This window comes from Meriones unguiculatus, chromosome 1, assembly GCF_030254825.1.
Source record: "Meriones unguiculatus strain TT.TT164.6M chromosome 1, Bangor_MerUng_6.1, whole genome shotgun sequence".
In the NCBI taxonomy this organism is placed as follows: Eukaryota; Metazoa; Chordata; class Mammalia; order Rodentia; family Muridae; genus Meriones; species Meriones unguiculatus.
The window spans coordinates 50,160,791-50,232,879 of NC_083349.1; the positions used below are offsets into that span (position 1 = coordinate 50,160,791).

The 72,089-nt window shown below is 42.8% G+C and overlaps 2 protein-coding genes across 3 annotated transcripts; both read right to left on the minus strand.

The window, feature by feature from the left end:
* Positions 1 to 10,844: 10,844 nt before the first annotated feature.
* On the minus strand, positions 10,845 to 13,031 carry Ch25h (cholesterol 25-hydroxylase). Its single transcript, XM_021662694.2, has one exon. The coding sequence runs from the start codon at positions 12,191 to 12,193 to the stop codon at positions 11,297 to 11,299; it is 897 nt and encodes a 298-aa protein (XP_021518369.1). The 5' UTR covers positions 12,194 to 13,031; the 3' UTR covers positions 10,845 to 11,296.
* Positions 13,032 to 21,633: 8,602 nt separating this feature from the next.
* Lipa (lipase A, lysosomal acid type) lies at positions 21,634 to 59,122 on the minus strand. 2 transcript variants are annotated; one of them, XM_021662691.2, is made up of 10 exons: positions 58,967 to 59,122; positions 56,111 to 56,363; positions 54,590 to 54,707; positions 41,650 to 41,848; positions 40,431 to 40,540; positions 36,245 to 36,381; positions 30,672 to 30,818; positions 29,901 to 29,972; positions 24,515 to 24,586; positions 21,634 to 23,700 (listed from the first exon to the last, which is right to left on the minus strand). In XM_021662691.2, exons 2-10 carry the CDS (start codon positions 56,213 to 56,215, stop codon positions 23,467 to 23,469), a joined length of 1,194 nt encoding a protein of 397 aa, XP_021518366.1. In that variant the 5' UTR covers positions 56,216 to 56,363; positions 58,967 to 59,122; the 3' UTR covers positions 21,634 to 23,466. The 2 variants fall into 2 exon arrangements, with proteins under 2 accessions (XP_021518366.1, XP_021518367.1); XM_021662692.2 differs by having other exon boundaries at positions 58,833 to 58,972.
* Between the last annotated feature and the right edge of the window lie 12,967 nt (positions 59,123 to 72,089).

Here is a 72,089-nt window from a genome sequence, read left to right on the forward strand (position 1 = left end):
AGCTCCACAAGGAGAGCAACAGAACCAAAAAAATCTGGGCACAGGGGTCTTTCCAGAGACTCATACTCCAAGGACCATTCATGGAGATAACCTAGAAGCCCTGCACAGATGTAGCCCATGGTAGTTCAGTGTCCAAGTGGGTTCCATAGTAATGGGAAAAGGGACTGTCTCTGACATGAACTGATTGGCCTGCTCTTTGATCACCTCCCTCTGAGAGGGGAGCAGCCTTACCAGGCCACAGAGGAAGACAATGCAGCCACTCCTGATGAGACCTGATAGACTAGGATCAGAAGGAAAGAAAGGAAGACCTCCCCTATCAGTGGACTTGGGGAGGGGCATATGTGGAGAAGGGGGAGGGAGAACAGGATTGGGAGGGGAGGAAGGAGGGAGCTACAGGGGGGATACAAAGTGAATAAAGTGTAATTAATAAAAATTAAACACACACACACACACAAAGAATGTACAGTCTTTGCATGTACAGTGTTTGTCTCACAGAAACAAGAACAAATCTCCAAAGAAAAAGCCAGCGTCCAGTCTTCTAAGCTGTGGACTCATTTTCCCTATGAGGTTAGAATGATGTGATGAAAAAAAATTAGCTGCTGGGGGACATCAGAGTCTGGTGAAGGTTAAGGGGCCTTCTGTGACCTGCCAGACTTATGTGGACCACAGTTCGGATTGTTACTAGCTGATGGAGTTCCTGAACTTTTCTGTGCCAGACATGAGGCTGCTGCAAGGAACCAAATGAATTGGAAGTTGTAAAATGAGTCAGAGATTCTAATGCATTGGGAGGATTTGATGTCAGCTATTGAACAAGACAAGACAAAAAATGAACAAAGACAGAAACAGGAGTAACTCAGCTGGAGACAGACTGAGATAGGGGCCAGGCTGCACTGAGTGAGATATTTGCCTTCAGAGGGAGTTAGGCTGTATATTAAGAGGCTGCTACCATGAGCTAAAAGCTCAAGGGTGGGCTGCAGACTCCTTCTTCCCATCTGAGAGGTACGTTAGGAAACAGAGCTGTTCTCCAGGGGAGAAGGAGATTTGGTCTTACAAGTAGGCACTGACTCTATGGGACATCAGGCATGTCTGAGCATAAAACGATGAAGAGAACTCTTCACTTAAGTTGCCATAAATAGCTACCCTGGCCCACCTTGGAGATTAATTGGTCAAGATGGGATTTGTTACTATAAAATAGCATCAGAGCATTCACTTTGTGTTTGGCCTCAAACAACTACACAGTCAATTGGCCTCCATAGCCTGTGGGCCACCACAGTTCTGACCAGCACATAGGAAGTGGTTCTCCATTCCCCACTGATGAAAACCACCTGTAACCACTGAGATTCATTTATACCAGAGGAGTTTCCCCTCCAACCTAAAGGCAAAAGCAAGCCTCAGCATTTTCATGATGTCTCCTTAAACACAAGAACCAGAAAGACATTTGATTAGCCAAGAAGTAAATTACTGGACATCTCGAAACCTGGAGAAGAAAATACAGCAGAATTATGGCCTAGAAGTGAGTTCCCTGGAGATTCCAAACCTCAGAATTGCCAAGTGTCCTCAGAACACAAATTTGTCCTACTATCTTTGCAGGGAAGTTTTTCTCTTTTTTTCCTCTCTGGAAATCCACTCACCCTTCGTTGGCTGTGTAGATGAGCATCGTGATTGTTGGACCATGGATAACAGGCTCTATATTATCATATAAATTATCTTGCCTACATATCTTAAATTTCCAGGAGATGGTCTATTTATTTGCAAATAGATCAATTTTTCAAGCCAGGTTTAGAAAACAGTGACCATAGTTAAAATTTCATGCAACAAAACCATGGCCACATGGACCAGTGTGTGTGGGTATGAGTATGTATTGGAGGGCTCTGTGTGTGTGTGTGTGTGTGTGTGTGTGTGTGTGTGTGTACAACCAAGTTTTCTGCCATATTTTTGGCTTCAGATTTAAATCTTACAACATGAGGCTCTTGAATTAATTTGTTATCACCACTACCATCATCATTATTTAGTCTGATTTACACATAATAAAGTACAACACTTAAAAGTTATAAATAGAGAAACTTGACAAACCCATAGTCTCATGAAACCATTGCAGCAATCAGGAAAGCACACGTGCCCATCATCCCTCAAAATTTTCTAGCATCCTCCAAGTTAGTGTCTGCACCCTTCCCTGTCTGCAAACAGCTACCAGTCTATTTTGTCACGGTGGATTTAGTTGCATTTTATGGAAATGGAGCAATCTAATACATATTCTAGCTGAATTTTTATTCAGCATAATTATTTTTTAATTTATCCTTATCATTGCATGTCTTAGTTTTTTCATTCCTATTTATTGCTGAGGAGTGTGCCACAGCTCTCTTAAGCTGTTTTGAAGTGAACTTTTCAGAGCAAGTATGTGACAAAACAGATATGAAAAACTTCATTAAGCTTCTACATGTTGATCCAGGAGTTTAAGCAAAATCTTAGCAAACAAAATGGATTACAACACCACCTATGTAGTTTCACATAGCTACTTTTTTGACTTTGAACAGTTTTTTTGACACTTTGGAGACCCAGAGTGTGGGAGGGAAAGAGCAGAAAGAATAAGCAAGGTCTTTGTGTTCCAGACCATCTGTCCAAACCAAAGAAAGTCACTTCCTGTCTCTGAACCCGTTTCCTTATTTATAAAATGCAGAAACTGGCATTTTTGGATTCTCCTAACTTGCCGGGACAGCACGTGAGCTGTCTTCCTCTGACAGTGCTAGATCTGAAGCATTTCCAGACCACAGCCTTCTTGTGAGAACTGCACACGGCTTTGTTCACATGGTGCTCAACTCTATGAGGCTTCCTTCAGATGCTCTTTGCCACCAGGGTCGACTTATATAGCACGAATCTGCTCTTGGCTTGAAAGAGAACATGGCTTCCTCACCCTGGCCACGGGCATGGCCTTTTGCTTCCAGAAGTACTACAGCTAGCCATGCTAGGTGTCAGCTGTGGTACCAGAGTCAGCCTCTTTTAATTTGGATCCTGTACAGAGCCTACCCATTGTGTGACACTATTCTTGGAGCAAGATAAACAAATGTTTACTCTCACCATTCAAGGAACTAGATGCCAGGCCAAAGTAGCAATGCCACCAATATCTAACTTGGTGAACCAATGAGTTTAGTGATGCTATTTATTGTACATGAGTGAGGAGTTACTTACAGGAATGTGGGTGACTCAAAGGCAACTGTGTTATCTAAAGCCCATTCAGGTGGGTGATCTCTCATAAGAGCTGGAACTCTGGAACTCTCTGTATTACTTGAAGGAAGCTCCAGAGCTAAGAGAGCCTCCTCACTCCTCAACTCAGCATCTCTTCATGCTTATATGATCTTGGGGAGAGAAGGGATTTATAAATCTTCTAAGTTTCAGGGACTTCCTGAGTCTTCGGAGTTGTGGAGTTTCTTTACCCAAAATGGAATTTACAACTTCCTGAGTTTTACAGAAGGTCGCTCTGGCATGGAAAGCTTTAGTTCGGAGTAAATTGCTGCACAACATGACCTCCTCCCTCCCCTGCTAACCAGCAAATGTCTACCTCCCAGACTTTCTTCAGATTCTACATGGAATAAGAGTTACAGCTTGAAGATTAGAGGAAAACAAGGAAGAGAGGCTGGGCTGAAACCCCAGGAACAGTTGCTGGAGAAGGTAGAGCATCAGGACATCAGGGACATCAGGGAGAGAGGACTTTCATATCATTCTCTCTGCAGAAAACTTCAGGTCACTCACTCAGCTCCCTATGCTTTGCCTTATTTCATCTTCACAGAAGCATTACAAAGTAGTCAAGACTACTTACTTATTTCTAACCTACCTTCCACCTACTTTATAGGGATAGAAACTGGTGTTCCAAGTGATTTAATGATCTCCCTAAAAGCCGACAGTTGGGAGCTCAACCACAGGCTCTTCAGGCTCCCAGGCCGAGAATATATACTCTGAGACAGCTATAGGGGCCTTTCAAAGAGTAATATCCCTGAAAGGATAAAAGATATAAGACATGGTCCTTTCTTTCACAGACTTATTCATTGTTTAACTTTTTTTTTTTTGCAGTAGATAGCAATGACCACAGAGAACCATAACTGATCAAGGGGTAGAGAATTATCTACATCTTATCCATACCACACTCTCCTCCACCCAAGCCTCTGGGATCTTAGGGGAAGATGGGATGGAAAGATTGTCAGAGTTATCAGTGAAGGATGACTACAAGGAAACAACGTTTTCTGGGAACAGCAGGAGGGTTACACGTATGAAATCACAGCAGGTGAAACAACACGCATAACTCGAGCATGGGTTCAGGCCAGGCAAAATTCCAGGATGGAGAGAGGATTGGAGAGCACTAAGTCCCAAACCCAACTAATGAGATACTGGCAGATGATAGTGACCAGAAGAGGCAGAGTCTGTTTTCTTTGAGGGTGCAACCCCTAGTGGGTAGATCACTCTCCAGTGAAGGCCACACCCAAGAGCAGGTGAACAAAATAAAGTGCATTTGATTTTTCTTTAGTTGGGTGGATAGGGAAGGAAGATGGATCTGAGAAGAATAGGGGTAGGAGGTGAATATGGTGAAAATGCATTGTGTGAACCTCTCAAAGAATTGATACAAGTGAGGGGGTAGAAGAAAAATCAGGGGATGAAGTTACTATAAAAACAACTAACAAGACACCAGAGGCATCAGAAATGAGTAAGAGCGGGATGGAGCAGGAAAAAAAAAATCTTGTTTTTCCTTTGACCTGACATCTCAGATCACAGATGACCAGCAGGCATGTCCTTCAGCAAGTCAAAACTTGTAAGAGGCAGTCTTGTTTCGTATACTGACCAAGATGTACTGATAAAGTCCAGGGCACAAGGGACATCATAGAAGAAAGGATGGAAAGAATATAGACGTTGAATGAAAAGGAGGAAGGCTGTGAAATGATGTCTTCTGGGCATGACATGCATCGCTGCAATCATGAATTCACAGTATCTGAGGTTGCCTGTGTGGGTCTTGTGCAATACTGAGCCTGTTAACATTTAGTCATGCACAGCCATGCACAGTATAGAAAATCATGAGGCCCTATCCTTCCTTGAGAAAGTATTAGCTACAGATGGATGGGGGTGGGGTAGGTACTTATTGTGGTTAGTGGTATAACCATTGTCTAGTTTCTCACATTCCTGTGGATAGCTCCATTCACACACTGACACACAGGGCTCTGGTTAAACTCTAGTTTTGTGGGTCAAAAAACAAACACAAAGAACAGAACAAAAACACAGGTGAAAGGATGACTTTTAACAAAGAGGGGAAATTGACAGAGAGCATGTAAAGGAGTATATAGGGCCTATGTCATCAAAATGCATTGTATACATGTATAAAGTTGTCCAAATAAATTTAGTTTAAAATATAAATTAAAAAAACTAAATGGAAATAAAGAGAAAAATACAAATAAAACAGAAAATCCTGTCTTACATTTCATTCTGTGAGTGCAATTTCACTAGCAGCACTCTTAGCTTAAATCATGCAACTGTTACTCTGTGACGGTTTAGTTTATAAATCTCTGTTAAATACAAATTAAATTCTGCTGAATGATGAGCATTAAGTCACATTGATGGGTATTCAGTCACATTTTTAATCCCTTTCCACTTGTTTCTTGTTCTTGGTAATTGGTCAGATTCCACGTGCTCTCCACAGTGAGACCTGTGCTAGTGATTAACAGCCATGCTTGTTCTTTTAAAGACCGCTACCGCCTGCTTGAAAGTTATTTTGAATGGAAAATGATTAGCCTGAACTAGGTTGGAGTTTTTTGAATCTGGTTATTACTGAAGGTATTCATGTCTCTAAAGGGGTGTGTGTGTGTGTGTGTGTGTGTGTGTGTGTGTTTACTTTGTGTTTCCTTCTGGATGTCTAATCTCAGAAAGTGAATAACCATTCTGTGTATTTTAAGATATCTTTTAAATATAAAATTCATAATTTCAGGAGTCTCTGCAAACTGTGAAATGTCTTCTTGTCTCAAAGTTGTCAACTTGCCTTGTCAAGGATCTAACAGTGTAGATATAATAGTGACTACTCAAACACAGACAATATAACACTTTTTGGCATATAGCTGTTTGGATGAGATGACTCCCACAGTTTGGAGCTTTTGAACTTTTTCCATAGTTGGTTGTGCTTAGGAGATGTGGCTTTGTTGGAAGAAGTGTGTCATTTTCCTCCTCCAGAGGAAGGCTTTGAGAGTTAAACACCCCCACCATTTTGGGTTTGCTCTCTTTGCATCCTGCTTGTGGTCCCATTTGTGAGCTCTCAGCTGCTGCTCCAGCTGCCATGCCTTTCTGATACCACATTGCCTACAAGGATGGTGATGAACTCATCCTTTGGGAACCTTGTAAGCCCAAATAAACTATTCCCTCTTTAAGTTGTCTTCCTCGTGATGTTTATGACAGCAATAAAAAAGAACCTAAGAGATTAGAAGAGTGGAGAATTTCACTCTATGATTTTTGATCACTGCCATTCTTTTTATGTATTTATTAGAAAGTGGCAATTATTAAAATCAATGCATTCATTTTTAAATAAAGAATGGAAAAAGAAAATAAGCAAAAAGAAATGGTTCAGGGAAAACATCTTGGCAGCTTCACCTAAGGAAGTGTTCATACTGATATTTTAAAGGTCACTATATTCAAGCCAATGTTAAAAAAGAAGAAGCAGAAGCAGCAGCAGAAGAAGAAGAGCAGGAGGGACACTGAGCAACTTTTTGTTTGGCTCCCAAGAACCAAACAACTCTTTTGTGTTGGCAAAAGAGATCTGCAGTGGAACTAAGTTAACAGAATATGATTGGAATTTTATATTTTTCATTGTTCTCCAGTGCTGGAATCTTATCACATGCTTGTATCACTTTTGTAAGATAATCGTTATTATGATGGAAGAGAAATCCATGCCTTCTCCCTTTTTATCCCATCTACAGCTGCTTTGCATCAAGTTCACTATCTCTTTTTTTTTAACAATTTTGTAAAAATCTGTAAAGAAAGAGTTTCTACCTACGGATTGCTGTCTGGATGTCAGGAATGTGCCCAATACACAAGTATTTTCTTCCTTAGTCCTCACAGATGTTAGGAGTAGACACTGATACTCTCTGCTGTGCTTTGGATGAAAAATGTCCTCCCTAGGCTGACACATGTGAGCACCTGTTCCCCGGTTGGCATTGGTGTTTGGAGAGACTATGGGACAGTCTTGCTGGAGGATATACATCGCTGAAGTCAGGATTTGACCTCATAGACCTTACACGTTCTCTTTCTGGTGTGTGACTCCTGACACCTGCTCTCTAACTCCTCCCCTGCCATTATAGACTATACTTCTGAAGCCATAAGCCAAAATAAACTCCTTCTTTTATATGTTGCTTTTAGTCACAGTATTTTGTCACAGTAACAAACAAGTAACCAATACCGTCCTTTTACAGAGGAGGAAACTGAGCCTTGGAATATCCATGCTGGTCACACAGTGAGTATGCGGTGGAGGCAGGCTTAGAATGAAGGCAGAAATGCTAGGGCCTCCTAACTGAATAAGTGCCACTATTCTCTGCTGCAAGTTATCACTTTACACATACACAAACACATTATTCCTTCACATAAAATCTATGCAATACACAGGCCACCACCTCAATTGCCCAAGTCTAATTTCCAATACCTTCATTCTTCTATTCATTATGTATTGACATATCTAGCAAGCCCTAACATTTGTTGCTTTTGAACTATTTTACATGTGTTCTCCCACAACCCCTGGGACAGAGGCAAGTGGTCACAGCCCTGAACAGTCTGATAGTTTGTGAAGCAGTAAAATAAAGCCTGCCTGCTGGGTCCCAAGCCCAGGCCCTGGATGCCTTGCTAAAACTGTGCCTTACGGTTCTAATATGACTCCTTAGGCACTCTGAGCTTTCTATTACATTTTCAGTATGTCACGTTTCCTCATCTCTCTGCAACTGTCTTTCTCTAACTAGGTATCAGCTGCAGCTGTGCTCCTGCTTTGTGAATCCATCGGAATCCTTTATAGTTTGGACTGAATGTCTCTTTGGAATCCCCTAACAGCCTGTGACAGTCTTCCTGGTAGTGTTTACCACACTGAGTTAGCTGAATTTGTTTATCTGACATGTTTCCAGAAATCCGTTACCCTCGCTAGAACAGGACTGTGAAATGTGAATATGGGCTGAGGAAAAAGCAGAGTTGGCCTGGTGGTGGAGGACGAAGGAAAAGAAGAAACAGATGAAGAAAGGCATAACTAACAGCCAAACTGTGTTCCCTATGCTTTCACATAACATTGAATCAGTATGTATCAAGAAACAAGTGTTATCCTGGAGGAGGAGATAATTAGTAAACTAAACAGAGCGAAAATGGTTGTGTGTGTGTGTGTGTGTGTGTGTGTATGTGTGTGTGTGTGTGTTTATAGAAAAGAGAGAAAGAACAGAGAAAGGAAAGAGAGCAGAGTGTATATGTAAATAAAGCATATGTGTGTTTACATATGGCTGATATATATCTGTATATGTCTATATAACATGTAGCATGCCTTATCCATATATCCATATATATGTTCATATATTATACAATAAAGTTATGATATATGCAATGTGTTCTATATAGTGCCAAATATTCATACACAGTATACAAATGCATGATGTAATCATGTGTAGACATCTGTATAATTTGTGTATATAATACATGCATACATAGCGATATACATACAGTATTACATATTTTGTATGTACACATATAAATAGTATGTATGCATGCATGTGTGTATTCTATATGCAATTAACAGGAAAATTTCAGGGTCATTAGGAGATTGTAGAAAAGACACTTGTTGCATCCAATACAGATTTTTTTTAAATTAAAAGCCCAAGTGCCTGTGGCTTCCTTTCTTGTTGAGGTAAGCCACTAAAAGGAAAAGAAACATCCAGAAAATTAGGAAGTAAATGCTTTAGAGAAGCTTTTACTGCTAAGCTAGGATGAAGGTTAAGAAAGGAACACACACACACACACACACACACACAAAGCAGACAATAAAAAGAAAAAGCCAAGTAAGAAGATGAAAAACCATCTCTCTGGATTTGCTAATTAGGAACATTCCAATGCCTATTTCCCTCCTGCTTGGGAAAAGATACTAAACCTCTGTGGGATCAGTCCTCCATCTGTAATGAGAGAAGCTGGTGATGAAGAGTGGATAACTACCCCACACCGTTTACGGTGGTGTTTCGAAGAGTGAGTGAAATTAAGTGTGAAGACACACAAATGTGGCCTATCTGTCTTTGTCATTTGGCCTCTCACTCATCTGAAATTTCTCATCTTCCTAAACAAGTCATTAGGTGATGACAAGGGACTTGGAGAAAGTGTTTCTAAATCCAGCACTTTCCACTTGTACAGTTGCCTCCTCTCATTACCCTTATGGGGCAAGATGACATGAAACTTTGTTACAGACTCTGACCCTAAGCTGAAACAAATTGTTATTTTGCCACCTGTGTGGCTTCGGGTGCCTGGAGCCCTTCACAGTAGTAACAGCTGCACCAGTGGCAGGCTCTGCGGTGTGCAGGAACCTGACCAGTCACCCAAAGCTAAATAATGTGCTCTCTCTTTCCAGGGTCTGTGTGATAACTCCAAGCCTCTCAACCCCTCAGCCTGGATGCCCTGTTCTCACCTGCGGGCTGAACCCTTGGGAGGAGGACAAACACTGGGCGTTCGTGTTTATTATTGTCTTTCCCCATTCACTGTCTTTCCTCATTCACTGTGCACATGACCAAAGTGATGGTGCATGTCTAGCTCACGGCTTTCCGCCTGGAAGCCTCTTCCTCTTTCCGGGAAGGTCACGTTTTATAATTAAGTCAGATCTTTATGTCCCAGCCTGGTACACTTGCAGACTTCACTTCAGAAGCCAGGAAAAGTCATCTGAGCCAGCATGAGAAAATCAGCACACCGCAGCTACATTAGGAAGTAAATGCTTAAAAGATTTAAAGATATTTCCCAGGAATCTCCTCCGACAGACAATGGAGAGCAGATCTTTAGATGGTTTTTGTCAACCTCTAAATAAAAGCATTTGGGTTCATATACGATGAGCCACGATTACATACAAAGTTATAGACTTCCGACATCTTTCTTTAGCTTTAGACTTTGTGAACTATGCCCTCAATTTAACATCAGAGTACCAACCTGCAGGTAGGTGAGATGTTTGATGACAACATCTACATGCCCAATAATCCGTATTATTCGGCACCCAGCTCCCCCTTCTTTTTTATCTTGATATTGATTTTCACATGCATTCTACCGTCTTCTTTTACAGTTGACAAAACAGGGGGTCTAACACTGAAATGTATTCTCCCCCTTGGCTTAAAAGGGGCTATATATTTTGCATGTGTGTCTTCATTAAGAAAATAAACTATACAAACACTTCCAGGCTGCAAGGACAGCCTTTGAAGGGTCAGTTGTAGCTAAGACTGGACACTGCTTTAAAAACGGAACTTACTCGAATGCACAAATTTCACCGGTCAAGTTTGCTGATAGCAAGGCATTACTCTGAGGCTGTGTTTCTAAATTGCTCTGTACACACCACTCCACCAGTTCAGTGACTGGTGTTAATCTCCCATAAAAATAATATACAGAATCTATCATGTGTGTCTTATGTCAAAATCAGCCCAAAGGCGTTCTGAACCAAAGTCAGTCAGCCTTCTTCCCTATACCCTTCCCTTCCTTCACCCTCCCCACACACACACACACCAGATTCCTCTTCCCATGGCAGAACTGAGAGATGCTTCAAAGAATTCTAGGCAGCCCAGACCCCTCCCCCATCCTTTTTAGCTTTTATCTATCAGGTCCAGCAGGAGCCAGCGTTTGTTTAGCACATGTGCTTTTTATTTTTAAAATGCAAATAAAAATTCTGTCAGTATAAATATATCATTTCATTCAACACATAGAAAAAATATACTATAACCTTGGTCACTGCCCAGCAGGAACAGGTTTGCTCATTTAAAGAGTCAGAAATCAGGTTTTTCATCAACATGTGTGTTTAGCCCAGTTCCAGTGCAATTTCATACGTAGGAAAGTCTTGGTTCTACAAACAAATCTTTCTAGGTATCATAACGATTCAAGTACACCACGCTGAATGTCTAACCTGTGTCCACAAGTCAATGACACTGGAGTGAGTTGAAATTTGACACCAAGACTACAATTAAATTGATATACAAGCATTATATAAATTATTTTTGTCATATTGCAGAAACACACTCGATTTTATAGTAGTGTTCAATGTTCAAAAACTTACTAACTTCTGAAAAAAAACAACTCAAGTCTGTTTCTTCTCCTGGTTCAAGTGTGAAGGGCACAGCTCTCCGGAGTCCAGGTAGCGCCCACCACAGGCACAGGAGCGCGCTGGCAGGGGCGCGGACCGCAGGGTCCCCAGCATTTTGTCCCAGTGTGTGAAGTAAGGAGCAAAGTTGCAGTTAAACTGAGAGTGGTGCAGGTCGTGGTGAGCCACGCCCCCGTACCAGCCGAAGGGCACGAGTCTGTGCGTGGACCACGGGAAGTCGTAGCCTGAGTGATCCTCCACCGACAGCCAGATGTTGACCACGTGAAAGACGAGGACGGTGAGTGGGTGACACCGAAGCACCGCGACGTTCAGCACGTCGAAGAAGGTCAGGGAAAGCAGCTCCCAGACGCTCATGTACTGCGTGGCCAGCGCGAAGGAGGACGCGTTCTGGTGATGCACCTTGTGGAAGGTGCGGTACAGCCACGGCACCTTATGCTGCAGCCGGTGCCAGGCGAAGACCTCGGTGTCGAAGAGCAGCAAGCAGATGAGGACGTGGCTCAGCAGCTGGGAGAGCTCGGGGGCCTCCCGCGGCAGGAGCGCGGGACTGCGCGCCCAGTGCAGCAGCGTCACCGGGAACACCACCAGCAGGTGCTGGGAGAGGGTCAGCCCCAGGCAGGGCAGCAGCTGCCTCGCCGACGGCGAGAAGTCGGGGTGGATCTTGTAGCGTCGCAGGATGGGCAGCCAGGGGCACAGCAGGTCCAGCACCACGAACGGCAGGCAGAAGCCCACGTAGGTGACCATCGAGAAGATGACGGGGAAAAGGGGTGAGCGAGCGAACGCCTCCCTGCTCCTCATGGCGTCCCAGAGCGGCTGCAGAAGCAGCTGGCTGGAGCAGCCCAGGTCCCGGAGCTCCGAAACGTTGTGGCAGCCCATGGCGACGCTGTGCCCCAAACTTGCTGTCTCCCCAGTCAGTCACGCCGCCGACTTTAACTTTGGGCCGCGGCCCCGCCCCCGGTGATGTCAGCCTTCCTCCCCTCCCATCCCATCTGCAGAATCTCGCTTAAATAACCCGAACGGTGCGTTTGCTTGCTCTCTCCCTCTCTGTCCTGGTTCACAGCTGCATCGAATATCGCCTCTTAGTGCAGGCAGCGGCCGGTAAAGCCCAGGCGTGAAGATTTGTTACCCCACTCTTGAGCTGACACACTGCTGACTCCTGAGTGAGAGAGTCTGCCTTGGCACAGTTCACCCGCCATCACCTCTATCAACGTGCTCCTCGCCGCCAGAAAGTGCCGTTTCGCAACCAGAGCAGAATTCCCTGAGTTGTAAAATGCCCGTTTGTGACTGCTCACGTCCTACCTCTTGCAGATCTTTCGGATGGGCACATCTCACCCCACAGTCCGGATCGACTTCCTCACGGACAGGGAACCCGGCATCCTCCGCTAAGGCTCGGGAGAGGAGCAGCCTGGCTCGCAGGCGGTTGGCGCGGACTGCCCTCCGCGACCCTTGAAGCCGCAGGGCCCTGAGCAGGAACCAGGTCCTGCAAGAGGGCAGTCTGGAGAGACTGGCGGCCTTCGCTCTGGGGTGGAGAATGGAGGATGCTGGGCTCCACGCCCACCAACAGTCACTGGACGGGGCCAAGGCACCTCAGAGCCCGGTGGAAGGGGTGATCGGGAGGCAGGAGTGATGGCGCGAGAAATCCCATCTCCCCTGCCGTTTCCTTAGGGTTCCTTTAGGCTCCGACTTTTTATCAGCCCTCTATTTTCTCCCTACTGCTCAACCTCTGAACACCCTCTCGGACACTGGAACTGTGGGGCCAGGAACTGAGCACAGGAGGTCAGTACTATGTCCTGTGAGACTCTGCAGGAAACCCAGAACAGAAATCAGCCCCTCCTTTTGCCCTAGGGGGCTGACACGTGGCACAAGAGACCCCAGAGTAAAACCAAGGCTCATTCCCCCACGGTCTCCTTTTTGTTATTTGCGTCCTTAAGGCAGCCCTTCTCTGCTGGAAGCTGACACAGTCTTATGCAAGTTTGTGTTTTCTTGTTATTTTCCAAAGGAAACAGCGATAGCGACCCCTAAAAGCCTGCTGTAAGCCCTGGAAAAAAGCAGGTTGTTAACCCCTGCCCACTCCCTGCCAGGCACCAGCTCGGAGTGTTTCTTGTGAGTTCACATTCCTCAAGAGCCTGCTGGGAAAGGAGGCAGTGTTCCCATTACTGTGCTTCACAGCTTTCAGTCTCAGGGCTTAGCACACACAGACAAAGGAAAGAAGACATAGCATTTTAGCTTTGTACTTCACAGGTAACAGCTAAGATGTGTGAAATTAAATTCAAGTAAGACTATTTAGAAAAAGATAAAAGGATATGTTATAAGGAACAAACACATTGTAAAAATACAGAACAATAAATGGGCCTGACATAATAAAGAATAAAATAAGAAAGAAAAATAATATAGAAATATATAATAAAGAAAAAAATATATATGGTGTACATACACGCTAGTAAGTTCATAATTCAGACTTCCCGTTTAGTAGGTATCCCAGAATTACCACCGACAGAGGAATACGCACATTCTTCAGTCTTTCTCCAAGGCCCCTAAACTGTAGCTTTTGACCATATAGCAGCTTCAAAAACATAAATCAATCAAATGAAAAATAATTGTATATGGCCTATTACAGTCATTATGGAAATCAGCGTGGAGTCGTCTCAAAACAAAACAACCATATAGCTCAGCTATGCACTCCTGGCTGTATACTCAGGGACTCAGTTTCTCGATGATGTAACTGATGTAAAGGAAACACAATGTGATAGAACCGCTGTTACAAAGGATTTGTGTAGGAAGCCTTGAGTCACTCAAGCGGAATTTACCTAAAGGAGAGCTGCCTTCAAAATACCCCCAAGATAAGTAGTCTGCTAACCAGACCTTCTCAAGATAAGAAAGGCTTAGGATGCTAGAATATAAGCCTTCACTCACCAGTACTGACCAGCTGCTCCCACGACAAAGGGTGAAGCTGGCTGACTTATGACCGACCAGCCATTAAGCTCTGATTCCCATTTCAAAGACAGACCTGCCTCTAAAGGACAGCTTGTGGTGGGTGGTGGAGAGACACACCACCATTAAGCTTCAGTCTGCCATTAAGTCCTCTATACGCTTATCAAGAAAAATCATAATTCTGTCAGGTGGGCAGATGAACCTTGATACCACCTATTTGAATAATACTGGCATGCTTAAAATAATTCTGACAATATGTAATACCTTCACTGTGCAAATCTCCTATCTGTCTCAACAGCCAGACCTGCAGTCTCTTGCCTCTGTTTAAATTGTTCAAAGTGTAAACTGAGGCCAAACCTGAAAGAGATTTAAGGATGACGGTGTATGTAAAATGCATATGTCTAAGCATTTATAAGCTAACAAAATCTTCTCTTGTAGGCTGGCTCTTGCTAGGGGGCTAGTCCAGCCAGACGAGTGCTATAAAAGTTCTTCCTTCATTTCTACATGTATAGAGTAATTTCTCACTAGGAAGGTGTAGTATTTTTCTAACACTTCCACAGATTCCTGTCCATCCATGGTCATTGCTGCCTTATTCACAGTAGCAAAGAAATGAAACCAACCCGGATGCTCATCACCATGAGTGACAAAAATGCCATGTATATGCACACGATGGAATTTGACTTAGCAGTAAAGAAAACTTAAATTATGGAAACCGCAGGAGTATGGATAGACCTGGAAAGTATAACATTAAACAAGGTGACACAAAGTCAGTAGATGACAACCACGTTTTCCCTCATATATGGGTCCGACTTTGTAATGTATGGTGTATGTACAGAAATGGAAGTAAAGCCTCAAACCTTAGAAAGGGGCCCAGAAGAGGGTAAAAAAAAAAAAAAGAGCTGCTGAGGAGAGTGTGGAGCCCAAAAGGACATATGTGATTTAAAACCAGAAAAGAGACTGGGGAAGGTTGCAAGGCAGATTTAAGGGAGATAAAGAAATGGGGGAGATGAGAGGAAAAGAGAATGTACTTAAATATCCTTTGTTAGAAAACAGCACAATAATATCTAATGCCCTGCATGCTAATACTTTTTAAAAACTATAAACTAATTAAAATCTTCAAAAAATAAAAAAGAAAGAAAAGGAAGGAAGGAAGGAAGGAAGAAAGAAAATGAAGGAAGGAAGGGAGGAAAGAAGAAAGAAAGAAAGAAGGAAGAAAGAAAGAAGAAAGAGAGAGAGAGAGAGAGATAGAGAGAGAGAGAGAGAGAGAAGGAATAAGAAAAAGCTCCAGTGTGTTAGGGGAACCTAACTAGGTTTTGTTGGTATAGCTGCCATTGATGAGACAGAATTAAGAAGTAGCTTTGAGCTTCCCTGGTGGCTAACAGTAGCAAAACAGCTGGGAGGGGGAGTAGGAGGGGATGGGGACAGGACTGGCCTCCCTGTTAATGGGTTTTTTTTTCCAGTTAGAAGATAACAGACTCCTTAACTCCTCTTACAAGCCTAGCTGTTTCCACCCTCACTTCTAGGGCAACTTAGGAACTTTCTTCCTTCTCCTCCCTGATAAATGTGGTCCTTCCCTTGATGGCACATCCCAGCGAAGAGAGGAAGGTTTGAGGTCTGTTGATTTAAAGGGGAAAAGAAGAAAAGAAAAGAAAAAAGGAAAAACAACTTCTTTAATTCGGGCCATTCAGGACTTCAAAGGGACCATCAGAACTCATGATACCACAGTTCCAAATATGTCCTGCTCACCAACCTTACCCAGGCTTCCCGCAGGCACACACTGTTCTTTGCCTCTGCTCTCATTTTCATGCCTGGATGTGTTGGGTCTGCTTCCATACTACAAAAGGGTGGTACTGCCTGATTTGTATTTAACTGTTGTCTGTGCTGCCAAGACTTTGTGCTTCCAACCCAAACCAACTCGCGTTCATGCTATTTCAGAGATTCTGCCCTTATTGGTCTCCCCATGCATATGGCATCAAACCCTGTAAAGCCAGGCCTTCAGGATGCCCTGTCCTCTTGCCCCTGCCCCTCAATGCATGCTGAAGAACAGCTGTCCTCCTGCACTCCCTGCACGTGATGCTCAAGGGACAAGTATTGTGTCCAAAACAGAGATGCAACCATCTCAAGGAGTTCCTTGGTTAAAGGCTCCCCAGCTTGATGCCAAAGAAGCAGGTACAATATACCACGTGACTAAACAGAACTTAATGAACCAAAACAAAGTTAAGTCATGTATGGCCTTAGTTGAAATGAAGAGTCTTCTGTAATTTACCAAGCCTGTGCCTCATGGACTTTCTTCAGGCTCAAAAACGTTATACTTTCTAAGTGAGTCTTTACCGTAAGGATCCTAGAATTTATTTCCATGAAACCAAATCTCTCTGTGTGTGTCTCTGTCTCTTTGTCTCTCTGTCTCGCCTCTCTCTGTGTCTGACTTTTAGTCTCTCTTGTGCACAGTCTCTCTCCTCTGTGTTGTTCACTCTTCTCTCTCACTTACCCTCTCTCCTATTACTCTCCTATCTTCATGTGAACTACAGCGGGACCTGCATTCATTTTATCACTAACCATCAACTCCCTCCCATCCTAAACATAGTATCCTGAATGTAAAAAAAATGTCAAAAAGATACAAAACATTCATTTTAGAAGATATCAATTCAAATTTGAAGATAATAGGTTTGAAGAAATAGGTTTGTCAACCTATTTGAAGAAATAGGTTTCTGTATTTATATATTTATTAATTTTTCTGAATTTAATGTGAACACCAGTAGATGCAGTTTGGGTCTGATATTCAGGGGCATTTGCCCACTTGATTTCTCATGACATCAGAACTTTGGCCACACTATGACTTGTACTTTTCCATTTGATTAAGACTTCCTCTTCACCATTTTCATCCTGGTCTGATTCCTCTGACTGCCTTCAAAGTTAATAATCCTTGCCCCTGTAGTTATCTCAGAGTCCAGACACAATTAACTCAGTCTCAAAGCTGTTCGGTACCAACTAACCAAAAGTCTTTGGGCAGGCCCCACCAATAAAGCATGTAGCTAGCAAAATCTGTCTCTAACTGTATACTCTCTTCTAAAATGAGTTTGGTGAGGTTTTTTTTTTTTTTCCCTCGAAGTGGGATGATTTGGACACCTACCTGACTGAAACAGCTCTTCTTCCAAATCAGAGGTCAGCAGCAAAACCCGAAGAGATGAAAGGATTTCAAAGATCACACTAAGACCTCACATTTCAGAGATGAAGGATTAAAGATTCAGTCTCAGATATGTCCAGAACAACTAGAGCTAAAGAGTAAATTACAACTGAGCCAAAAGTTAAATTCAGCCTCAGTTCTTAGCAAGGGTTACTCTCAAATAGAACATTGCAGCTGCTTTTTTTTTTTTTTTTTTTTTTTTTTGGTAGTGATTTTTCGAAAGATTCAGGGGCCATTAACTAGCTTGATAAACATTAGAGGGAGATACTAGTGAAGAATCTGATAGATGTTAGCTCTCCCTGCACATCCCCAGACCTCCCTCGACATGCCTTCTAACCCAGACAGGGATGCACACAGTTTCTGTCTATCATGTGGTGTATAAGTCAGTACTGTCTGTACTGTTGGAACTATCACTGGCCTCTCTGAAGCAGAAAGTTGTTCCTAATCAAAAAGGCATGCCATGCCTATAAAGAAAGCAAATGTCACCAACCCCCTACTTCTCCCCCATCAAATAAGTTGCCACAGTGATCAAAGCTTTGGGAGAAGGCTTTAAAACCCCAGAACACATACTTTAAAACATGAAAAGCGCCTTTTTATAATGTAACTGCCACAAAAGGTTTCACTTGGCTAGTTTGGAATTAGACTTGAAATCTGCACCAAACACAATGTAGCAAATACTGTTGAATGATGACTGAGGGACTTTTGGTCTTAAAATCTCTCAGTATATTAGAGAATAAGTGCTAGGGGCTAGAGAGATGGCTGCTCTTGAAGAGGACGCCTGTTCACACAGGACTCAGACTCCTGCACTCACATCACAACTTGCTACTGCCTGCAACTCCAGCTGCACAGTACCCGACGCCCTCTCCTGGACACCTCAGGCACTGAACTCTTAACGTTCATGCAAGCAAAACACTCAGGCACACAATAAACACAAAGCATTCTTTAAAATGACTAAACGTCAAGTTACTGTCCGTTTAAATGTCTTAATTATTAAATCAACATATTTAGTGGTCACAAACGCAAAATAATTTTCATTATTTGACAATGAAATCAATAAACATTGACACTTCTTTTTTTATTTAATATGTTTTTAATTTATTCATTTTACATCTTGATCACAGACCCTTCCCTCGTCTCCTCCTGTTCCCATCCTCTCTCCCTCTTCCCCCTATCCATGTCCCCTAGTCCTCAAGAAGAGGGAGCCTCCTCCCTTACCCTAGACTATGTATCTCTTTAGGACTAGACGCACCCTCTTTCTCTGGGGCCTGGCAAGTCCACCTCACCCAGAGAGAGTGATCAAAGAGCAGGCAACCAAGTTCACGTCAAAGGCAGCCCCTGCTCCCCTTACGAGGTGACCTACATGGAGACTGAGTTGCCTGTCTTCTACACCTGAATAAAGGTCTGGGTCCTCTGCATGCATGGTCCTCGGTTGATGCATCAGTCTCTGCAGGCCCCGACCCCAGGCCCAGATTTGTCGGCTCTGTTGGGCTTCTGATGGAGGGCCTGTCCTCTCCAGGTCTTTCTATGCCCCTACTTTTCCATAAGACTCCCTGCACTCTGCCCAAAGTTTGGCTGTCTCAGCATCTACTTTGATCCCCTGCTGGGTGGGGTTTTTCCAAAGCACATCTATAGAAGGCTCCCACTCTGTTCCCTCTCTTCAATCACTTATGGTGACTCTTCTATTTGCCCCTCTGAATAAGAATTAAGCGTCCTCCCTCAGGTCCTCCTTGTTATTTAGCTTCTTGAGTCTGTGGATTGTAGTATGGTTATCCTGTTTGTATGGCTAATATCTGCTTATAAATGAGTATATATTATATGTGTCTTTCTGAGTCTGGTTTACCTCACTCAGAATGATCTTTTCCAGATCCATCCATTTACCTGCAAATTTCCATGATTTCCTTGTTTTTAATAGCGGAATAGTATTCCATTATGTAGATGTACCACAGTTTCTTTATCCATTCTTCAGTTGAGGGACATCTAGGTTGTTTCCAGTTTCTGGCTATTATGAATGAAGGCGCTCTGAACATAGCTGAGCAAAATATCCTTCTTGTATGGTGGAGCATCTTTCAGATATATGCCCAGGAGTGGTTAGCTGGGTCTTGAGGTAGAGCTGTTCCCAATTTTCTAAGGGCTCACCAGATTGATTTCCAAAGTGGTTGTACAAGTTTGTGTTCCCACCAGCAGTGGAGGAGGGCTCCCCTTTCTCCACATCCTCTCCAGCATGTGTAGTCATGTGCATCTGCAGTTAAAGCCTTCTCTGCTTCCTATCCAACCACTGCCCACATCCAGTGTTTATTTGGGTGGACAGCCATTCCTTAACAACATTTTCAGATGCTTTTCATTATATTAAAAACTAGTCATTATCCTGGATAGAAATTACCACAGCCACAGCCCCACCCATTACTATGAAGATTTTGGAAAGTTCTGAAGAGGAAGCCCTGGAGAAAGCTTTCTTTAAAAGCTGTTGTGGGAGCTGGGTTTGGTGACGCAGCATTCAGAAAGAGACAGGAGGACTGCAAATACCAGGCCAGCCTGGGGATAGTGAGAACCTCAAAACAAAACAGAACAAAACCAAGTGTGGGGTATGGTGGCTGGCAAGATTTACAAGCAAAGTGAAGAGCGCCCTCTTGTGGGGTTGAAAACAGTGATTTCTCCCCTCCTCCATTTTCCATTGTGATGACAAAAAAAATGATTCTCCCCCTTCTTCATTCCCCATTGTGATGAAAACAGTAATATTTTTCCCTCCTTCATTCTCCATTGTAACAAAAAAAAAAAACTGATTTTTTTCCTCCCCTTTCACTCTTCATTCTTCATTTATTTCCTCAGAAAAATACACCTTAGAGAAGGACCTCAAGTAGACAGGTGAAAAGACACTTGACCTCAGCCAAATGGCTTCAGGGCAAGAATCCCAAGGAGGCCGAATATTTACTTTCCCACTCTATAGGCTGCAGGCGTGTAGAGATCTTCACATTCAGCTCAACACAGGACTTGCTAAAGCCAGTTGAAAAGACCCCAGGGAGACCCACCCCCAAACTGTCAGAGGACTTCTGCAGGAGTCGCAACTCACAGATACCGAGATAAACTAAGTTAGTGTGACCACAAAGAAGGGTGGAAAGGCAGTTCAGGAGTGGAGTGCCTAGAGTATGGGAAACTGATCCCTTGCCCTGGGTGGGGGCTGGGGAGGGGCTCTGTGTCCAGGACAGGAGACCATAAATGGAAGAGAGCAGGTGAAAGCCAGCGTGGCAGGCGCAGCTGTGTGCTTTCTGCACCTGGAGACTCATCCACCCACTTCCCTAGGGAAAAGTTCCCAGGGCAAAGCCTGAAAGGAAGACAGAAAAAGAATTCACCGTGGGAAGCACCGCTGGGCACCCGCTGGGCACCAGGAGGAACGGGGCTCTCCACACGCTCCCGAGGACACCGAGGAGGCCCTCTAACAGCCACTGCCGCTGGAGAAACAAGTCACTCACGGCACTGTCCAGCCGGCTCGCCACACTTCCTGGGGGAAATGACAGCTAGGAATTCCAGCTTGCCGCCCCTTTCTTTCAGCTCGGTGCTCCTTTGGCAAAGCCAGTTTGCCTTGATCAAATGAGAAAGCAGGGGTCCCAGGGGTCCTGTGCCCAGGAAGGAGGGTGACCCCTATGGAGGCTTTCGGTACTTCAGTCCTTTCTGAGGCTGCCAGGAAAAACCACATGGAGGAGGTTGTGCCAGTCCTTGGGCCTACCTACTTTTTCTCCTTCATCGATCTGAACGAAAGCATGTACCAACCCATTGCATCAGTCCACATATTGTCACTATAATGAAGGCTCTGTTGGACTCTAATCATTCAAGGTATGTTCCCCGTACAGAGGAGTTTGAGCCCGCTGATGTGGTTTTTTTTTTTTTTTTTTTTTTTTTTTTTTGGAGTCACTAAGGCATGAACTGTCTCTGTCGGCCTTATTTGCCTCATTTGTTCAAGGAAGGAAGTGATAGATAGTCCAAGGTTCTACCAGCGACTAACACTGCCTGGAAAAGGGCTTCATCATCGCCTGGTCTGAACTCAGAGGCTCACTAACATGGACAATGCCACCAGCCCCAGCTCTGGATCCCTTTCTGTTCCTTCAAATTGTTCATGGACTGTGTAAGTGAGGTTTCCAAGGGTAGGGGTGAGAGCAGAGAAAGAAAAATCCCGTGTCCTACCAAAAGAAAAAGTATAGGCTACCCATTAAAAAGCAAATGCCACCACACAACCATTCAGGCCTGTGAGGCTGAGCTTTATTGAAAAGTTAATTAGGAACCTTTAAACTGTTACAAAGTTGTATTCCTTCTGCCTACACGTATGAGCCAATATCAAGTCATATTGCTGCATCTAAAGTGACAAGGTCAGAAAACTTATCAACTGCCCAGCTGACACCAGAGACATCTTACAAGCAAGACAGACGAGCGTGGGCTTCCTTCACGCGGGCAGAACCACTGGAATACAGTGAGCACGACACTGGTTCTCAAAGCTAAATTCCTGAGCTGAACTATAAAGGTTCATTTGTGTGAAAACTGAATCAGGACGCTTGCCACAGGGCAGCCAGCTTTGGCACAGGTGCTGTCATTGCAGCCACGTTCACTTCTGGAAAACTAGGCGTCTGTCCCCCCCCCTCCACGGAACCTGTCTTCACAGAAAGCGACCTGGTGGCCCACAGAACAGACAGGCAATCCGACTACACACAGAGAGCAAACACAGCGGATTGAATCAATCTCCAAGGTATTTACAACAGATTTTTTTTTCCTTTTTAATCAGTGCAAACTGCTTTTCAAGAATCTAGGCTTTTGGGGAGCTTGGAGGTTTAGCCTGGAAAACCTGAATATTTTTTGCTAAACGCTTGTTATTGAGGTCTCATAAAACGAAAGAGAGAAAATTTATTCCTGGAGAAGCTAGGAACACAGGATAACACTGGATTTGACTAGATAGCTAGTGCATTAAAAAGAAAAAGAAAAAAACATGAAAAAAAAACCTTGAAAAATGTTGTTTGAATGGGCATATACAGGAACACTGGGCTAGAAAGACCTCAAGACCTCTAAGAAAAAGAGGTGAGAACCGAGTACTTTGGGGTGTTTTGTTTGTTTTCTGTTCTTTTGTTTGTTTGCTTCCTTTGTCTTTGGTTTTCTTGAGACAAAGTCTCACTCTCCCGATGAGCCCTAAATCTAGCAGCAGCCTTCCTGCCTCAGTTTCACAAGTACCTGAATTTGCAGGTTTGCACTGCCGTGTCAAGCTCACAAGACCCTTTCACAGTGCGCTCAAGTCTTTGACATTTATTTTTGTTACCGAACGATAGCTTGACGAGACGCGTCCTGTGATGTGTTCACATGTGTTGGGTGGGGATGGAAAGGTTGTCGAGAGGCTTTTAAATTGCCAAGGGGTTGAAAAGACGGTTCCGTGGGGAAAGTGCTGGATATATGAGTATGGGAACTGGAGTTCCTGTCCCTAGAGTCAGTGTGAAAATGCTGGGTGGGGCATCACGTGCTATAACCCCAGCATTGGTGAGGGGAAGGGTAGAGGCAGGCAGATCCCAGAGGCCCACAGGCCAGCCAGTCTAGCTGAAATGGTGAGCTCCAGGTTCAGTGACAGACCCTGTCCCAAAACAGAAGGTGGACGGTGACTGAGGAAGACATCTTGATACTAGCCTTTACCGCCACATGAGGCAGGTCTGGCCAGCACACACATACCCATGTATAAGTACAGCCCGTGTGCACACCAAAAACAATTGTAAAAAGTAAACAAAATGATTTTTTTTTCACGTGTCACTCATACTTTCTAAACACTTAGAAAGGCATCACGGGTTGTGAGGCCGGTTTGTTAGTTGTTCCTTAGTCACAATTAGGCATGAGACAGCAATCGTGCTTCTCACTAATCAGAGGGCAATGGGCATCTTCAAAGTCATCATTTTCGTGCATATAAAAAAATATAAAAGATCTAGGCGAAGGAAAACACAAGTATTTTACAGAAATTAAGCAAATATCTTTCTCCCCCTACTGGAGGGTGTGTGTATATGGCAAAGTTTGGCATTCACTGGTATTTTCTCATTAGACTGATTATTTCATCGTACAACCTCCAGGGGGCATCCAAACCCCAGAGAAAATCCAGATGGTTCCAATCGGGAATGTGCTTGTGGTAGATCAAGCTGGGGATCTCAGCCAGTAAGATATTGATGTCACTGGTGTCTGCCAGCCAGTCCTGGCCTCCACTCCACAAAGCAGTGGGCACAGTCATGTCCTTCATGGCGTAAGTGGGTGGACTGCTCTACAAGAAAAAAAAAAAAAAAAAGAATCATAAAAAGCTTTGCAACTGTTCCTGTTAACATTTTTTTAAAATTGTAATTAATGCACTCTCTACTGAAAAACAAATGTCTAGTAAGTCTGATATGAAACATAAAAGAAACACAAAACAAAAAGAAACATGTTTGAGAAGTGCTCTCATTATGTTTTTCAGGTAGCCATTACAAGGAGAATTGGAGCTGTGGACATGCTTCCTTTTGCTGCACTGGAGGGACCACTTAATCTCCAGTGAGGGTCAGTTTTCCCCAGAGGTCAAGGCAGAGCAGTTAGGCCTGGGGGGTCAGGTCCTCCTTCAGGTCCTCTGAATGCAAGAGAAGCCACACACATCCTCCATGGCTCAATTAAGCCACAGACAAGGGTTATCTCAAGAATGAAGAAAAGCAGAGAGGGAGGTTCTCATACTTTAAGGAACTCAGTGCTCAAAAACTGGAAATAATATTTGCACAGAGAAGAAAAGGCGTAAGCCATGTAATATGTCAGGGCTCTCACCCCTAGCAAACTGGCAACATTCTAGGGGTTCCTCGGTTCTGAGGAGCATGCTTATGATCCTACTGAATCCCAGTGACCCCTTATCTACAGCCAGAAAGGATGCGGACAGGAAATCTGGACCATACCACCACTGAGAGATCTGGAAAGGTCTGTGTGGGCTGAGGGAAAACACCCTGTCTAGGCAATTCTACCAAGAATATTCCCCCGGCAGCTGAGCCCAACTGAGTTCTGAAAGCCAAGGCTGGCTTCTTTGGTGAGTTTTCAAAGCCCGTTTTAATTGAAAGTTTTACCTGGTTGTAATGAAAATGATTCTTGTCACTGCTTCCCCAGTCAAAAGCTTGAAACTGGTTGTGTTTAATAATCTAAAAATAATAAAATTTGGAGGGGGGAAAAAGTTAGCGGGCACTGAAGTTTGAGATAATATCAGAGGTTGCTAGAGCCAATCAGGTCATCAGAAGTCAAGTTATATCCTAACACAGGTCTACTTATCATTTCCAAATAATTACCTAAGGTAAAATTAAAACAGTGCTATGATTTCCTTTACCACAGGACTGAATTCCTGACTGAATGGTTGGAAAAACAGCTATGACCAGAAGAGTGACCCCAATGAGGTGAACTTTTTCTGTGTGGATGTTTTCCACTAGAGTTAGCAATTTTACTTGGAGATTGTCATGAGTACTGACTTTTTGGACTCTGAGCAAGTAAGGCTGTGTCACATTGTAACTAACCAAGTGACACTGTAACTATCACAGTTTGCACTCAGTGTGCTCTATGATGCTCAAACAACAATAAAATTAGTTAGCCACACATTACCCAAAATGTATACCTCTCCTTAAGAGATGCTCGACTGTACAAATGTATGGCTATGCTTTTTGTTTATCCTACTTATCAACATGCATTAATTGTTTAGATTTTGTGAGAGTATACATGTGCACGCATGCATTTGCTTTTATATGTGTAGAGGCCAGAGGTTGATTTGGGGTATCTTCATCAGTCTCTCTCCATCTCGCTTTTGACACAGGGTCTCTCTGAGCCTGAACATCACTGATGGGCTAGACTGGCTGGTGAGTGAGCCCCAGAGATTTTGTTCTTGTCTCCCCATCCCTAGCACTGGGATTAAAGGCATATACCTCACATCATGGGTTCTTGTTTGTTTGTTTGTTCATGAGTGTCAGACATCAGACTTAGATTCCCATCCTTGTATGGGAACTGAATCAACTGAATCAACTTCCCAACCCCACTTGTTGATAGTTTAATGATTTTTATTAATTAGTTATACTGCCATTATGAAACGATAATGTGCATGAAATCTAAATGTATGTTCTTCAAAAGTATACTATGAAGTTGCCAATGAAAGTTCACTTACTTATGAAATTTCAAATAGTACAAGATGGTAGTTCCTCTACACATCCAAATTTAAATGAATTATATCTAAAACTAGCAAGCCAAAAGAAGTGGAAATGTGTTCACTTTGGCCACTTGATGGGACCTGGCTAAGAAAAAGAAAGAGAGTAATAAAGCAAAGCCAGGCAATCTTCATCAGAAAAAAAAAAATTATGGGTATGAAATTTCAGTTCTCATTAACTACATAACATATTTCTGTATGATAGGATGAGGTCGGTGTGAGAGACGTTACAAGGTGTTGCCATGATAAACATTTTTAGCATCCATTTTTGCCATTGCAGATGACAAGTGTGAAATACTTGTGAAATACTAAGCAAAAGAGACTTAGAGCTATAGCGTGTGTATCCATTTCTACCTCTAATCACCAGTGGAAATGCCCCAGTGCAACCTGTACCACCGTGGTATGCAGACATCAGTTTATCACTTTCTCACAGACCTTACGTGTGTATAAAGCAGCAGGGAAGGAGGAAATAGCTTGTAACTCAGCCTGAGCTTAGTGTGTCCTCAGTGTCACTTAGGACTTCAAGCTATCAGCACTATTTTTTTTTTTTAAGATTTACTTATTATTTTGTGTATATGAGTGCTCTGACTGCATGTACACCTACATGCCATAAGAGGGCGGCAGATCATAGTATAGATGGTTGTGAGCCACCATGTCAGTGCTGGGAACTGAACTCAGGACCTCTGAAAGAGCAACCAATGCTCCTAACCACTGAGCCATCTCTCCAGCCCTATCAGTGTTGTTTGTAAACAGTTAATCAAATGTACATAAAAAAAAAAAAACAGCACATTTCAAACAGTGGATGGCATCAGAATGATTTGAGGTCCTTATTAATATGCAGATCCTAAGAACACACCTCCAGAATTCAGATCCTGGATAGATGTGGGATAGGTCCAGGAATCTGTTTTCATCTGTGTCCCCAGTGGTGGTGGCTAACATTGTAAAGCCAGGTGAGGACTCTTAAAAAAGAGACAAGTACCCAGGCTACGGGCAGGGTACTGGAGGAGGAGGGGGTGGACAGGAATAGATTTGGTTAGGGGACCTGATAATAAGTTTGTCAGATTCATCTTTCAGGATGCTACATTTAAACTTAATTGCCAATTTGAGTAAATTTGGAATTAACTAAGACATCTCTAGGCACATCTGTGTCTATGAGAGTGCTTCCAGGAAGATGGAAGACCTAGCCTGTATGGGTGGTGTCCATGGATGGGGGTTGAGGGGCCTGGACTGAATAAAAAGAAAAGAGGGAGAAAAAAAGCTGAGCACCAGCATTATTTCCTGAGGCCATCTGACCCCAAGTATCAAGGCCATTGCAAGAGCCCATCAGGAGAGGGAAAGAAACAACAACAACAGCAAAAACAAAACAAAACACACTAGGATATGGCTCCTGTCTTGACAGAGTGACAATATCACATTGAGCAGAAGGGCAAAGGGAACTCTCCAGTAAGCTGTGGATTTGGAAATGCGGAAACCACAAGGTCACAAACTTGGCTGGAGAGCAATGCTATGGCCCTCAGCCTGCAGTCTTTGACCCTGACCAGCTGCTTAAAGGCGCAGATAAAAGGGGCTGAAATCAGGGCAGATACTTGGAGCACAGCCAGTTCAGCCGCTGTCACTCAAATTCAGTGCTGGGGGGGGGGGGGCCGGGGACACTGAGAACGAAGTCAGACCCTTCTGCACTGATGACCTATCATGGTTCCGGGGCAGCCACAGTCTCAACTGGCTGAGTAGTTACTTCTGCTTTGCCGGAGGACCTGGCATCCACACATGGGCTGCTGGTGGCCACTAAGCGGATGTGCTCACTATCTGCCTTCAGTGTGCCTCAGCCAGCCAGCAGACATCTTTGGGAACTCACTGATTTTCCGAGGTGCTAGAAATGGGCCCTTTTTAAGGATGTGTCCAAATAGAGAGGTAAAATGTTTACATGTGTCGGGGGAATTTTAGCATAAGAACGTATGAAGAAAACAAATGATCGTAAACAAAAACATACTTGAGAGTAGCAAGGGCCTGAGAGAAAGACATCTGCAATGTGAGTGCTTTCCAAGGTCAAAAGCATCCTTTAAGTGGCACATGAGTTCTGCGATCCCCGTTCTGGGGAGCCCTGTTCTAAGCCAGAGCAAACTGTCACCTGACATTTCGCTTTCCTGACAACACAATAACCTCAAAGGTTGCTCCTTACAGAGAAGCTTTCAAGAGGGCTGTCCACGTTAGCCAGGGTCTCATACACTTCCACAGACAAGGCTCCGAGGATAGAGAGGATGTTCTCAGGCATGCAGTGACCTACACACCAGGCTAGTGAAAGAAGCTGAGGGCAGACTTTTTAAAAACGTAGATCCTTGTAAATTATAAAAAGGACATTGAAAAAAAATTATAAAAAGGACTAAACTACCAATAGACGCGACAGGGATCGTCTCAGACTAATTATGATGGGAAAAAAAAAACAGCCAGACAAATAGATTATTATTTTATTATTATTTTATGCCTCTCCTCACACAAACTCTAGAAAAGGCAAAGTAAAATATAGTGGCAGAAAGCAGGTTGGTTGTTGCTGGGGAAAGTCACCGCCCAGGAACATGAGGGGACTTTTGGAGGTGGCGGGTGTTGCCTATCACACCTGAGGCAACGGCATTATAGGTTATGCCAAAACGTATCAAGCTGTACAACTGACATCTCAATGAAAATGCAAAAATAAAAACCCGAAGTTCAGACTCTCCAGTAAAAATGAGCTGGGATCTCTGTGTGCACAGGAGTCTGCTTTTATTTTTCCTTAGTTTTCATTTACTGTCGTTGTGTGAGCAGGATGAAGGGAGCGGAGTGCATACTTGGGAAGCTCGGAGGACAACTCTGTGAAGTTGAGCCTCTCTCCCTTATGGGAGTTCTAGGGGTTGCCTGGCTCACACAGCTAGCACTTTAGCTGCTGAGCCATCTCCTGACCCACAGGTTTTATTTTATTTTGTTTTAAAATATCTGACCTACTTCAGTTTATATATGGTGTGTGAGTGTGTGAGTGTGTATGTGTGTGTGTGTGTGTGTGTGTACGTGCGTGCACACACAAGCACATATAGAGGGCAGAAGATAATTTAGAGCACATTCTGTCCCTAAACCATGTAGGTTCTAGGGGTCAGACTCAGGTCATCAGGCTTGGCAGGAAGCGTCTTGATCTACTGAGCCATCTCCTGGTCCCATACTCTTCATTATTAAAAGTCAGTGTTTGTTCTGCAATCCCACCTCTTATTTCTTTCAAAGAATGCTTGATTAAAAGGCATAATCTTTAGAGGAATGCAGTGGTTCTGATGCAAGCCATATCTGCCCAGTACTCAGAAACTGCTACCTAAGACACCTTTAGAGCCTCTTGGTTCGAAGCATAAGCAATAAAGTGTTCCATGTTTAGGGTGAGGTTAGTTGGAAAAGACGATTCTCAAAAACATGTTCTAACGTGGAAATAAGTCCTCCCTTATTGTCAAGTGGGGTGGGGGGAGCAAGTTGTAAGGCCATAGCAGAAAAGAAAACACAATCCTCTTCTCCACCAGATATTCTACCTATAACTGCATCCTTTGTAAATGATTCAGCAAGAGGCACCAAGCAAACTCAGAGACAATTCCTACTTCAAATGTAGAGATATTTGTTCCCTGAAATGTGTACCTACTATCTGTATGGAATTATTAAAGTAATTTTATTTCCATTTTAAGATACTTTTCTTTTTATCTATATGTGAACTCTAAGTGCTCCGGAACCCACATATGTTGTTTATATGATTAAAATGGTCAAAATTCTATTTTAAATTTAGTGACCCCCCCCATTATCATACATGATTGCCACTGCTCTGGCTTATCCATTGATGTTCAGGCACATTGTGAACATGGGCTGTTACTGAAATGACAGCTTCTGTCTCTGCAAAATCATATTTTATCAAACAGGAAATAAAATAAATCTGGTATACAATAAAAACAGGGAGGGAAAAGGAACGGGACATAGGAGAGGGAAATATAAATCTGAGATGGGAATAAAGTCTGGGAGAGAAGAGAGAAAAACTCAAGCCCGATAAACGCCAGACGAGGAGCCCTCGGCTAACACAGCGCAGAGCGTGGAAGATAACAAGGTGGCTCCAACGCCGTGACAAGCACTGACTGTAGGAAGGAAACAGATCCGATCTGCTGATTTTGCTAGGGAAAGGCATGCAGAGCAATGCTCTAGGGATCCGCCGCCTAGCCGGTTCCAGCTTTACCCAATACTGACTTCACGGGAGCCAGCTGCACCCCCGGCGTGCTTACCTGGCCCCAGTGTAGGATGTTCTGCACAGAGGTTCCTGCGGGACAGTGCGTTGAATACACATCCACCCTAGACTGAAAGCGAAAAGTGGTGACTTAGAGGATGGAAACAGTGTCTAGGTGACATCCAGAAATACGTGCTCTTCCTCAAAGAATAAAATAACACAGATCTAAACGCAGTTCTTCAGACTACCAATCTCCCAGAGATCAGAATATATCTGACTACAAAGACCTCCAATAAAAACACCCACATCTGCAGAGTCCCGACGAAGGAAAAGCAACAGCGGGGTTGAGTGCAAGGGGGCACAGGCTCCAGCCACAAGTCATTTTTATCTTCTTCACGCTTTCCTAAGCTTTCAGCGACTTTAAATATCGCACGTTCCTTTAATATTACAAAAAAAAAAAAAATTGTGTAGGAAAAAAAAGTTTTGTGTAGGAAGTTGACAGGAGTAAGCCCAGAGGCAGCAGACAGTGCCATTTGCTAAAGCCGATTCTTGTGTTTCCTAAATGAAAGATTTTTGTTTTTTTGAGACAGGGCTTCCTTGTGTTGCCTTGGCTATCCTGGACTTGCTTTGTAGACCAGGCTGGCCTCACAGAGATCCTCCCGCCTCTGCCTACCCGAGTGCTGGGATCATAGGTATGCGCCACCACGCCCAGGTTAAATGGAAGATTTTAATGTCTGATGGGTCCAGGTCTGCAGCTCTCATACAAACAAGCACACGCAAGATGATAACTGACAGCTGAGCTCAAGTCTCAACTATGGTACATACGTACCAGATTTAAGTTCTTCTCATTGAAGCCACAGATGACGAAGAAGATGTTTGCGCAGAGCTCCTTCATGATGACGTGGGTGCAAACGTGAGTGCTCAGCCACTTCAGCATCGCATTCTGTGGCAAAAACTGCTTGTGCCCGAACACATCCTGCAAAATAAAAAGAAACCCGAGAATGGGTCAGCATTTCAAGCTGATGTGCCAGTCAACATGCCTCCCGAGGTGCGGACATACAGGCGTCACCCACGGGGGCCTCCGGAACACAAGGCAACCAACTGGCATTCCAAACAGAAAACCTACGAGATACCTCCTCGGGCTAAACCGGATGTGCTTACAGACTCGTGCTGAACTTCCCAAAATAAAAAGGCGGAGGCAGAGAGCTGAGTAAGCATAGAGCAGACTGTTAGAAAAGAAGAAGACCAGGACCACTTGTCGAAAGGCTGCTCCCAAACAGTTCTCGTGACTTCTGAGAAGATACTGAGGCTCTAAGGAGGTGTATTTCCCTCCACCTCAATACGGGTCAACTTCAGCCACCTGCAGGCTGTTGAGTTTGTTTCAAAACAGGGTCCTGCTGTGTGGCCCTGGCTAGCCTCATAGTTGTTACATAGCCCATGCTAGCCTCAAACTCATGGGAACTCTGCTTCCCAAGTTTCCTGAAGGCTGGATTACAGGTGTGAACCACCATTCGCGGTTATTGCCAATTTATTAAGAATTATTTTGCGATGGTAAAACATGTAAGATTATTCACCTGAACCATTTTTAACTGCTCAGCTCGGTGACAAGCACTTTTACCCTTGTGCGATTAGGCCTGCGATCCACTTTCATAACCCTTGCATCTGTACCCATTAAACAATTACTCTGAACCTCTTAGACAATTAATTACTCTTCACTTGCTCTGGCCCCAGCACAGCATGTGGTTTTGTACATTTTACTGGAACACAGCCACAGCACTGATTTATGAATTATCTCTGGATGCTTCTGAAGACAGGAATCGTCAAAAACAGAAACCACGTGGCTCACAAGGCCAAATTCACTTGCTCTCTGGCTCTTTATTTAAAAAAAAAGCTTTCCATGCTATGCTTGCAGACAGGAGCCTAACTTGACTGTCCTCTGGGAGGCTCCAGCCAGGAGCGGATGGAAACAGATGCTGGGACTTGCAGCCAAGCATGGGTCAGAGCTCCAGGAGCCCTGTGAAAGTGTTGGAGGTAAAATGGAAAGACTTGGAGGGGACAGGAACCTCACAAGAAGACCAACAGAGACAACTAACCCAGACCCATGGGGGCTTACAGACACTGAGACATCAGCTACGGATCATGGTCTGGACCTGGGTCCCCTGAACACATATAGCCAATGGGTGACTTGGTCTTCATATGCGGCACCTGGTGAGTGGAGATGGGGGTGGGGAGCTGTTTCCACACGGACTCTACTGCCTGCTTTTGGATCACTTCCGCCTGGGAAGTGCCTTGCCTGGCCTCAGAGAATGCAGATATTCTGGGAAGGGTTGATACTGGAGGATGGGGGCTCCCCTTTTCTGGAGGGAAAGGGAGAGGGGAAGGGGGAAGGAGGGGAAGGAGGAACTGGGAGGAGAGGAGGGAGCACCCAAAAACAAAAACAAACAAACAAACAAAAACACCTTTGCAATTTTCAGTCTACACTCTTCCTAACCAATAGTCACTCAGCCTGTGCTCAAGTACAACCGGGACCACCATCACATTCCCAAGGCAGATCTTCATGTACAACTCTTCCTTATATGGAACCCAGATCTGTCCCTTTGTACTATTGCTCACACCCACCAATTATAGGACAAGCAAGAATGGAAAACTTAAACACCTATAAAGGAAATGTTTCGGGTTGTGTTACGACCCTTTGAAAGCCAGACATTCAAGTCCTAACTGTTCGTATTTGAGAATGTCCTTAATTGGAGATTGGGTCCTTTCAGGTGAATCAAGTGAAATAGAGGCTGGACCTTCAAGCGTCTCTTTAAAGAGGGGAAATTTGGCCACAAAGATGGACATGTGGCAAATGACGAAGAAGGCAGAAACAAAGACCATGCTTCTACAAGCCACAAAGGGCCAAAGACACGCAACATATTTGCCTGTAGAAGCTAGGGAAATAGTGCACGGAAACTTTAATGCCAAAGAATGAAGTGGCACAAGCAGCCTTCACCGTCACCTCCAAATGGATGACTGGGTAATGTCAACAACCTTGGCAAAACTGACTGCTCACCCTGAGCGCAGCACCACAGGTAACTCCTGCTTGTTCTACCTCTTCTGGCGCACCACTAATCCAAGAAGGTGGATTTCTCCGCCCTTGGAAATAAAATCAGCTCTCTGTTCTGCAATGTAAACACTGCGCTAGGTTAAATGTATAACACTCTAGTATTCTAGTTTCTTTCAGAAAATTTGCCCCCCCTCCCCCCATAGACAGTCTGTCTTCATTTGGGTTTTTATTACTTGTGATAAAATACCACCACGGCCAAAGCAACCTGGAGAAGAAAGAATTTGTTTCAGATTATAGCTCTTTAGCACAGTCCATTATCTAAGAGAGTCAGGACAGCAACTCACACTGAGCAGGAACCTGGAGGCAGGAGCTGATGCCGAAGCCATGACAGGGTGCTGCTTCCTGGATTGCTCCCTCAGGGCTTGCTTGGGTCGGCCTTCTTATAGCAACCAGGACCACCTGGCTAGGGTTGGCACTCCCTTCAGTGGGCTTCGCTCCCCTAAATCAACCACTAGGTAAGAAAACGCCCCCAAGGCTGGCCTACATGCCAATGGAGTCGGGAATATTCTCAGTTGGGTTTTCTCTTCCCAGATGTCTGTAGCTTGTGTCATGTTGACATGAAAACTAGGCAGCACACTGTCAAATCTATCTTCTGTCCAACAGTGTATCAACACCTAAGAACAGACAGCAGGTCTGAGTGATCACCAGAATAGCCAATTAACAGGTAGCTAAAAAAGACCAGGAAGTAAAGTCCTCATGGAGAAAAGGTCATGTGACCTGGAGAGCCAGCCCAGGCACAGCTCCTGGCTTAGTGTCTACATAATGGTCATTTGATAGGCCAGTGAATCTTACTTTTGTATTTTTTTCAAAGGCTTAGAGAGGAACACTTTGCTTACACAAAAGCAATGTGTATTTTTCAGAGCAAAATTCAAAGATTTTGTGAACATTTATTCACATTTTTGTTTGTTCTGTTGTTGTTGTTTTTCTTGTTTTGTCTTGTGAGGTTTTTCCCACCCCCAGTGTGTGCCATAAAGCCCTACAGTCTGAAATCATGAGACCCAAATGCCAGGTCCACATTCCTCATCAGAAATCACAGAGAATGTTTTATAAAAATACAGTAAATTCAAAAGTGGAGTGGGGGGGTCTGCATATGGCATTTCTAGGTTTACAAAGCCAACTCATAAACTCTACAGAACAAGCCAGGGTTATAACATGCATTACTGCAGCAGCAACCACATTCCCCGTATCCACATTCGAGCTGCTCCTCAGCCTGAATGCCAATGCCCATCACAGCAGTCAAGCTAATTCATGGAAGGTCTTTGTAATAAAAAACTGCCTATGCAGCAGTTAATAAGGAAATCAGTCAACAGGCTGGCTCTCCAGGGGAGAAACAGGCAAGATGAAGAACAATCTACAGAATTGGATACCATCTACATCGTAACAAAACACTACGTTTCTCTTGGTATATCGTTATATGCATAAATTCATAGGTAGGGTCTGTAGAAAAAGACCTCCAAACTGAGTGATTCTAAAGAAGGCATTAGGGAGGAGACCTCATAGTCAGGAAATACTTGTCATTTCCGAAGGGTTTGTAATACAGATCAACTAGCAAAGACAGTTGAAGAAAATTTCATCAGCATGTTTGCTGGTTCAATGAATTCCTACAAGAGTCTGACTAAGTTACTGTTTATGGCTCTTTATAACCCAAAACTTCCTGCGTGGCAGTTAAAAAGACAAAGAAGTGTAACATGCCACCTCAGCAAATGTAAGGTTTTGAAATCAGAGAAGAGTATGTATTTACCATGAAAGCTTAAAATAGCCTGAGAGAGAGAGAGAGAGAGAGAGAGAGAGAGAGAGGAGAGAGAGAGGAAGCTTTGTTACACCTCCCTTTAAGTAACGAGCCACTCAATACCAGGGATTAGTTCTAAAAACCGAACTCTCAGTAACGTTTTCATCATGCAACCAGCACACGGCATCCTTACACAATTCTAGACGGTATAGGTCAATCACTTAACATAACCCTCATGACGCAATCAAAAAACGTGGTGAGCATGAGATTCACCAGTCCACTGTGGGCACATCACGCCACATGTCTTGACAATTAGCATGTTTGCCAGGTGAAACAGCGCATGATAAAATGACGATGAAAAGGCTAGGATACAGATAAACCAGGGACACTGCTCTGGTTTGCATTCTGTTGCTGTCATCAAACACTCCTACCGACAGCAAATTGGGGGAGGAAAGGCTCTGTTTCATCTTACACAACCAGGTCACATTCCGTCATTGAGGGAAGCCAGGAAGGGAATGTGAGGTGGGAGCCATGGAGATTCCTGATGGCTCGGTCACAGGCTAATGCTTAATGCTTTCTTACACCCAGGACTGCCTGCGTGGGGATGACACCGCCCACAGTGGTCAGAACAGTCCCCCATGGACATGCCACAGGCCAGTGTGATTTAGGTAATTCCTCATTTAGGACTCATTGATCAGATGACTCTAGGCTGTGTCAAGCTGGCAGTTAAAGCCAACTGTGACATGAATGATATGCATAACTATATGCCCTACAATTTTATATAACTTGTCACCGTAGATTTTTCTTTTTCTGGCATCACAACAAATATGTGAACTACATGTTAGACTATGACATCATTAGTTGACAGGATTCACTGTAATCTGTTGGGACCACAATCTAATGCATGATTCCTTATTGTCAAAAACCCATTATAGTGCTGGAGACATGGCTCAGCCATTAAAGGTTAGGCTCACAACCAAACCATCAAAAACTCATACATAGCACATGACTGTACATAATGCTATATAGGATTTCACACGTATTCATGTATAAAATAGATAATATATGAGTAATGTGTGCACTTAAACTCCTTCTCATGAGTGCTGTTTCCCTTTGAATACAGCTTGGAGTTGTAGAGCTTTATAAGCATTAATATGCTTAAGGGTCATATTATAAAATACAGTATATTAAGATAAGATCTTAGCTCATGTTCAGCATTTCTACAGACAGGCACATAAGAATGGCATATTTCCAGTCTCCTACCTGTCTGTTCCTGCAAACTCACATGCCCTACGGATGAAAAGCAACTCTATGAATACTTAAGTCACTTTTTAAAAGACTTTTCATGCCCTCTTTGTATGGTGGGTAAGCTGGACTAGCATGGTAACTGGGAATGTAGCCGTGTGTCTAGTTAACGATACGGCTCCCTAGGCGTGTATGCAGGAGCAGGGATGAAGGCACACACACACACTGCCCCAGAGGATACTGCCGATTCTCCTCTAATGACCGAGTTTCCAGTTCCACAGAGAGTGTCTGAGCAGAAGGGAGATGCGTGGGACTCAAGTACCTCAATAAGAAGGTCCGGTAACCGTCCCAGTTTAACAAAAGGGCTCACAGAAAAGCTGAGAGATGTCACAGGAGCCAGGGCAAAAAACATTTTAATCTTCTTCGCCAGCTCAGGAACCTGGGAAAATGCTATGAAACCTGTGGGGCAAAAGAAAGAATTAGTACTTCGTCAAAAGAACACAAGACAGGTCAGCCATTGCACCCTACAGAGAAAGCCCATTAACAAGGGACACTTCCATGAACACTTGACCAGAACTCAGAAACACATTCTGGCTCAGAAACACTGAATTTGGTTCCAGATTCAAGCCTACAGCACACATGGAAAGAAGCCCAGGGTAAAAAAGTCTTCCCTGATCCCATAGCAAGGTGAACCCCACAGCTCCGCCCCACACTTCTGCTTCTCCCCCTCTTTCCATCCCTTATCTGCAGGCCTTCTTGCAGAACACCAGTAACTCAAAAGCCACATTTGGACTTCTCTAGCTGCAAAGTATCTTTTACACTTCTCCTAGAAGACTTGAGAAACAATGCACTGTAATAGACAAGTCACCTAGTCATATCAGAAGGGACGTAAATAAGGAGGTAGGTGCAGCTCCACTTTCTGCAGGACGAGGCAATTCAACATGTTAACACTCAGACTCTTCACTTTGCGACTCTCCTTGCAGAATGTATTCTACTGAGGACACGTGCCATGAACAAGAAGGCCTTAGTGAATGCCAAATGGGAGAATCTAATAAATTATAGAACATGTTCCCAGCCTCTCTTTAAGAGACACTTGCTTGTTAAAATCAGTGCTAATTCTCATTTTTTAAGCTTTGCAAAGTTTTGTACTTTTCTTTATGATAAAAAAAAAACATCGTAATAGCCAAAATCTGGAAATAACCCAAATGTCCCTCAACTGAGGAATGGATACAGAAATTGTGGTACATCTACACAATGGAATACTACGCAGCAATTAAAAACAAGGAAATCATGAAATTTTCAGGCAAATGGTAGAAACTAGAAAAGATCATCTTGAGTGAGTATCCCAGAAGCAGAAAGACACACATGGTATATACTCATTTATATGTGGATATTAGACATATAATATAGGATAAACATACCAAAATCTGTAGTCCTAAAGAAGCTAAATAACAAGGAGGACCCTAGGTAAGATGATCAATCCTCATGCAGAAAGGCAAATGGGATGGACATCGGTAGAGGGAGAAAACAGGGAACAGGACAGGAGAGCTTCTGAAAGAATCTACCCAGCAGGGTATCAAAGCAGAGGCTCATAGCCAAACTTTGGGCAGAGTACAGGGAATCTTATGAAAGAAGGGGGAGATAGAAAGACCCGGAGGGAACAGGAGCTCCACAAGGAGAGCAACAGAACCAAGAAATCTGGGCACAAGAGTCTGTTCTAAGATTGATTGGTCCAACCAAGGACCATTCATGGAGATAACCTAGAACCCCTGCACAGATGTAGCCCATGGCAGCTCAGTCTCCAAGTAGGTTCCCTAGTAATGGGAGCAGGGACTGTCTCTGACATGAACTCAATGGCTGGCTCTTTGATCACCTCCCCCTGATGGGGGAACAGCCTCACCAGGCAACAGAGAAAGACAATGCAGCCTGATAGGCTAAGGTCAGAGGGAAGGGGAGAAGGGCTTCCCCTTTCAGTGGATTTGGGGAGGAGCATGGAAGGAGAAGAGGGAGGAAGGGCGGGATTGGGAGGGAATGTGGGAGGGGGCTTCAGCTGGGATACAAGGTAAATAAATTGTAATAAATAAAAAAATAAAAATACTGCATGGTATTGGCATAAAAACAGACAGGCTGATCAATAAAACTGAATTGAAAATCAAGAAGTAAATCCATATACCTATGGACACTTAAATTTTTAAAAAGAAGCCAAAGCTATATAACGGATAAGAAAGTATATTCAACAAATGTTGTTGGTCTAACTGGATGTCTGCATGTAGAAGAATGCAATTAGGTCCATATCTATCACCCTGAAGAAAACTAAAGACAAAGTGGATCAAAGACCTCAACATAAAATACACTAAATCTTATAAAGTGAAGAATACCCTGACTCATTGGAATGGACTTCCGGAAGAGAACACCAGCAACTCTGACATCAACAATTAATAAATGGGACCTCAGGAAAGGAAAGGCAAAATGTTCAAAATGACAACATGGCAGACTATAAAATGAGAAAATATTTTCACTAACTCCACATCTGACAGAGGGCTGACATTCAAAATATATAAAAAAACTCAAGAAGCTAGACCTCAACAAAACAAATAAAGCAATTAACAATTAGGGTACAAACCTGAACAGAGAATTCTCTCAACACAGGAACCTCTAATGCCTGAGAAGCACTTAAAAAACTGTTCAACATCCTCAATCTTCAGGGAAATGCAAATCAAAACAACTCTGAGATTCCATCTTACACCTGTCAGAATGTCTAAGAACAAAAACTCAAGTGACAACTCATGCTGGAAAGGATGTGGAGCAAAGGGAATACATCTCCATTATTAGTGGGAGTGCAAAGTTTTACAACCACTTTGGAAATCTCTTTTTTTTTTCTTCAGAAAATTAGGAACATTTCTACATCAAGACCCAGATGTACCACTCCTGGGCATGTATCCAATAGATCTTCCATGCTACCACAAGGACACTTGCTCATCAATGTTCATAGCAGCTTTATTTGTAATAGCCAGAAACTGGAAACAACCTAGATGTCCCTCAACCGAACAAAAGACCAACAGAGACAACTAACCCAGTCCCATGGTGGCTTCCAGAGACTGAGAGATCAACTAAGGAGCATGCATCATCTGGACCTAGGACCCATGTACACATGTGACTGATGGGTGGTTTGGTCTTCATATGGGGTGCCTGCTGGGGGGGGGGGCTGTGACATGGATTCCATTGCCTACTTTTGGATCACTTGCCCCTGGCAGGGCTGCCTTGCCTGGCCTCAGGGGATGAGGATACCCTCAGTTCTGAGTACAAGCAAATCTTACAAAGGCATTTTCTAAATCGAGAGTTTCCTACCCAAATGACTTTTGCTTGTATCGAGGTGACATAAAATTAGCAGGAAACTGACCCTTCTCACTTGACACTCCAATATAACACTATTGAACAATAATCTCACCTTTTTTTATCCCCAAGATTGTATATTAAAATCATAATATAAACAGTATAATTTAAAAGTTAAAAGAAATATATATTGAACTGAGAAGAGAGCTCACTCCATAAAGCGCTTTTCATACAAACAGAACCCAACTTTAAACCCCAAAGTCCACATCAAAAAGCCATGTGCTGCAGTCTGCACTTTTAGTTTTGGCCCTGGAATGGTGGAAACAGGTGAATCTTTGAGGCTGGGTGGCCAGCCAGTCCACCCTAATCACTGTCTAACCCAGGCTCGTGAGAGATTCTAACTCAACAGAACAAGACAAGGCAAGTCTTGAGAAGGATTGACAGCTAAGATCTGACATCTGACGTGAACCCACACATTCAACACACACAAAAATGAACACACACACACACACACTTTAAAACATACTACTTTCATAATCAACACGAACGAGAAATGCAAATAGCTTTCAAACACTGTGAAGCATAGACTCTGATCCTTGTAGTTCATTGTGTCTCACCTAACTTTATTTCTTTAATTACTGACTTATTTATTTGGGGTGGTGCTAGAGGTTAGACGCCAGGGTTCAAACACGCCAGGCAAGCACTGGACACTGAACTGAACCTCAGCCCGGGGGGACAGCGACGTTTCAACGTGTGCGACCTGAGGGTCTTCATAAACTGAGGTTATGCATGTACAGGAGCAGAAAGCATACAGGAAGTCTCTATATATTGATGTTTATAGAGGATTGTTCATAACTGCCAACATTTTGACAGGCGTATTTACAAGTATATTTTCTTACGACTCTTTAAGCATTCTGACACTAGAAAATTTTGTATTTTTCTACCCTCTCACATCCCTATGTTACTCAAACTGAAAAAAAAAATTAACAGTATATATAGCTCACATGAATTCTTTAACATTTTAAGACATTTAACAATTTACACAAAAGTCTGAATTTGCGTAGATTATTACTGAAAATTCTTTGCCCTTCTCGTGACTTCAGCTTAGCATTTAAAAACAAACTGTATTTCACTTCAAAGGCATGTCGCCTTTTCACTCTTTATTGCATACACACCTATGCTGCCTCCTTGGGAATGACCCACATAGTACAGTTGCTGGTGGCCAGTTCTATTCAAAATGTAGTTGACTGAAGCAGGTAGGTCATATTTTGCCATCTCATCAAAACTATAATCCGAAAGAAAAAAAAAAGGCTCTTTAGTTGAAAGAGCACACAAAAATAGAACAGCACACAAATACTTAGCAGGAACTGTGTGTTAGCACACATTGATCATGGCTGAATAATTGTCCATGAGTTCAGAATACTACAGTCCCCTACATCTCCTTTCAGCTGCGCCCCCTGGAGGTAACACCTCTAAGTTTTTACATGACAAATTAGCTTGATTCACTTGACACATTTCCTGAAAATGGGGTGACATAACATATCTTCTTTCCTATCTGGCTCTCTCCATATTGGTATGTGACTATGGCTATTTATCCCCACCTTCTTATGTGAATACGCCACACTTGATTCACTGACTTTACTGCTGGCGTGCCTTTGAGTCTCCATTGTTATAACCAGCATTATAAAAAATATATGTTCTAGTAAATCGTGATTCCTGACCAGGATGGCTCTAGTTTCATCAAAGGGAAGCAACCATCTACAGGGACAACCTTCTGTGATAGCTGGTATGCCAAAATGTAGTCTTTAGCCAAGTAGGTGTGTGTGTGTGTGTGCATGTGTGTGTAAAGTAAAAATCTTATTGTTAGAAAGCACTCAGAATATCCCAACTCTGAGGAGGTGTCTTCCTTGAATCTTCTACTTTAGGCCCGAGTGAGTTTGTATGATAAGACTTTATCATGCCCAATTTATAGATAAAGAAACAAACACAGAGTTTATACACTTTGTCAAGTGTCACACCACAATCAATTGATAAAGCCATAAGTAAGAGAGAGAGAGAGAAATAAAGTGAACAGTTAGGTAATAATGTGTGTGTTACAGTAGTGGGGGGGTTGCCTAAGATTTAACCTAGCAGCCCACACCCAATGCCAGGAAGGTTATGAATAACTTGAGAATTCCTAATTGAATCTAACCACTTATGCAATCACTTATTTAAATTTACCTTCAGGCTGGTTTTTAAATTTCTAACAAGTTTCACAACTTTTCAAAAGACATCAGCAACCTTTTTATACAACTTTAGAGTTCTCCTGAATATGCCTCCCTGCTTAAATCTCCACAGTTTCTGCCTTAAGGATGCTAAAGATACAGACCCAAGTCATAGCCAACTGTGAAATACCTGAAGGCCCAGAATTCTTCCTGAAAAACAGAAAGAGTCTTGTGCTTCCGAGACCAGGTGTTTCCCCTGCTGTTCCCCATCCACACGTCGAAGCCGGCATCCGCCAGAATGAAACCCAGGCTGTTCTTGTCAATGTTGGTAACCCAGTTACTAGAATCTGCCAGCAACCCATGCTGAAGATATACAACAGTTTTGGGACCTGAAAAACAGATGTTTAAAAGGTGTAAGCTCCAACCTTCTCCACAAACATGATGCCTTTGCCAAACAATCAATTGTTAAGGGAGACCGAAGCAATGGCAGTGACAGAAACATATTAACATATGGAGCTAACAGAGTATGCCTGCGGAAGCTGAGGGACATGTTTTCTTTAAACACTGTTGACAAAGAAGCAGCAAAACCTCCACTTTTTTTTTTTTTTTTTTTTGTATGTCTGGTAACAAAACATTGACTTAAGCATCAAAAAATTGTATTGATTCGGGGGAACTTGCGAAATGTTTGTAGAAAATTGCTCGCAACGATTACAAACAAAACACAGTGAAAGGCAGACGTCACACCCAGCAATGAGACGGTTCCATACACCTGCCGCAATGGCTGAACCCTAAACAGACAACACCAGCTGCTGGCCAAGACGGAGAGCCACGGGGCTTGGCCCCCAGTGGTGGCAGAAAGACAGCTCAATGCTCAGTGCAGCTTTGCTCGCCATTTCTAACATCTGAGAAGAACTAAAGACGCTGGGCAACAGTGACGTGTCAGCGTGTACGCCCGAGCGTGTTCATGGAACCTGAGCCTATGCTTGTGCAGGAGCAGAGGGCATAAGAGAAATCCCGACACACTGATGTTCGCAGTGGATTCATTCACGAGTGCCGAGACTCGGAAATAATGGTTCCTTAGCCCTGCATCTGCTCTATTTTGATGTGGCCCTAAATCTGTTATAAAAAGCAAAGTCTAATAAAAAATGTATAGTGTCAGTTGAGGAATGGATACAGAAATTGTGGTACATCTACACAATGGAATATTACTCAGTGATTAAAAAAAAAAAAAACCAAGGAAATCATGAAATTTGCAGGCAAATGGTGGGAACTGGAAAAGCTCATCCTGAGTGAGGTATCCCAGAAGCAGAAAGACACACAGGGTATATACTTACTCATAAGTGGATATTAGACCTAAAAAATAGGATAAACATACTAAAACCTGTACACCCAAGGAAGCTAATCAAGAAGGAGGACTCTGGCTAAGATGCTCAATCCCCATTCAGAAAGGCAAGGATGATGAATATCGGAGGAGGGAGAAAACAGGGAATAGGACAGGAGCCTACCACAGAGGGCCTCTGAAAGGCTCTACCCTGCAGGCTATCGAAGCTGACGCTGAGACTCATAGCCAAACTTTGGGCAGAGTGCAGGGAATCTTATGAAAGAAGTGGGAGATAGTAAGACCTGGAGAGAACAGGAGCTCCACAAGGTCAGCAACAAATCCAAAAAGTCTGGGCACAGGGGTCTTTTCTGAAACTGATACTCCAGCCAAGGACCACTCATGGAGATGGCCTGGAACCCCTGCACAGAGGTAGCCTATGGCAGTGGCCTCCATAGTAATGGGGACAGGGACTGTCTCTGACATGAACTGATTGGCCTGCTCTTTGATCACCTCCCCCTGAGGGGGAACAGCCTTACCAGGCCACAGAAGAAGACAATGGAGCCACTCCTGATGAGACCTGATAGACTAGGATCAGAGGGAAGGGGAGGAGGACCTCCCTTTTCAGTGGGACAGGGGTAGGGAAGAGGGAGGGTGGGATTGGGAGGAGAGGAGGGAGGGAGGTACAGAGGGGATACAAAGTGAATAAACTATAATTAATAAAAATAAAAATAATTATTAAAAAACAAAAAATTATAGTGATATAATAAAGCCTTACAGAAGAAGAAGACATGGATTGAGACGGGCATCTGAAGGGTGACTCGGGGGACATGTGGGGTGGGGAAGGGTGGGCATGATAAACATATGTTGTACTCATGTATTTAGTACTCAAAACATGTTAAGGAAACTTAAAGAGGAAAAAAACAGACATGAATTCAAAATGTGTTTATGGTTTTGTCTTTTATTCACTTCTACCTTCTATTAACTTTCTACTCCCCGAGACAGCTAAACTGCCAAGAAAAAACAAAAAAACAAAAACAAACAAACAAACAAAAACCCTCAAAGACTTGGATGTACAAGGATCCCACCTTCCAAGAAAAAACAAGCAAACCTCAACAGAACTACAGGGTGGAGACCACGCAGTAACTGATCAAGCAAGCCCTTATTAAGCACAGACCATGTGACAGGCCTTCTCAGCAATCGAGATACAGCAAGAATGAAAAGCAAAAGAAAACACCTTGGAGAAAAATAGAAAAGAAAGTGGACCAACCCACTTTCATCTGTCCATTACATGTGTTTCTTTGCTTTGATAGTATTTTCTTTGAGGGTATTTTATGGCTAAATTTACTGTGAAAGTTCTACCTTCAGAGAACTGTGCCATCTCTGCCTTCATCTTGGGAAATATGAAAAATAATCATTAAAAATTTGAAATTATGAACTAAGTGGCACAACAGTTACTGAAATTCCTTGCCTTGGGAAGCAAATGCAAATGCAAAAACAAACAACAAAACAAAACAAAAACAAACAAGCAAAACCGAGAAATATCATTTTTCAGGCCTGACAATGACTGCGTTTCACAAGAGGAAGATGACTTGGTGCGGGGGAATTTCCCCTGACTCCCAAAACCCAAGTCTACATGGGAAGCTACTTCACTCCCAAAAGTCACAGGGGGAACCAGCTGAGGTTTAGGGAAGTAATAAAACCATGGGCAAGGAGGGAGGAGGCCAAAGTTGAGCACTGTCAGCATGACACAGAACTCAGTTTATCCTAGCCATAAAGTTTCAAAGGACTGATTCAACTTCATAATTGGTAGCCAGGATCAGTGATCTTAGACTGCCGGCTGAGGGGGCCCTAGCAGCTCTCCGGGAAGGCTGAGACCCCAGCACAATGGACCCACCTCAGAAATTAGTTTCAAATGGCGCACTTCTTCGCCTGACCCAAGAATTGTATGGCCCTCCTCAACCTGGCATCTTAAGTTCCTTGCTAGTCTGGGAAGAGCCTGCATAGCAACCAAAGGATCTGTATGCTTCTGCAATAGCAGATTCTAAGCAAAATGGTAAGAGGGTCCTTGTACGTGGAACACACCCATTCCCACAGTTCCATACTAGGCAGTACAAAACTAGAGCTGTCCCTCCGCTTACACCTCCCTGAATGGGCCACATTACCCACCAGCTTCACAGGAGCTCAGCACCCAGCAAAGTGGGACCTTTGCCTTGGACAAACTCAATGTCCAAGGGTTGGTACAACCATTCCTGAGATAGGCTTTGGCCTAAAGGCTTCCTAAATGAACTCTAGCTACATAATAACCCAAGCAAGCTTCTAGAGTCAGGACAGCTTGGCACTATTGTTAATATTGTTCAAAACAGCTACCAATTATATCCCAGGCATCAAGTCATTAATTGGATTACATTTTCATATCTATAGTAAGGATGAGGTGGCTGAATAAAAAAAAAAAAAAAAAGAAAGAAAGAAATAAAAAAGAAAAGGAAAGGACATGACTGGTCCTAGTATGGTGAAGGAGAAAGTTTATCATAGATAAAAAGCAGAACATAGCCAGAGGCAGAGTCCAGGGTGAACATGGAGGAAAAGAAGGAAGGGAGAGGTCAGGAAGGTAAAGGGTAGACCAAAAGGGACCAGGTAACCAAAACAGCTGGATTATATAGAAAAGGACAGCTGGGGTAAGGGCAGCCCATCTCTGGGCTGGAGAAGTTTAGGGTAGGGGGCAAGGAATGCCAGATTAACAGAGAGGGACTGAGGGATGCAGAGAACCTGGCAGCCAGGCCTGCTTTGATATGTTAGTCACTTGTCCTCGGTTTGAAACCTAACAGTGACCAGTGACTTACATGTGGAGAAAGCAACTGGTCCTGAACATTCGGACAGGGCTATGTCAACACTAAGATGCAAGCCTGTCTCACTTCAAAGATCTGGCTTTTAGCCAGTGATCTAAAGAAAAAATAATGACTAAAAACTAGAGGCGAGGTATGCACACAAACATTAGGTCTGTCTCCAGCCAGCTCACAGCAAGCCAAGCTGCCTATGCAAAACTGGCTTGAATACTGCATCATGTATTGAAAGAACAGAGTGATTATGAAACAGACACATTATGGGCTCTGGCTCTGACCTGGAGAATAAGGAAGTCCATACTTTCTAGCCTAGAATGGATCTTTTTTGAAACTCCCTTCACTACTCCAAATCAGCCCATCAGAGGTGTCTCCAAGCCCACTTAAAGGGAGCTATGGCCAGCCACTTGATTCCACCATTTAGCCTCATTATCCCGCAGCAATGGTGGTGGAAGGGTGAAAATGACACATGCCAATGGGAGGGGTGAGACCTGGACTATCTGGAGGAAGAAACAAGGTAGAGGATGGGTGAGTGAAGGGGAGGGAGTGTCGGGGAATGGAATGCCTAGGACCAAAGTGCAGCTTCCAGGAGGCTGAACAACAGATTCTGATACCTAAGCTGCCAGAATATTTTTTTTAATTTATCAGGAACAACGCTGTAATCCCAAGGGCTAACAACAAGGGCTGAATGGGTGGGACTTCAGACACGAGGTATAGGAAGGTCGCTCCAGCTGTTTTATCAGGGGAAATTACTTAACTCCCATAACCTTGTTTTCCTCATTTGTGAATCAGAGAACTAATGATTCACCCGATGAGTCGTGTGTTACAAGGGGCAGTTGGCTTGTCCACAGAAAGCAACCAGAGGACAGACCACGTGACCTTTGTCAGCGTCCAGGCCGTTGCATTCACATTTCAAAGTCTACCTGTGGGGGGGGGGATGCGCACTGCCTGAGTGAACCCGAGACTCTGCAATACCAGGTCCAGCCAAACACAGTACTGCTTTCCGAACCCCTGGCGAAGGTCACTGTGAGCGTTCAGCAGCAAGAAGGCAGCGACGTCATCCACGTTATTGACTCCTTCACTACAGCCCCCGCAACTGCTAAGGCTGAAGCCGTTACAAGTGCGCACAGTGAAAGGCCGGGAATGCACGAAACAGCGGCATTTTCCTGTTAGTCCCGGTGGCTGGTTCCTACCCACCCACTAAGAACATGAATCACTCTGGGCATCACAGCCGCGCTGTGTCCACTACCCTCCCGGCCACCACTTAGAAAGCAGCTGTTCCAGTTGCAGAGCTACCGGCACGGTCTAGCAGTACTTAGGTTCAACACTCCCGTAATGACAGCCCACAGTATATGACTAACAATGCCAGCAAACTTATCATACCACACTGGTAGCACTGCCCTATTTTACTATAATTCTTGCTAATGTCCTACGATCTCTAGCATATTAACCAAATTTTATCATGGGTATATTTGTATATAAATAACATGGTATCTATGGAACTGGAGAGTATCCGGTTTCAAGCATCCACTGGAGATACTGGAATGCGTCACCCATTAGTAAGTGGAGACCAAGAGTTGTGTAGGTACAGGCACAGACAGGATACTGTATTCCACAGTTCACTGCACAGTCAGACTGGTGAGGAACCACATCTACCATTCTTCTTACTTTGCAGACTGAAGTGTGGAGAAGACCATGCCCCAGTGTCACACAATTAGTATATGGTAGATCACCTCCATGTCGTACAACATGAAGGTGGCCATCGTTCCTGTGCAGAAGTACCATTTTTGCCTTTCCCTGCCCTTCCAGACCAGAGAAGTTAAGTCCACAGTTAGATGAATGTTGGGAAATGAGTCAGCTCTGGAGGGGAGCCAAGGGGATCACAGAGAAGTTCAGCAGGGGAACGCACACTTGCACCTGACTTCCAGATGGTTCTACCCACTGTATGCATCTTCAGAAGCTTCTGCCCCTGGTAAACAAATTCAGGCATGCTTCTGGAAACTTCCTTTGCTTCTTGCAGTTTCGGATACACTCCCTGCCACAGAGGACTGGATGCTAAGAAAGCAGGTATCAAGATCGTGGTGACATTTGAAAGTTAAAAAGAGAAGATTTGCCTGCCTCTGTCTCCCTGAGTGCTGGGAATACAGGCCTGCACCACCATGCAGATCTCTGTGATTTCTAAGTCAGCCTGGTCTACAAAGTAAGTCCAGGAACAGCCAGAGCTACACAGAGAAACCGTGTCTTGAAAAAACAAAACCAAAAACAAACAAAAAAAAAAAAGAAGTTTCAGTTTGACGCCTCACTGCACAGGGTAAGAAGCCTCACTGAATCGCACAAGGTATCTTACTGCTCAGGGTAAGGCACCTCACAGACCTTACAGCAATGATGTGGTAGGTATTATTCGTACCATGTAACAGATGAAGAAACTCATAAATAAACTGCAACCATCACACTTAGGCCTTTGACTGGTGCTTTTGGTATGCTCACATTACTCGACACAGCCCCTAGCTTCACCTTCCTGCGGAGGCCTGCTTGTTAGTCAAGCTGCTCTGTTATTGAGTATTCAGCGGAAAAACATGCTTTCAACCTGGCCTTCACCTTGAGACAGAGATAAGAGGATGTTCCGCCAAGTTCCTCAAAACTTGTTTGTGTGACATGGGACCGTATCTGCTACAGTGAAGTAGTTTAAGAAAACAAGCTCGGCAGTCCCATGAACATGAACTTCTTTGTTGTATTGATGAGACTTTGTTTGTTTGTTTGTTTGTTTGTTTTTGCTTGGCCTCTAAAAAGGAATTGTGGAATAAACTCAAGACTGCAGGCTTACTGACAGCCCTCTCAGCTGGTTCTGTGTGTGGCGTGACTTGCTTTAATTACTTCAGTCCTCACTCCCCACTCAGGTACTCTTCGACTCTGTCAGTGGGCTCCGGCACCCTCTATAGTAAGTCCACAGATTTTGTCCCTGGTTGTCTCTGAGCCTGGAAGGTAGAAAGCCTTGACCCAGTTGTGACCTAGAACATTTTCACTCCATCCAGAACAGCAGGCGTTTGCACTGTGGCTACTGGAGACTATTCTTGCAATTTTCTGTTTAAAATACGTTGTCTCATAGGTGCTTATGAGCATGGATGAGTGAGTGCATGAGTACATGAGTGTGTGTGTATGTGGATGTGTGCATCCTAGTGTATGCCACAGGAGACAGTAGATATTCTCCCAGATGCAAGACAATAGCAGCAGCTAGCCAAGAAGGGGAGGGTGTGGGGAAAGGGAAGCGGAGGGCAGGACACTGTGTGCTCCTCAGTGCTACACATCCCCTTTGCTCCAACCTCTTCAGGGTTGGACAAACAGACTGTAAAGCCAGCAGGACTTATGCTACTGACTTTAAAAGATTCAGTTGCAATCCCCTACTCAATAAACCATCAGAAGCCCAGAAAGCCTGGGCACGCACTCAGCCTGCATGTGCTCAGTGCCTCTGCCACAAGGAGTCACATGCCAGATTATATAGGCCTACTGAAGCTGCTTTTAAGTAATTAATTAACTACAAATAAATAAATAAGGAGGTAAGTAAAACAAGCCGGAAGCCCACAAATGGTTTCCTTCAAAAGGAGGATTTCTCTAAGGAAAGGAAAACCTAGAATGGGCCAGGATGCTAACTTAATTAACCAAATCGAAACAAAGGCCTGGAGTCTTTTCTTTGGCAGATAACTCACAAGCCACATAGTGAACTTTCACCTACTTTCACTCATATGGCTCAGGGGGCACCCCCACTGGGGAAACTGTGCCCAGTCCGACATAGCCCATGGCCGTTTCCAGCCTTCACAGACCAGAACGCTACTTCACCTACCAGGCCATCAGATGCAGAATTTTTCAGCTACAAATGAGGTTCTCTTTAAAAACTGGCTTATTTCCCAGTTAGGCGATTAGTAAGTAAATTTCCTTTGTATTTTCTTTTTAATGCTGGCACAAGTAGTAGTTCCTTGTTTTAGCTAAATAAAGTCTACATTATTGTAATCATGGGATTGGCTTGCTCAATACTTATTGTACGAGGGCATATCCTCAACTCAAGAGATACTGCATCTGTCGTCAAAATGCCCAGGTGACTGCCCTTTGCCTTGTCTGTCTCAAGCAGTAAATGACTTTATTGATCTAGAAACCTAGAAATTTTCCAGAAGTAAGTTAGAAAGATACAAGTTTTTGCAATCTTTGGTCCAAGCAGGAAATGAGAGCCTTGGAGCATTAACACTCAGCAGTAAGTCTGAGCAGATGAAAACAAAACCACTTTTCTATAAATGACTAGTTTCCTTGTTTCAGTTCCCTTAAGCATTCAGCAAATACAGTACTAGCAAAACATCTGATGAGAATGGTTGCTTAGAGCTGGGAAGATGGTGCAGTGAGAAAGAGTACTTTGCGTGAAATTATGAGGATTTGAGTTCAGATTCCCCCACCACCCACATCAAAACAAACAAACAAAACAACAAAACCTAAAAGGACTATCACTAGGACTTGCTGGCTACCAGGCAGGCTATAGGCTCAGTGAGAGACCTTGTCTCTAAGGAACAGAGCGGAGAATGACTGCTAAGAATATCTAATGTCCTCTCTAAGGCACACACACACTCATTCACTAATGTGTTTTTAGTTAATTAATTTATTTATACATTCTGTTCACAGCCCCTGTGATCACCCTCCCTACTTCCCTCCTTCTTGCCCCACCCTCACTCCCTCTTCCCCATCTCTCCTCCCTATTTCCCAACCCACTCTGGCTCATCAAGTCACATCAGGATTGAGCATGTCCTCTTCCCCTCTGCGGCCTGGCAACACAGCCCCACCAGGATTAAGCAATAATAAAGCAGGCAACAGAGGGTGGAGATCAGACCTGGGGAGGTGGGGTGAGGGAGGACAGAGAGGCTGCAGAAAGAAGAGAAACCAAGGGAGGGAGCATTTCTGTGACAAGCTGGACACCTAAGACAGGAGAGGCTTCTGGGAGGATAGAGTGGTGACTCTAGCTGAGACTCCTAGTAGCAGGGGTCATGGAGACTGAAGAGGCCACCCTCTAACTAGACAGGACTCCTAGTAGAGGGAGGGAAACATCAACCTACCCACAAAAACTTCTACCCGAAATTTACTCTGCCTATAAGATGTGCAGGAATAAAAATAGAGCAGAGATTGAGGGAATGTCCAATCAATGCCTGGCCCAAGCTGAGACCGACCCAATGGGAGACAGCCAACCCCCGACACTATTAACAATGCTCTGCTGTAATCACAGACAGGAGCCTAGCACTAAATGTATTTTAAGTGGAAAATTGCAAGCATGCTCTCCAAAAGTCTGCTGCTTTGGATGAAGTGAAAAGTGCAGACAAGCAGCTAAGACAGAATATTAAGGAAATGTCATCATCTTCCCCATTAGATCCATAAAGATTGTTCTCTCACAAAATCATGCCACGGCTGAGCTTTAAGCACCTTCCTCTGCAAAACTACACAGGACAGAGGAGTTGGCACAGCAGACAGCAAGCAGCAGAGCTTACAGGAGGGCATGGACACAGCAGGCAACCTGGCTCAGCCCTGCGTCCACACAGAACCTCCGACACTTAAGAGAAGCTATTCACACTCACCACTTTTCTGTAAACTAGCATTCCCCATATTTGTTTACATCACCCCAATCAATAAACAACATTTTAGTGTGTCTTGTAATTACTTGTAAAGAATAAGGTTATAGGGTGTTACTTTCAATGTGTTAAAAGCTAATTTCATAAAACATAATACTAAGTTTCCATGTTCCTTCTTTGAGATTCATTTTCTCTGGCATATGGGATCCCCTCACCCCAAAGTGTTTCTCTCAAGATTCTCTCAGCGTCTGTGCTGTCCCAGGTGCCTAGATGAACGGTAACAAGAGTCTAAGGGGAAGTGTGGTCAGAACAGAGGAGAATGGTATTAACAAGGGATAGTATGGCCTGGAGACTGGGAATCAAGAAAAATTCTGCGAGGATTGTGGGTGTAGCTTGGCAACAGTGCTTGCCAAGCATGCACTAGGAGCCAGGTTCAATCCCCAGCTATGCCAAACAAAAGGAAAATGACTTAGCGATTTCCAGGGTAGGTCAAAGGTGATGTGCTATTAATAGGAAGTCAAAGGGGAAGTGATATTCACAAGATTGGTGCCAATTTGGGGACTGTGTATTCTCTTTTACTTTTTTTTTCTTTCTTTCTTTCTTTCTTTCTTTCTTTCTTTCTTTCTTTCTTTCAGAAAGGCAGATTAACAGCACTGAGCACACTGTTCTGCATAGCCACAATAAAGAGCTCCTGTCCAGAACTTGGGGTTAGGCCAAAGAGAGCAAACCACAGGTAAAGTGTCTATGCAGTTCTTAGAAAAATTACACTCCTTTATAGAGCTGAGTCACGGAATTCCTTCAAAAGCTCCCTCTGAGGCTGGCTGTAAACACACACACCATCAGCCTCTCCAGGGCTGGGTGGGAGCTCCTCAGAACTGTGAAGAAAGATGGAGACTGAAAAACCAAAGACAGATTTGACTCAAAACACTGGCAATCTGTGTCCTGCACTCTGAAGACAAGACTCCCCCAGCCGGCAAGGGGACCGGCTATTGTCTCCAAGTAATGCTGTCTGTTTGAGGGGGCACCTCCCTTCCAGGAACACCTCCACCTGCCACAGTGTGAGGTGTGTGCACCGGACAGGAGCCCTGACAGCTTTCATTGCAGTGTGGAGACAGAAGCCTGGGGTGGGATGTGGAAACGGAGGTGGTACATCTCTCAGCATGGTTTTTCCTGGAACCTTTGAATGATGGCTCATATTAGTGATTACTGCTTAGCTCAGAACTGTATAGAAAATAATATTCATACTTACTTCTCTTTAGATACAGACTAATACCTGATTTTGTTTTGTTCTGCTTTGGAAAAAAGAAAGAAAGTGTAAGGAAACTGAGATCATATGCTCGCTCTTGCATAAAATATATACTTTATGTTTGAGAGCAGGGAAACATCTCTTGTAAGCTTCACAAAGGAAAGTGATAGCATAGAGTTATAAACACTAAAACAAAATCTCAAATGAATTTTGAAAAGAGTGCTGCCATAGCCACATAAGCATTATTTAGTACCATGTAACGGGGAGAGAGAAAATAGGAATTTCACATGACATAAAGAGAAACACAGGCAGAGATGTGACGCTCAGATTCACGCCAGATCTGTAGTTCACTCCGAATAAGCACTGGAGACATGTGTGAGGTAAAGAACACTCATCTGCACGGTTAAAACCCCAACAGAAGACAGAGCTAGACAATTTAACCCAGACCTCGGTTCTCAGAAGAGCAATAGGCTACATCTTGAGAGATGACTAAAGGCAGATCCACTATCCTGATACCTGCTAGGACTTCCAGCCAGTTTCTCGAGAAACTGTATCACCCTCATCAGGACCACAGTTCTGCTTGAATTATAAAGTTATCAAAAAAGGATATAAATATATGCCCAGGTACATATTTTATGGCAAATCTATAAGAACTTTTACATACTCCTGTAATGAAAGTTTTGGGTTCCTAGTAAACTCAGTTATGTTATGTAAATATGTTTTTGCTTTAATCGCAAGTGCGGAATTTTAGTTTGGGCTTTAGTTTGTCCACAGCTGATAACTGGCTCATGTGCCAGCTGGTAATGGCCTGCCTCGTGGGGCATAGAGGAGATGGTCTAGGACTCTGAGGAATATAAATATGAGAGCCCAGAGAAAGAGAGGGTGTGGTGAGCGGTGTTGGCATATGGCCTGTAGCGGTGTGGAGTGACAAGAGATGGACAGTGTGGCTGATGGAGAGAAACTGTTCAACACAGTGACTCAGAGGAGACTGCCTGCTTGCCAGTTCGCTGTGGATGGAAATTGGTATAGCCCCAGGGGAACCCACTGACCCTAAACAGCTGGGAGAAGTAAGGGGTCTGCGCCCCTTCTTCCCACTAACCTTCTCTCTCCTACCTAGGGTTGGGGTGTTGGAAGGGAGAGGCTTTAAGAAACCCAAATTTTAACAAAGTTTAAAAACGAGTGCTACATACTCTTAGTGAAAGTCACTATCAACACACGCATCGGCAGAGGGCAATTTTCTACAAGTCTGTCAGAAACACAATCCATACACCTTCTGCCCTTAAAATCCTTTGGGGGAAAATTTATCTTATAAATAAACCTGCATAACATATGGATGTATTTTTGCTGTTGTTGCTTTGTTTCATTTGAGCAGCAATATTTGTTGGCTGAAAATGCAAATTAGGATAAATGTTCATTAACAGACACTTGTTAAACAAATCATGATACTACTGTGCAATGGAATATTATGTATCTTCAGAAAAGCGCTCTATGAATTATGAGGAAGATCTCTGTGATAGTAAATAAGTCCACTTTTTGTGAGCTTGCTGATAGCAAATAAATAATTCAAAGAATAAAAGGCTATGTCTTTTACGGTACATTTTGAATTTAAAAGGTGGCAACAGAAAAATAATCCATATTTGTTTCTAATGAGCATTTGGAAGGTACAAAGGTTTAAACGAAGGTGCTATACAACAAGCATACCTTTTAAAAAGATAGAAAGTAAGACAGAAAAAAAGTATTTACTGCCTATCTTTCTAGCCTCTTGGGTTTTGTTTTTATTGTTTGTTTGTTTTGAAGTATTTGAATATATTACCTCTTAACAAACCAAGTAATTTTTAAGTTACAAAAGTCAACTACTTAATGCTCACAACAGTCCAAAACATAAAATGTTTCCTTGAGAAACAAAGGAAGGAGGCATTTCTACACTCTAAATGGAATTTGACCTTAGATCCCAGTACAAATTAAACAAGCCAGCCATGCTTTAAAACGGTTATGGCAGCTTAGGTGGTACTTTGGCCTTCAGCCATCCTATGGCAAAACTGTCAAGTGAAGTCTGAATTTGGTCAGCAACTTAGACGAGGCAGGGGCTTCTAAACACTATTACATCCTTCCACAGAAAACACCCATACCTTTGTCAAAAGGTTTCTTCCGCCCGTGAGGGATTCGGTGAAGAGTAAGAATGTATCCATCTTCCGTCTGGACCGAGTGTTCCTCACAAGGGTATCCCCAATACAAGATCATTTCAGTCTAGGAAGAGAAAGGGCAATGGCCATTCCATGGTAGACTCTGGTTCTTCAATCTCCAAGTTATATGGAAAGGACAAAACAAATCCAAGGACTTCTTTTTGGCTTTTTAAAGGAAATCATTGCTACTGCAGTCTCCTCGATCTAGTAACCAAGATCCCGTCTCAAGTCCCACTCTTTTTAGTCTTTTTATACTCACTGGTATAAATACATGAGTATTTTATACTCATCACTCCAGCATGCTCTACTCCAAGTGTGTTAAATTGTTTCCATAATGCCTATCAGGCACAAATCAAGACTTAATTTCCAAATATGTCAGCTAAGATTTTTCATGGTCTAAAGTTCCTAACCCAGGCAATAAGCCTAAAGAACTTCATCTGAAGAAAATGAAAATGGTTGAAGAAAAGCTGAAAAATAGGAAACTGCCATCAAATTCACTTCTCCACAGGGAAAGATCCATGGAGCAAGTGTCATTGCGAGCTCAGTAGGAAAGCATAAATCAGCTACTTGGAAGATCGAAGTGTTCATTATCCTCTCTGCCATAAACATTTGAAAGATTTTAATCTCATTATTTGCTTAGGAAGGAACTGTTAAAAGAGCAGGATGCCAGAAAGAAAACTTATCCTTGGCCTGTGTCATGCCATACTATCCTGTCTCCTAGAAGTATTTCTGTCTCTGCAGGCACCCATTTTTTCAGCTGGGTCAATCCATCTTCTGATTTAAGGCTGCTGTTTCTTTAATGATCTATATTTTCTTGCTGTTGTATCTTTTTTTCCAGATTTCAGTGTTTCCTTAAGATTAATAATTTTGAAATGCTTTAATTAAATTATTTTTTTTTACTTATATTTTCTAACAACTCCTTCTAATATTTCGCAACTGTATTGGGTTATGTTTCCTGGGCACTTTCAATCACAGCTCAGGTTCAGCACTTACCAAAGGCATTCTTGTAAAGGGCTTACACAGTTTCATCAGTTTGAAAGTATATTTAAAATAGCCAGGTACAGTGGTGCATGTTTTTAATCCAAGCACTCAGGGAAGCATAGGCAGTCAGGTCTCTGAAAGTTCAAGACCAACCTGTTCTACAAAGCTAGTCCAGCACAACCAAGGCTACACAGAGAAAGCCCGGCTCAAAAAAAAAAAGTGTTTAAAATTATTTAAAAATAAAATCGCTAAACACATTATTGAGCATAAATTGTGTCTTTTGTTCATCAGGCTGATGAAGCTGGTTATCAATGGTAAGCAGCATCTAGTGGGAAAAGTTTAGGAAATTGGCACACACAATTCAGAAAAAGTGAAAATCATAATGAGCCATAAAGAGATTGTAGTTATGACTCCATATAACTCTACTTAACAAAACAGCTCTCGTTGTCATTGCATTTCAAAAGGTTGTGACTTTTAGAAACTCACCACATTCATGTTTGCTTCAGGGTCCACAGCTGATACGGTCCCCGTGGGTCTCTCAGAAAGCAGGATCCCAAGGACAAAACATACCACCAGGCCCAGGAGCCGCATCTTCCTCTCGTGCAAAGTAGCCAGCTGAATTTTACCACACAAGCACACCTCGATAGATCAGGGCCCTCTTTGAAAGTCTTGAACCGAATTTAGGATAAATAAAACCCCACAGGGAAGACAGATATGAATGGAATGACTCCAGCCGTCTCTGGGAGGGGAAAAACATCAATTTGTTTTCATTAAGAGGCCTACAGAATGGCCACCCCCAAGTTAACACACACACCACCTCCTCACAAAAGTAAACCAACTATTTCTAGAGAAGCAGCACACAGGGAACTCAGGATAAGAAAAAGGAAGAGCCACAGAATTTCCCACCATTTCCCCTCTGCTTGAGAGGTAAATACATTTTTAAATTCGCCCAGCATTAGCTATTGCCTGCCACTATATCTGAAGTTTGTTCTCTCTGGAAATTATATGTCAAGATTTAAAACTGTCACTCAAGTTAACAAAAATGAATGGAAAGAAAAAAGAAACTCTCTAACCAGCAAAAAGATCACCCTAGGCTCAAAATTACAGTGTAGCAAAGTACTGGGGATGTTAAGAGAGAGGTGACACAGTCTGTAACAAGGTTCAGACTAAAGTTTGAAGAAATGTTGGGACTGCAAGCCAGGCCTTTAAAAATGCATATAATCATTTTAAAAGAGTAGCCCACAATATTCCCAAAGACTTGTACATAAATTGTACATAATTGTAGCAGCTTTGTATATAAAGGCCAAAGGCTAGGGGTGGAAAAAAGCCAAACCAAATGAGTCAAGAGATTAACAAATTATAGGTATACCTAATTCAGCAATGAACACACAATACAGACAAATCTCAAAATAATTATGCCACATCAAAGAAGTCAGGGAAGGAGGGGTAAGAGGGGAGAGGGAAGGAATTATTCCAATGTTGTTAAAACTTGGAGAATATGTAACCTAGGCTACACTAACAGAAAACATATTAATGTCTGGGGAGAAGAAAGGGCAGGAGAGAAAATTCCCCGAAGACCATGCACAGGGACTCTTGGGGGTGCTGTGTGTGCTCTTTCTACCAAACATAACTAATATCATGGGCATTTGTTCATGTCAAAACTTAGAAATGTCTACAATACGTCCTGCTAGTCAATGTTAATATCTCAATTCTGTAGTTTCAAAATAATAAATAGGGGGCTGGAGAGATGGCTCAGAGGTCAAGAGCGCTGGCTGTTCTTCCAGAGGTCGTGAGTTCAATTCCACGCAACTACATGGCTCATAACCATCTGTAATGAGATCTGGTGTCCTCTTCTGGTGTGCAGGGCACATGCAGACAAAACATTGTATAAATAAATAAATAAATAAATAAATAAATACTTAGAAAATAATAATAATAAATAAAGACTATAAAGACTCCTTTAAACCAAGTGTTCTCCACGCTTCTTAGGAAACTGGCCCTCAGGAGACTGCAGAAGAGAACTGACTCCCTTCGGCTGCTGTAACTTCTCCTGGATACTGAATCACAGCACTCTGGACAGGATGGGATATTATCTTGAATTTGTGCTGGCCAAGCAAGCCTATTGCTGCTATAAGTTACCAGCATGACTTTATGTAGTACAGCCTAAGGCTGTGCTTTTATCTCAAGGTCACTGTCCCGAAGGTCCTTCAGCACTAAAGAACATAAATGCACACTGAAAAGGGGGAGGGTGTGAAAATAATAATAATAATAATAATAAACGTTCTCAGCATAATAATAATAATAATAATAATAATAATAATAAAGGTTCTCAGCGCAATGTAAAATAAGCAAGAGGTGGAAGCCAGTGTTAAAGAACCCCATACAATCTCCAAAATGGAACCCACTCCAGGAGGGTGACAGGGGAAGCTACTCAGGCAAGAAGGTCACCCTTTAGACATTCCTTCCAGCACTGCACTGTTGCACCATAAACCTGATAAGCAATTCTCCCCCCAAAAAAATGATTGTGTGATAAGGCTCTGAGGTCATTGTGTCTGGGCTCTTAGAACACCTTTATCACAGTACTTATGGCTTTGTAACAATCCAATTCATTATCTCTCTGCCTTCAGTTCACCCCAGAAAGAGGCGAGGGGGCGCAGAGCTTAAGTCTGATTCAACTTTGAACCTCCAGGACTCTGCCAAGTTCTGCACAAACTAAATGACAAATACTGCCGTTGAAAACATGGGCTGGGCCAGCTCCCCCAGCTCAGTGACAGACGAAAATGAGAGCCCTGTGTCGTTTTTCAGTAACTGCTGCACGCCTGGCAGTGCCTCCAACAGTCCGCCGCTTCTCTACCAACAATGAGTCCTACTAAGCTCATTTTTCAACCTAACATGGTCACACCAGTCAAACACTGGAAGCAAAGGGCGAGGTGATTACACAGCAGTATCACTGGGGTTTTTAACCAGGACTCACGCACAAGTTTGCCGCTGACCACGCATTTGGCTAACCCCACTTGAAAGACCTAACGGGACGAGTGAACAAAGAGGACTGAGACGCGTTCTGCCTGTCCCCAAGTTCGGAAACTTTGGCCAGGCTCCCTGATCGCCGATCGCTCCTGTCCAGGATGCGGGACCGCACCCAGGGAAGGACAGGCCACTTCTTGGAGAGACCCAGAGCGTCGCCGCCCCCAAAAGAACTTGCACGTACCCGACGCAGAACATGCCCGGAGCAGAGGAACAGACCAGAGACCATGGCGGGGTCTCTCCTCCCAGCTTTGGGGGCCCGCAAGGCACCAGCTACCTAGCCCGCTGCACGGGGCCAGGCCAGAGGCCGTCACTCACCCGGAATGGTCCTCCAAACTGTCTCCAGGAGTGTTGCCCACTGTAGCCAGGAGAGCGTGGCTAAACCAGAGCTTACACCAACCTGATGGGCGGGTCGAGCTGCTACCCTCTCCAGGCCTTTTGGACAGCCAATCAGGGCAGTCCGTCACCGGGAAGTGCCCCGGTGACTCCTCCCCTTCTGGCCATCTGCTTAGCCCCGGGACGCGGGCTCAAAGGAGCATGCGCCTTCTGTCTGCCCAAGGGACCCAGCCCAGCCTAGCCGGCTCTAAGCTGAGCCCGTCAGAGCTGCCTCCTGTTTCAAAGTTGGCAGGTATCCTGTACACCTAGCAATTAGCAGGGCATCCTAACCTTTTCCCTCTCATGACTTCAGAAATTGTCTTCAACCTCCCCTAGATAGGTACACAAAACAAGCAATTATAAATTATAAAGAAATTTATTTTTAAGCAGTTCTTTGGTTGATATATACATATTATATACACGCACACATATATGTATAATTTCATGATTTTCTGAAAACAAAAGTAAAATCGTGCGCTAATGAGACAGATGCGCTTATTTTCACATAAAGAAATCTTGACTGACTACTGGATGCCGCAGCACCTATTCAGCAGCCTCCACAGTTTTCAGGATTGGTTGATGTTTTTCATGCTATAACTGTCGATGGTCAAACCACTGCAGCACACAGATGCGTGGCACAGAGTGGCAAAAGTATGCTTAGAGCCATTTCAAAAATCGCTGACCTTCTGTCCTACCTCAAGTCCAAACCTCAGCTTTTGACTTCTTATGAAGCTCAGTCAGGAACCCAAACAATAACTTTTAGAAATCAAACGCTGTGACACAACCGGATCCAAAGGCATGCCGATTCCGTGCTTACATCTGAGGAATAATGGCGGGAAATATTAAAGGCCTTGGCTTTCTGTAATTTATCTGTTATCTTTCTGTAGGGGCAGAAAACTTCGCATGTGCGGTACGAACACGGCAACTCCTAAGTGCTGATTCGAACGAGGGTATTCCAGGCAGCCTGTCTGTGCAGCGCGCTAGCACACACAGACCAAAGCGCACGTGTTGCAGGTGCGGAGCCAAGAAAGCAGTGATGTGCAAAAATAACACGGGCAAGTCCTTCCAGAAACACAGCGCGTTCTTACACATTTGATTGTGAATCCTCTTTTGGTCACTGCGCATTCAGGAAACTTTTTACTGCTACCAATGTGTGTGTGTGTGTGTGTGTGTGTGTGTGTGTGTGACAGCCTCAAGTGTGGTTGTAACCTACTGTTTAAAAAGCTAGGACATAGAACACGTGAACTTTATAAATAAAAACAGATTACAGGTTTCATGTAACATGCTCAGTGTGGGTTCTGAGATGAAGTAATGTTTTGCTTTTCAGGGAACACTTCCTAAACCCCTGTTTTGCTTGTGTTCTAATGGGATGAGAGACACTAAGAATAAATAACTGTATGTGTAAAAAATAAATAAATAAATAAACAAATAAATAAATGAACAAAAGTGCTGTGAAAAACAATAATACTGGGTAAAGGATACAGGAAAGTGATATATATCATGTGTATATGCAACCAGAAAAGGACTCTACAGAAGTGGCATCCGAGCAAGACAGGAAGAGAAAATCTGAAGCTGTGTAAACACTTGAAGATACTGGGATGATAATAACAAGAGCAAAGGCCTTGAGTCCAAAACAGTCTCATGGTCTCTAGTTGAAGCAATGAGGTCAGTGCAGCTGAAACAGAATGGCTACCATGGAGGAGGGAAGAACACGGAATACTGGAAGTAGCTGGTTAGCTTGGGGCTTAGTGGTCAAAGTGCTCCCTTTTCTTCTGACCAAAAAAACAAAACAAACAAACAAACAAAAACGTGGAGGTTTTTTAATAGACGACAATATAAGGCCGCTAATAAAATGCTTACTCGGGTAGCTGAAGTCATCTGTGGAGACATTGACAGGCTACTCCCAAAAACTTCCAATCAAGAGTCAATGAATTGGATAACAGTAGCTGTAGCAGTGGCATGAGAGAGCTACTGGTATGCTCATGAAGAGACAATAGGACTTTCCAGTGGATGCAAAGGAGGCATGATACAGAGAACAGGGCCAAGGATGGCACTGCCACAGTGAGCAAAGCAATGGTATCAGGAGCTAAAATTGGAGATGAATAGCAGGAAGAGGAACTGAGAGGGAAATCAAGCTAGTTGTCTAACAGATGTGTTGATTTTAAAGAATTTCCCAAGGCAAGGTCATATCTAAAAGAGGAAATGTCTGGGGGGATGTCAAGCATAAGGAGGGTTGCAAAAGTAACCTGGTTGTGAAGGTAAAGGCATTGCTAAAAAGCGGGACCAAGTGTGGGCTGGTGCCTGAGAGTGAGAAGGGCTGGGGCACATGTTGGTATAATGTTCTTTTGGAATGTATACAATGTACCCTTGTTCATTCAAATGCTGATTTCTCTCCCACACTATCTGGTTTCAATCCGGACATTGCATTGTGATGCTCATTCTAAGCATCACCTGTGTCAATGTGTAAACATGCCACCATTTGTTCTCTATATTGTCAGTTAAAACAACCAGCCACAATGCTGAGCAATGGAGAGGATAGCATGGGACATCCTGGTCCACAGTGGGAGGAAGAGGAAGGAGGCAGGGGGAGAAGAGGAGAGTATGGAGGAGAGATCTTGGAACCACATGGAGAAATGAACTGGACCTAAGATATCACTAAAAGCAAGTATAATGGGTGAATCTGAATGGCAGAAATCTATGCGGGCTTGGAGGTTTAGGGTGGAGTAACTATTGCCCAGCATTGTGCTCTAGGTTAATTAAATAAACCCTAGTCTCTGTATGGAGATTTGGTTATACAGCTGTTTAGGAATAACTGATACTTTACTAAAAGATATATCAATAGTAAATATTAATAACCTACAACAAATGGTGCCCAACTAACCCTTTAAATCATACTTTAACATAATTTGATATGTTAGTGATACAACCTAAACTTAAAACCTAAAAATTCCCAGGTAAATTATGTCTCTTTAAGAGAGACTCTTAAACAAGCCCCAGAGCAAAAGACAGCCTACTGTGGGTAGACCTGAGACTTTAACATAACAAAACTGGCTGCCACTACAGTCTAACAGGATGGGAGAAACTTTAAAACGGACTTCTTGGAGCTTGGCTGATAATCTCTTCTATTGTTTTAAGACAGAAATAAAGGAAAGTTTAGAAATTATCACTATGGTGACATTCATAGTCCTCAATTTAACTTTAATCATTGGATTAGCCTTTTATGTCTTCTCAAAGGCAAAGGCTTTAGAAAAGATACTGGAACAACTAGAACAACATAAAGAAAAAATTAAAAGTTGGAAGCAAGGCATAAAATAAGAGATTCAGGTATCTTCAGGACTGCTGCAAAATCCTCCTCTGTGGCCTAGCAGGGCTGCTCCCCCCTCGGGTGAGGGGAGAGGTCAAAGAGCTGGCCATTGAGTTCATGTCAGAAATAGTCCCTGTTCCCCTTATTAGGGTACCCACTTAGATACTGAGCTACCATGGGCTACATCTGAGCAGAGGTTCTAGGTTATATCCATACATGGTCCTTGGTTGGAGAAACAGTCTCATAAAAAAAAAAAAAAACTGTGCCCAGATATATTTGGTCCTTGTGGAGCTCCTGTCCTCTCCAGGTCATACTAACTCCCCCTTCTTTCTTATGATTCCCTGCACTCTGCCAAAGGTTTGGTTATGAGTCTTAGTATCTGCTTTGATACATTCCTAGGTAGAGTCTTTCAGAGGCCCTCTGTGGTAGGCTCCTGTCCTGTTACTTGTTTTCTCCTATATCCAATGTCCATCCCATTTGTCTTTCTAAGTGAGTTGATCATTTTACCCCGGGTCCTCTTTCTTGTTTATCTTCTTAAAGTGTATAGATTGCAATATGTTTACCATATCGTATTGGTTTATATTGGTGAGTATACACAATGTGTGTTTTTCTGCTTTTGGGATACCTCACTCAGGATGATTGTTTCTAGGTCCCACCATTTGCCTGCAAATTTCGGGATTTCCTCGTTTTTAATTGCTGAGTAGTATTCCATTGTGTAAAAGTACCACAATTTCTGCATCCATTCCTCAACTGAGGGACATCTGGGTTGTTTCCAGGTTCTGGCTATTATGAATAAAGCTGCTACAAACATTGTGGAGCAAATGTCCTTGTTGTGTACTTGAGCATCTTTCGGATTTATGCCTAGGAGTGGTATAGCCGGATCTTGAGGAGGACTTTGCAGCTAGTCCTGAAGATACCTGATAAACCAGGGTCAGATGAAAGGGGAGGAAGTCCTCCCCTATCAGTGGACTTGGAAATGGGCAGAGAGGAGATGAGGGAGGGAGGGTGGGATTGGGAGGGAATGAGGGAGTGGGATAAAGCAGGGATACAAAGTTAATAAACTGTAACTAATATTTAAAAAATAAAAAATATAAAAAGAAATTAATTATAAAAAATGAGATTCAAGAGATTATTAAACAAAACAAGCAACAGAGATAGGTATGAAATGTGGGTGCAGACTTTAAGAGAAGAGTATAGAATACTAAATAAAGAAAATACTCAGGCAGACGCAAAAGATAAAAATAGAGAAAGCCAGCCAAAGGTGGTGAGAAAACAAACATATCCAGTCAGTATACAGCAGAGACCAGGAGATGATGATCATCCACAGGATTATCATGAAGCTGAATGGCATCCTGTGGAAGTGCTAGATGTGAGGAAATTTAAGAAAAGTATCACTAATTTTGGAATGCATTCATCATTTGTAAAACAAATGCTGACTTCCTGATCAATCAGAAGTATAGTAATTCCAAAGGACTTGGGAGGATATGGCAAAGGCAGTATTAGAACCTGGGCCATATTTACAATGGCTTTCATGGTGGAGAAAAGAGGCTAGAGAGATAGCACACAAAAATAAAGCCAAAGGCGTTGGTGTTTCTAAGGAACAGCTGCTTGGGGATGGCCAGTATGCTGACACAGAGATACAAGCTGTATATAATGAAGAAACCTTAGCATTATGTCTCCTAGCAGCCTTAAATGCCTGGGACAAGGTTGAGGAATCAGGAAAAAGGCTTGAGCCATTCTCTCAGGTCATACAAGGTCCAAGTGAAGCATTCACTAACTTTTTGCAAAGATTGACCACAGCTGTGGATAGAAGTATATCAGATCCACTAGCCAGAAAAGTACTAATATAATCTTTAGCTTTTGAAAAATGCTAATACTGAATGCAAAGAGGTAATAAGGCCATTAAGAGCAAGATCTGCACCAATAGACAAATGGATTAGAAATATGATTGACATCAGCTGGAGGCTCATTCACCCAATTTGATCTTGATAAGAGAGGCTACCCCTAAAGACCTTGGGAAATATCTTAACTGTGGTGGGCAGGGTTGCTACAAAGGGAGTTGCCACGAAAACCGAAGTAATTCAAAACGGGATCCTATGCTTCCTAGAACATGCAGAAGATGTGGCAAGGGTTGAGATTGGATAATGAATGTAGAGGATTCACAGATAAGCGGGGTAATCCTTTATCGAAGAAACGCCCAAGGGGGCCTTTCACAGGCCCAATACAGGACAGGAATACTCCTCCACAAGAAAGTTAAACGCCACTGCTCTGGGAATAAACATTATAAAAATTAGACAGCGAGGCCAGAGCAGGTTCTATAGATAAATCAAAAAACCACGAAAGGAACAAAAGATAAGTATATTGGCAAACCTCTCTAAGTGATCAAAGGCCAAAGTTAAAGATAATTTTAATACTATTGAAATTGAAGGCATGCTGGATACTGGGGCTGATATCACAGTTATCACTCCTAAATCCTGGCCCCCAAATTGGCCACTTCAAGAGGTGGATATCCAATTCCAAGGAGTTAGAATTTTATCTAAAGTAAAACAAAGTGTCAGATGGCTTAAATGTACGGGACCAGAAGGCCAAATAGGAAAATTAAGGCCATACGTGGCTGAGATAACCATAAACTTATGGGTAAGAGATCAGTTACAACAATGGAAAACCCAGGTTAACATCTCCCCAATTTCAGAGACAAGCCAAAAAACAGTTAATACTCCTGATAAAGAAGCTAAAATTATTAAAAAATGTCTGTCCATAAACAAAATACAGCAGAGGCCGTCTTTTCAACTGCCTGTTGGGAAGCCACTGCTGATAAAACCCCCACAGCCTTATGACTAAGGTTGGCTGACCAACCTATTTGGATTGAAAAATGGTCTATGAGTGAAGAAAAATTACTGGCACTAGAACAGCTAGTCCTGGAACAGCTGGAGGCTCAACATGTAGAAGAGTCCAACAGCCCTTGGAATTCTCCTGTATTTGTCATCAAAAAGAAATCTGGCAAATGGAGGATGTTAACAGATCTCAGAGCAATGAACAAAATTATTCAGCCAATGGGATCGTTATAATCTGGAATCCCATTGCCTTCCTTGTTACCTAAGGAACGGCCTATTGTAGTGATGGATATAAAGGATTGCTTTTTCACAGTTCCTTTACATGGACATGATAGGGAAAGGCTTGCTTTCTCAGTACCCACTTTGAATAGAAGCTGTCCAATGAAGAGATATCACTGGAGAGTCTTACCACAGGGGATGTTAAACAGTCCTACTTTGTGTCAATATTTTGTGCAACAACCGTTGGAGATAAATCGTAAGCAGTTTCCTCAATCCATAATTTACCACTATATGGATGATATCTCTTTAGCTGATTCAGATACAAAAACATCAGAAAATATTTTTTTAAGAAATAACTAGAACTTTGCCTTGTTGAGGATTACAGATTGCTGCTGAAAAAATACAAAGAGGAGATTCTATTAATTACTTAGGTACAAAATAGGTCTACAGAAAATTCGACCACAAAAAGTACAAATTAGAAGAAACCAATTAAGAACTCTTAATGATTTTCAAAAATTGCTGGGAGATATTAACTGGCTACAGCTTACCATTGGTTTAGCTACTCAAGAGCTAAGTAACTTATTTCAAACCTTATAGGGTGATAAGGACTTAAACAGTCCAAGAACGTTATCAACTGAAGCTGAAAAGGAATTGGCTCTGGTAGAGAGGAAATTACAAGATGCATATATAGACTGTATTGATCCAAAGAGGGCCTGTAATTTTTGGTTACCTGGCCTTCCACTCATTCTCCCACAGAAATTCTTATGCAGAGGGAGGACTGTGTCCTAGAATGGATATTTTTGGCACACAAACAAAATAAAAAATTAAAAACCTATATAGAAAAGGTTTCTGAATTGATTCTAAAAGGAAAAATGAGACTTCGTCAGTTGGCTGGAATAGATCCAGCTGAAATTGTGGTGCCCTTTACCAATGCTGAGGTTGTGTCATTATGGGCAGACAATGAATATTGGCAAAAAATTTGCTGTGAATTTTTGGGAGAAATCAATAGATACCCAAAAAGCAAGTGACTTCAGTTTATAAAAAGAATGAATTGGATTCTCCCTTGTATAAAAAAAGAACTCCAATTTCTGGAGCTCCCACATTTTATACGGATGCTAATACATTCAAAAGGGCAGGTTATAAGTCAGAAAAATCTGAGTAAAGTGGTGGAGAGTCCTTATGACTCAGTTCAAAAATCAGAATTATATGCAATTCGCTTGGTGCTATCAGATTTTCAAGAATCTCTTAATATAGTCACTGACTCACTATGCAGAAAGAGTTGCTCTGCATATAGAAACTGCTGATCTATTTCAGTATAACTTGGACATAACTTCACTGTTTCTTCAGTGACAACAAGTAATCAGAAATAGAAATAATCCATTGTATATAGCACATATCAGATCTTATAAGGGTCTACCAGGCCCTCTAGCACAAGGCAATGATGAAATTGATCAACTATTGATAGGAAGCACATTAGAGAACACAGAATTTCAGAAACGACAGCATGTTAACAGCAAAGGTTTAAAAAGAGAGTTTTCTATCACTTGGCAACAAGCCAAAGAAATTGTGAGAAGATGTCCCACTTGTTCTTTATATAACCAAATTCCACTACCTGCAGGAAATAACCCTAATGGTAACCAAAGAAATGAAATTTGGCAAATGGACATGTTTTATTTTACAGAGTCTGGTAAACTGAAATATGTGTACCATACTATAGACACATATTCAGGGTTTCAATGGGCAACAGCCTTAAGTTCTAAAAAGGCTGATTCAGTTATTATGCAGTTATTAGAAGTGATGGCAATTATGGGTATACCTCGACAAATTAAGACTGATAATGCTACAGTGTATGTCTCTAATAAAATGGAAAGATTTTTTTTTACATATTAAAAGATAAAACATGTAACAGGTATCCCTCACAATCCTATCAGTCAAGCAGTCACTGAAAGATCCAATCTTACTTTAAGGGACATGCTTAACAAACAGAGAGGGGTATTAAAAAAAACCCAGAGATAGATTACATAATGCTTTATTGACCTTAAATTTCTTAAATGTTAATGAACAACAAACAACAGCTGCAGAGAGACACTGGGTTACATAAAAAACTGCCGAGTTATTTCAGCCTATATATTTCAAAGATACCCTAACTTCACAGTGGAGAGTGGGGAATGTGTTACGCTGGGGAAGACCTTTTGCATATGTTCATACAGGAGAAGAGAAATTATGAGTTCCTTCAAAACTAATAAAAATCAGACATGACAGGAAGACTACCTGAAGACCTTGGCCACACACAAGACGAGAGAAATCAAGAAGACCAAACAGAACAGGTAACATAAATTGATAATCCCTTCAATGGGAACAACACTAAAACTGACTGAGACATAAAAAATGTCTCTAGCCAGAACTCCAACAATACAAGGCCAATAAATCCTTGGCTATAATAGTCTCAAAATTTGTTATGCCATTCTTTTAACTGGCCTAGATAAAATTGGTTTACCGTTTAGTTTCATCCTGAGCATCTCATACATTTATAATTTTAGAACTGTATGATTATGAGAAAATATATGTTTACATAACAAAAGGACCAGACACTGGAGACGATGGATCAAACCTGACAGAATCCTCCTTCCAGCCTGCTGAGACATTGACACATATGTTCCAGCATCTTGCATATTCCAGCATTCTGCTTATTCCCGCCTCAACTGGGTCAATTGCTGTTTCTCATCAGAGCCTGCTCCCAAGAAAGTTTTGAAGAAAGCTACTAATCTTAATTGGTCCAGCATTTGATTGTTCCAAATAGTACTTTTATTAAGCCTGAAATTTCTCCGTATTCAAAGACTGGACCACAAATGTTATTGCTTGCTTAATTAACCTTTTTTTTTTTTTTTTCTGATTTTCTTTGGGCCCCCTAACAGGACTTCTGCGTGTCCAAAATGTCAGCTAGAAGAAATCCATGAGAACGATGTCCAATTTTCCTTGGAGGGGGGGTAGGTTTTTGGTTGTTTTCTCTGGGTATGAATGTTTGTTGTCAATGGGAGATGGTTATAAATTATTAATGGTCTTACTCAGAGAGAAACAAGGTTAGACTCAGGCATTCCTCTTTTCCTTTTTCTTTTCTCTATCTTTCTTAGATAAGGAGAAAGGGGGTTGAAAAGAAAGAAAGGGGAATACAGGGATATCTTACAGGAATAATAAGACAAAAGGTAGATTATTGAATCTACTCAGCTTAGGGTTTTATTTGTTATTCTCAAATAAGGTTAATTTTAACTCTGCTATAGGATTTTGCATATTGATGCAAAAATAAGTCTATTTTGATACATTAGTATAAGCTTTAGTATATTGATACAAATTCAAGGTTACTTCCAATACTTTTAAACTGCTATTAAAAACTGGTTAGGATATTAGGTAATGCAAGTTGATTGCTAGTTAATCAACTCAATAGTCTTCTCAGGCACTAGTCTAATTTATCACAGGAGTATACATCTTAGTTTTAACAGATAGATATAATTTTGTGAGAGGTAGTCTTCAAAAACTTCAGACACCTTCAGAATATGGCATTTAAAAATGTCTTTATTATTTCAAAGATTCTTTGACAGTGAGACAAGTCATCTCCTGGCAGCACCCCCCCTAACTCAAAGATAGATGATGAGCATCAAAGAACCTCCATATGGAGATGGCTTCAAATGTGGCAAATGAGCCACTCGGTAAAGAAAATACCCTCACCTCACGACAGACAGATTCCTGCCAAAAATGGGCAAGCTTAAATGCAGGACAAGTCTACTGCCAAACTCTACCAAGACAGAGTAAGCACGTCCTAAATAGTTCCTGCTTCACATTTATGTATGTCAAATATGCTGAGCCAGAAGGCTGAAGATGATGCTCCAGTGTTATAGAGAGTTAGGGGTGACTGTTTGGGCAGCAAACTGTCCCTGTTAATTTTTTTTTTGGAAGCTGCTAACATGCACTTCCTATTTATTCTAGTAACTAATTTTATTCCTTCTCAAGTCTCTGATGGGTTGAAGACCAAATAGTTAGAGTTCCACAATTAAACTTACATTGTTTAGAATTTAAGAAAATGCTTTCATATAGGTAATACCAATAAGGATAAAAGTTAATTTAGGTATAGAACTCTAAACTTGCCAAGATAGATAGGATAATCAGATACATTCTCCTAAGTTGCTAAATACACATGGACTGGACATTGCACATGTGGATTTTACCTAATAGTTTTCATAATTTTATAATTATTATTGCGTTGAAGGTAAAGGAGCCTTTTATTGGACTTAAAGGGGAAAATGTTGGTCTAATGTTCTTGTGGAATGTTTACAATTTACCCTTGTTCACAAAGACTGGGGATATGAGTTCCAGTTGCCCACCGGAGTCCTCTCTCTTGGCCTGCGCAGCAAAGCATGGAGAGTCACAGCCTGGGAAGATTTCAGAAATTAAAACTTACTATTGGATGGGGGTGCCATGCCACTGGCGCTATTTGCCTGGCATGCACAAAACCCTAAGTACACTCTTTAGCACTCTACAAGCCAGGCGGGGAGGCATATGTCTGCCATCCTAGCACCCGAGACATAAAAGCAGGGGTATCAGAATTTCAAGATCATCCTCCTGTGAGCCTAGGATGCATGAGATCTTGACTTGTTTCCAAGTGGGGATGAAAACAAAACAAAACGAAAATCTACTTGAAGAGCATCTGACCCTTCCCTGTCAGAAAAAGACAGAAGTTAAGAAAGAAATGGGGATTGGCTACTAGTGGGATAGGATTTGTTTGGACACTGATGAAAATACCTTGGAATTAGAGTTGTTACATAATGGGGTGATTAAGCCATGCTTCTTAGGAAATTAAAACCCACTGAAAAGAATGAGGGATATGGCACGTGGTTTAGTCACAATAAAGCCACTGAGAAAGACATGGCTTGAGCAAACGTGTGAAAATCATTGAGCTGTGATTCACATCCTGGTATTGTTTGGCAGTCCATTCTCGTAGTAAACCGGAGTTTATTTCTGCTACGGTTTCTATTTCAATTTACCCCTTCTTCTTCAAAGTTTAACTGCCAGCAGGCCATGATTTATTTTGTCATAGAGGAGAGGAAAACTGAGTCAAGCCCTGAAAGCAAAGAAGAAGCCAGCTCAGGATATTGAGTACAAAGTCCTCTGCACTTGATTTGTAAAATCACTGCCAAAATGGGAGAAAAATGGGGAGGACGGTGGCTGGGGTGCCATTGCCTGAAGCCTCCAAAACCCCTGTGATGACTTTGGCTTTTATAGATGTGGAAATGTCTGTCTTTTTTATTCACTCATTAATTCATTTGTGTGTGTGTGTGTGTGTGTGTGTGTGATATGTTTGTTTGCACATGTATGTGTGCGTGTGAATACACCTGTCATGTGTCCATGTGTAAAGGCCAGCAGTCTATGTCGAGTGTCTTCCTCAGTCTCTCCACACTGGTTTATGAGACAAGTCTCCCACTGAACTGACTAGACCAACTATCCAGTGAGTTCTAGGGATCTGCTATCTCCAACTCTCCCCTGTCTTCGAGACACAAGCACAGCCTTTTACCCGAATCCTAGAGATACAAACTCAAGTTCTCTTGTCTGCACAGCAAGCGCTTTACCTACTGAGCCATCTCTCTGGCTGTGTTGTTTTATCTTAACAGATGGTTACTGAGGAATTTGTATTTATATTATACATTTCTATGATATTTCAAAAGTGAATGAAATTGCAGTTACATCTTAACTGTCATTCAAGCTGCTTATTTTCCTCAGTCACAGTATAACTTAAATTTCTGTGGGTGTTCTGTTGACATTTTATTGTCAGAAGAGCAAACCATGGCTCCACAGCAAACCACACCAGAGAAGGCATGAAATGTATTACCATTTTAGAGAGAGAGAGGGCAGAGATTGGACCAAATCCTTTAGACCTTTGCAAGGAAAAGAGTGAAAGACTGGGAAGATGGGGGGGAGGCTGCAATCAGGCTATAACATAATTAAATAAATTAATTAATGACAAAAAACAATCCAATTCAGAAATCCAGTAGCTTAATTTCATATAGTAAACATATTTTCATTACTGTTGCATTGAATTCCATTAAAACGGGTATAAAACCTTCATTCACACTTCATCAGATACTCCTAATGGACTGGGGTCTAGGTCTTCTCACTTGATGATTGCTTTTTTAAAAGGTAACAACACAAAATTGCCAAGCCACCAACTATAGAGAGCAAACACAGTCATTTTTAGTCAGCTTAAGGCACCAAGAATGTTACTGTTGACAGCAGTTGAGTAACACCTGAGTAACAGCTGGGAACAGCCAGTATGTGCTTATGTCTTCCTGGAACAGTTCTTTAGGAACAAAACAGACATCAGAGTGTCACAGCCAAAAAGCCTTGACTTCCCTGTGGCTCCTTCCAGTCATCCTGTCCTCCCTCCACGATGTCCTCAGTACTGTAATCGGGAAGCAGAAATACCAGACCTGACTCCAATTCCTGAGCATTAGGTGCCTACCTGGCCCCTAGCTCTAAAGAACAGTAACTCAAAAGAAAAAAAGATGACAGATTAAACATACAGATAAAACAGATGGTATGTTTGTGTATGGGAAGGGGAGGTGCGCTTTCCTGATGATAAACCTGGAAACTAAACATTTTTGAGCTCCTCCTGGTTCTGTCTGGCTTGTGTGGCTTCTTGAATCTGAGATTTGATTCATTT

Coding starts and splice junctions, on each gene's coding strand:
- Ch25h (XM_021662694.2), bottom strand. CDS start 12,193: ATGGGCTGCCACAACGTTTCGGAGCTCCGGGACCTGGGCTGCTCCAGC.
- Lipa (XM_021662691.2), bottom strand. CDS start 56,215: ATGCGGCTCCTGGGCCTGGTGGTATGTTTTGTCCTTGGGATCCTGCTT. Junction 40,541..41,649: donor GAAGAATTCTGGGCCTTCAG/GTATTTCACAGT, acceptor TTCGGATTATAG/TTTTGATGAGATGGCAAAAT. Junction 23,701..24,514: donor ATCATTTTCATTACAACCAG/GTAAAACTTTCA, acceptor TTTTTCTTGTAG/AGCAGTCCACCCACTTACGC.